Source organism: Bos indicus, chromosome 13, assembly GCF_029378745.1.
Source record: "Bos indicus isolate NIAB-ARS_2022 breed Sahiwal x Tharparkar chromosome 13, NIAB-ARS_B.indTharparkar_mat_pri_1.0, whole genome shotgun sequence".
NCBI lineage: Eukaryota > Metazoa > Chordata > Mammalia > Artiodactyla > Bovidae > Bos > Bos indicus.
In genome coordinates this window covers 67,103,610-67,174,946 of record NC_091772.1, presented here as the reverse complement: position 1 = coordinate 67,174,946, position 71,337 = coordinate 67,103,610, and the positions used below count along the sequence as shown (strand labels likewise).

Genomic DNA, 71,337 nt, shown 5'->3' with positions numbered 1-71,337 from the left:
GGTGAGGGATATAAACAATCGAGGACAGGGAAATATTGAGAAGTATTAATATCTCAGGCTTCCCTGGTGGCTCAGTGGTAAAGTATCTGCCTGCCAATGCAGGAGAGGTGGCTTTCATCCCTGATTCAGGAGGTTCCCACATGCCGAGGAGCAACTCAGCCTGTGCACCTTAATTCTAGAGCCTGGGGGCTGCAAGTACTGAAGCCCCCACACCCCAGAGCCTGTGCTCCAAGCAAGAGAAGCCCGTGCACTGCAACTAGAGAGTTGCCCCTGCTCACTGCAACTAGAGAAAAGCCCTAGCAGCAGTGAATACCCAGCACGGCCAAAAATAATAAAGAAATAAATGAAATTTTATATATATATATATAAAGAAATGCCTCAGGAGGTGGTGCTTATTCCTTTCAGAATGCTCTAAATTACAAGTGAAGGACTTGAGTTGTTTAAAAATTATTTGGGGGGTGTCAGGACAGTGACCCTGTGAGCGCCACCTGCCCTGAGATGGGACCAGTAGGCTCATACATCTATCAGCAGGATTTTCACAGCAAGGATGCTAATGCTTAGCTAATGCTAAGCACTTAGGTGGCAGGCATTGTTCAAAGCCGTTTGCACATGTGTGCATGCTTATATACACAGACGACATCCTGATGAGCTAGCCTCCATCTTTATCCTCATGTTACCAGAGGAGGACACGGAGACACAGAGAGGCTGAGTCCCTGATGCAGGGACACAGTGATTAATAAGTGACTAATTAATTAATAAGTGATTGATTAATCAGTCAGGGTGGGGGGCACCAGAGCACACCCTCCTGACCATACCCCTCATGTACTAGAGCCTAGGTCATGGGGAAGGGGCGAGCAGGTGTGAGCCACTGCCTCTGAGATGGTCAGGCTGCCTTGTGGCAACTGAAGGGGGCTTCTGGGTCTGAATTACTGCACCCCCTCACCCCTGCCCACTGTTGCGCAGTCTCCTGCTTTGTCTACTCAGGGAGGAAAAATAAACATTGACGGGACAGGGCTCAGGGTTCATCTGGGGGCTGCTGTTTTCCCAGCTGTGGAGTGGAGGCCTCCTCCCAGGCTCCCAGAGCCAGCCCTGGACTCCAGCGGTCACAAGGAGCCAGGACCAAGTGTGGTCTTTGTGGGAAAATCAACCAAAAGAAGAGCAAAAGAAAATAAAGATCAGCTGTGATCCCTCCACTCAGAAGGATGTGGACACCGTTTCTGGTGTTTAGCTAGCAGTGAGTCTTCCTACCAGTGTGTGTGTGTGTGTGTGTGTGTGCACGCACATGTGTGTATATACACACATACACACAAGTAGATGAAGCCTGTTACACAGTTGTGTGGCATGATATTCATTTGGCAATATTGGGAACGTTTATCCATATCATTAAATATTCTTAGCATATTTTTCTCTAGCTTTCACATGGTTGGCTTGTTTTAATTTATAAAGGTATTATACACCTTTTATACTTTGCATCTTTTTATTGAGGTGTAGTTTGCATATAGGAACACTTTGCATACAGTCACACTTTCCAGTGTTTATATCTGAGTTTTGACAAACCCATAGTCTAATCACCGCAGTAATCAACATACACATTTCTTCAACCCCAAAAGCTTCTTTGTCCTCTTTTGTAGTCAGCCCCTCCCACCACCCCCACCACTAGCAACCCATGATATTTTATTTTTCTGTATGTTTGCCTTTTCCCAAATGTCTTATCAATGGAGTATACAGCCTTTTGAGTCTTGCTTCTTTGATACCACAGAGCACTGAGGCATATCCGTCCGTCTGTAGTGTCTTTCTTTGCTGAGTAATATTCTATTGTATGGAAACACCACAGTTTGTCATTCACCACATAAAGTAACCTGCATTGCTTATAGCTTTGGGTCATTATGAGCAGACCTGTTATAAACATTCACATAATTATGTTTTTGTTTCTCTTGGATAAGAACCTAAGAGTAGAATTTCTGGGTCCTGTTAATGTATGCAATATTATTTATTTTTTAACATAGGAAAAGCGAATTGTGTTTTATTTATGTTTTTCTGACATCACTATGAAAAACGTGAACAAAACACATAAACTGCTGAATTCATTAACTTGAAATGTTTCATTTTCTCTAATAGTAATTTTTTGATGTTCGGACTACCTGGTTTTTGTTGCAAAAATTCCTGTATATCCTGGTTTCTCCATTACCTCTTCAGAGCAGTCCCTCAGAACTATCTGACAGGCTGCTTCCAGGCTTAAGTCCTCAGCAAATCTGCTGAATAAAACAGAATTCTCAGCTTTTAGATTGTGCATTTTTTTTTTCAGTCACCACATGTCACCACATTAAAACCTACTACATCTTAGATTACAGCGTTCCTTTGTATGGATGTACAATAATTTATTTAAACAATCCCCTCTTGTTGGATATATAAGTAGACTTTTTGTTTTGTTTTTACATCTTATAAACAAAATCTTTGAGCCAAAAGTTGTGGTTTTTTTTTTTTTTTTTTTGCATTTATAGGTATTCCTTTAGGATAAATACATAGATATGGACTTGCTTGGACAAAGACCTCCATGCCACTTTATTTCATTCTACCTTTTCCTTAATATTTTTTCCCTCGTGCATATATGAAAAGTTGGTGTATAACACAGCCTACATTGCAAATGCAGATGGAAATATTGGTCTTTCCAATAAACTGCCAGAATAGCTGTCTATTCATAAGGAAGAAAATGAAAACCATTCTCTATCTCATGTCATATATTAAAAACCCATTCCAGGTGAATTGAGAATTTAAATGTAAGTGGTAAATCTTATAAGTTTAGAATAAAATGTAGAAGAGCATCTTTATGGAAAAGTCCTTTAACCAAAGCTTTTAAGAGCAAGATACAAAAGGTTTAAACCATAAAGGAAATACATAAGTTTGACTAATTGAAAAGTGAGAACTTCCATTCATCAAAAGGCCCCATGAAGAGAGTGAAAAGACAAGTCACAATTGTCTATATTTGTAACACATAGAACTAACCAAAGAGCTGTAAGATATGTAGACAAACACCTATGAATCAATAAAACAGACTAATAAATAACACAAGAGAAAATGAGCAAAAATACAAACAGAAATTTCAAAAATGAAGCGGAAATGATCCATAAACGTGAGTAAAGACACTCCACCCATTTTGTGCTCATCTCAGTCTGTCAATAAGCAATGTGGTTGGAACGGCCTTTGTGGTTCTTATTATGATTACAAGATGCCCTTAAGCAATAGCCATTAGGAAACTGAAAAAAATGAAAGTTTAATACTTACAAGTCCTGGAAAGTACACAGCACACTTGAGGCCACACAGCAAGGTTGCAAGTAGAAAGAAGAGAGAATGCATGTGAGAGCCGGAGGCTCAGCTTTTACTGGAGAAGAGTGTGAGGCCCTTGGGTATCCTGGGCTCTCTCTCTATTGGCAAATTTAAAATATAACAGCCGGAATCTAAAGTGCAGGAAGAGAAAAAACAGGTGGCCCAAACGGTCATTTATTAAAATCAACCAAGGTCTCTAAAACAAAGGCCCCTCAGTAGGGAAAGCTGGCTTGATTCTTCACCTAATTGCTTCTTCAAGATAGACCTGATTGAAGTGGGTGCTTGGGCAATCAAAGCTTAAGGCAAACACTTCCATTCCAAAAGGAAAAGTCATCTGTCAAGGTTTACACTACAATCTACCCTGTGATGTGGAGGCAACAGAATTAAAGGTGAGTCAACTAATTGCCTGGGTAGACAGTTGCTAAAAGTTAAGGGTAAGTCAAGTTGTAACCCAGAAACTGCACACCTAAGTAGGATCATAGTAGCAGAGCCTACAATAATTGTATAGGCAATAGTCTGAAACCCACTTCATGGCCATTGTCTCACACTTGAACGGCCTCATGATGAAACCAAGTCAGTGATTTGGGAGCCCTAGCAATATCTTCAAAGATTAGAGTCATATTATGAAATATTTTTGAGCTTTCCAGGTGGTGCTAGTGGTAAAGAACCTGCCTGTCAATGCAGGAGACATAAGAGATGTAGGGTTCGATCCTGGGGCCAGGAAGATCTGTTGGAGGAGGGCATGGCAACCCACTTCAGTATTCTTGCCTGGAGAATCCCACAGACAGAGGAGCCAGACAGGCTATAGTGCATAGGGTCACAAAGAGTCAGACAAGACTGAAGAGAGTGCATAGGGTTACAAGGAGTTGGACAAGACTGAAGAGACCTAGCACACACGCACTCATGAAATATTTGAACATCTTCAGCCATTTGGTATAAATATGTTTGAATCTATCCTGATTTGGTAGATTGCTCCATATGTCATTGAATTGGTCTCTTAATCCTGACAAGTTGCTTTAGTTAAAGGGTTGTGTCTTATTTCAGTTGAGGAAATCAGTCCTGATTATTCATTGGAAGGATTGATAGTGAAGCTGAAACTCCAATACTTTGACCAACTAACTCATTGGAAAAGACTCTGATGCTGAGAAAGATTGAAGGCAGGAGGAGAAGGGGACAAGAGAAGATGAGTTGGTTGGATGGCATCACCGACTCAATGGACATGAGTTTGAGCAAGCTCCAGGGAGATGGTGATGGAAAGGGAAGCCTGGCATGCTGCAGTCCATGGGGTTGCAAAGAATCAGACACAACTGAGCGACTGAACTGACCTGAACAATGAAGCTGAGCTCTCCAGGTTAGGTCTACACAGTGCATGTATTGGCATCAGGTTATTTAGTAAGAGGCATTTCTGTGGAAGCAAAAGATTCTGAGTTTTGAAGGCAATCAGTTGAGAAGATTTCTGGATGCCAAGCCTGAAGTATCTTCAGATGGAGTGAGGGCAGGCAGTGGTGATCTAATAGAATTTCCTTGTTTGCAGTTTGAACGCCACTGGTGATCTTTCTGAGGGTCCCACACAGCAACAACTATGAAGATCCTCCATTTATGAGCTGGTGTGGTGATTTCTCTAAAGTTTATTTCAAGTTGTTCCACTTTAGCTTTCATGCCTTTGGGAAAAGGGCAGTTTTAGTTCTCAGTGATTCCAAGTCAGAAAGAAGGAGAGATATTGGAAACATTAGTTTGGAGAGTTGGAGCCAGATAGCAGAGAAAATGAAAACAGTTCATATCTAGTCCCGTTTACAGGTAGAAAACACAACCACAAAGACCACTAACAGAGCTAGACTCTAATATCCACAAGTGTGTATTATAGTTTCTACTGAAACATAGTTTTTTTTTTTCCCTCTATAGTCACCCCTTTTCTATCAGAGATAATCAAAGTAAGACTAATTTGTTTGCAAAAGAAATCTAGTCTCATTAAACTTGATCTTACTATTCACACAAATGCAGTAAGAATAGTGATTGACCATACAGACTCTTTTATGTCTGATTTGCTGAAACTTTTCATAAGGAATCTCGGATTGAACTTTTAAAGGCTAGATTTCTCTGGTGACCCAATGGTTAGGACTGTGTTTCCACTGCAGGGAGTGTGGGTTCAATCCCCAGTTAGGGAACTAAGATCTCATATGCCCTGAAGTGCAGCCAAAAAAAAAAAGAATCTAAGAAGCAATGCCAAACACTTACCATCAAACTTTGCCTGCAGTACCTATAGATTTAGATGAATTCCTCTCTTCTCAAGGTCTTCCAAATACCCTGAGGTTCCTGGGCCTGAACTTTCTTACTCATCTGGTAAGGCTACTGGGAAATCTATATGTGCCAGGCTGATTTTCCTAAGTGGCTGTTACTGAGCAAGGGCTCATGTACCCCTAGTGCAGAAAGCCAAATGCTAACAGGCAATGTTTGCAACAAAGGAAAGGTTTATTTGCAGGACACCAGCGAGTGAGAAACAAGTCTCGAATCCACTCCAACTTGGTCTTTGAGTTAGGGATGTATTGAAAGGGAAGAAAAAAGGAATGGGGAGTGATCATCATCTTGAGCCATTTCTGTGACATTTCTATTTTTTTTTTGTTTCAAAATAAACATTTTATTTTAAAAAGGTTATCTGTTATTTTATTTTGACAATTAATTTTTTTAAACAGAGATAAGAAAAATATTTGTATAACCATAGAGTTACAATCAGTTTGGTTATAGCAAAATCATACAATACAAAAAAATTTGGTAATAGGAAGATAATATACCTGACAGGGTGAGCTGACCCTCCTGATCCTCTTTAGATTCTAACAGAGGAATGTGAGTGAATAGCCACCAATCATCCAGGAATGAAATTAATGTTTGCATCAGTACATAAGGGGTTAACTTGGATTTAATGGGATCTTCTTTGGAATGTAGAAAATCACTTGCATCTAAGCAATTCTGTGACATTTCTTAATCATAGTTTTGGGAGTAGGAATTCTTCCGTTTACAATTCTCAGGCCAGGTGGTCCATAAAATGGGGGTCTCTTAGGTCATCTTGCCTTGGAGAAACAACTTGAATTTGTATATGAATGATTATATCTAATAATGGCAATTTTAGTACATTAATGATGTTATCGACCACAGCAATCTTAGTCATCTGATTCTGGTTGATTAGTGTTCAGTTAGCACAGGATTGAGGTCAGAGGAGATCAAAAAGGGATTGAGGTCAGAGGAGACAAGCAAGAGAATAAAGTTTTGGATAGAGAAATTAATCATACACTCAGTAAGGGCACTTGGTTTTAAGGGAACTTGGTTTCTGGCTTTATTGGCTCCACAGAGTCAGCCTTAGTTCTTTAACCCTGGTCGTATGTATGTTTATGCACATTCTCAAATATGATGTCCCAGCCAAACCCTTGGTAATATGCCCAATGATTCCAATTGTGTCCTGTCACAAGGAGAACAGATTCTTATTGAATTTAGGCAAATAATTATATTGCTGTGAACATAAGAATATTTAATAAGAGTTTCTAAATTCTGGAGGGATCAGTAGTGAGAAAAAAAATTCAGTTGACCAACATGAGTTTGAACTCTGTGGATCAATTTATAATCTTAAGTTACCTCCTAGGGTGTTTAATTTCATCTCCATTTGTTTGTTCAAAGACATGGTAAGAATTACAGCTTCAAGGGACAGGGAAAGAATGTAAGTTTTCTCCTAGGAGTTTTCATGCCCTTTGGATGATTTCAGCAGTCCCAATAAAATGTAGTAGCATTGCCCTGAAATTAGGGGAGGTATCTGTTAAAATAGGGCTTTCCTGGTGGCTCAGAGGGTAAAGAATCAGCCTGCAATGCAGGAGACCCAGATTTGATCCCTGGGTTGGGAAGATTCCCTGGAGAAGCGAATGGCTACCCACTCCAGTATTCTTGCCTGGAGAATTCCTTGGACAGAGGAGCCTGGAGGGCTACAGTCCATAGGGTTGCAAAGAGCCCAACATGACTGAGTGACTAACACTTTCACTTTCTGTTAAAATAATTCCTTGGATTCAAGGTCAAATGGGGCCTCTTCAGGAGTGGAAGTGAGGAGGGGGTCTTTTGGGTCACTGTGGTCGTGGAAAAGATAAACCCATTGGATCAGGTCAACTCTGGAATGGGAGATGGGTCTCATCTTAACATTTTTCATTCACTGAGATATTTAGCAGTGATCCTCATTGAAGGCCTCAATAACCCCGTCAGCTTTTCCCTTGGTGGCAGGGACTTCTCATGAGGTGTGTTTTTTAATCTTGTCCCACTCAAGGGAAAGACGAGAGGACTTAGGATCTCTGGTGTCTTGAAGGCAATGAGCATGTAGCCTGGATAGATCTTTATGGAACTTATGGAACTTGGGGTCCTCAGAGATACCTGTTGATCAATGTGTTTAGAAGCCAAGAATAATAATTCAGTATCTATAATGCATGTGCTCAGTCATGTCTGACCCTTTCTGACCCGGTGGACTGTAGCCCATCTAGGCTCCTCTGTTCATGGGATTCTCCAGGCAAGAATACTGAGCTGGTTGCCATTTCCTCCTCCAGTGGATCTTCTTGACCCAGGGATCAAAGCCCATGTCTCTTATATCTCCTGCATTAGCAGGCTGATTCTTTACCACTGAGCCACCTGGGAAGACTCTTCAAACAAATAAAACCCCACAATAATCAATGAGTTCCTAGTTCCTTTTCCTCCTTCCTGTTGCATAAAACCTTTAAGAAAGATTTGAATTTTAATAATATAGCTTCTGATTTCAGTTTTTACTTCTCTTTTTTTTTTTTGACTGTGTCTCATAACTCTTGGAATCTTAGTTCTCAATATTAGTTCCCTAACCAAGGATTGCACCATGCTCCCTGCAGTAGAAGTGTAGACTCCTAACCACCGGACTGTCAGGGAATCCCTAGTTTTATATGATTTTTCCTGTTACTTTAATCTTCTGTGTTGCTACCAGCAAATTTTGGATGACGTCATTGTGAGCCCTCTTTGTAGGTGGCAACAATTTTTTTCCCCAGGGTGTCCCAAGAGAACTTCTAGGGATTGGCTTTTGCCAGCCACATCATATCAGAAATTGAATCCACAGTAAACAGAAGAGCAATGAAGAATAATGGTTGTGGGTGAAGTGGTGGCCCAGAGCCCGTAGGCCTGTTACATTTTCCTTAAGGTGTTGCCATTTGTTTCAGGTTCCGAGACTATTTTACTTCCGGATTAGGACATGCAGTCCAGGCACAACTTACCGACTCCATGCAGGCTGAGTTCTCCCACCTTCCCTGCCCCCCTTACTTATGGGACTCGTTTTCTTGGTATATTTAGCCCAGAGCCTCTCCCTGGGCAGTGACAACAGCCCTGGGATCCACTCCCCTCCTCCTTAACTCCTCTTAGCCTTGAGATGTAGAAGGCCCTTATGCACATTTATAGTCAATTAAAGCCTTTGTAATTAGTGGTCTAATTGTCTCTTGAAACCATATGGCCTTGATCATGCTGCTCTGGGGAGACCTTTTGGATGATTACAGTAGCCTTGGCATTTTGGGTTAGCTACGCAGGCAACACACGGCTGAGAGGGCAATATGCAAAAGCACTTAGCAACGTGACAAGCCCAGCAAGTGGTGCTCCTTTCTCAGATGGAGTCCCCACCTGAGTTAGGTGACTAGTAAGAAAAGGTGGCAAGAATACACGGAAGAACTATACAAAAAAGATCTTCATGACCCAGATGATCACGGTAGTGTGATCACTCACCTAGAGCCAGACATCCTGGAATGCAAAGTCAAGTGGGCCTTAGGAAACATCACTACAAACAAAGCTAGTGGAAGTGATGGAATTCCAGTTGAGCTATTTCAAATCCTAAAAGATGATGCTGTGAGAGTGCTGCACTCAGTATGCCAGCAAATTTGGAAAACTCAGCAGTGGCCACAGGACTGGAAAAGGTCAGTTTTCACTCCAATCCCAAGCATAGGCAATGCTGAAGAATGCTCAAACCACCTCACAATTGCACTCATCTCACATGCTAGCAAAGTAATGCTTAAAATTCTCCAAGCCAGGCTTCAACAGTATGTGAACCGTGAACTTCCAGATGTTCAAGCTGGATTCAGAAAAGGCAGAGGAATCAGAGATCAAATTGTCAACATCTGTTGGATCATTGAAAAAGGAAGAGAGGTCCAGAAAAACATCTCCTTCTCCTTTATTGACTATGCTAAAGCCTTTGACTGTGTGGATCACAACAAACTGTGGAAAATTCTGAAAGAGATGGGAATACTAGACAACCTGACTTGCCTCTTGAGAACTCTGTATGCAGATCAAGAAGCAAAGTTAGAACTGGACATGGAACAACAGACTGGTTCCAAATAGGAAAAGGAGTATGTCAAGGCTGTATATTGTCACCCTGCTTATTTAACTTATTTGCAGAGTACATCATGAGAAATGCTGGACTGGATGAAGCCCAAGCTGGAATCAAGATTGCCGGGAGAAGTATCAATAACCTCAGATATGAGATGACACCACCCTTATGGCAGAAAGTGAAGAAGAACTAAAGAGCCTCTTGATGAAAGTTAAAAAGGAGAGTGAAAAAGTTGGCTTAAAGCTCAACATTCAGAAAACTAGGATCATGGCATCCAGCCCCATCACTTCATGGCAAATATATGGGGAAACAGTGGAAACAGTGACATACTTTATTTTGGGGGGCTCCAAAATCACTGCAGATGGTGACTGCAGCCATGAAATTAAAAGACACTTGCTTCTTGAAAGAAAAGTTATGACCAACCTAGACAGTATATTAAAAGATGGAGACATTACTTTGCCAACAAAGGTCCATCTAGTCAAAGCTATGGTTTTTCCAGTAGTCATGTATGGACATGAGAGCTGAACTATGAAGAAAGCTAAGCACCGAAGAATTGATGCTTTTGAACTGTGGTATTGGAGAAGACTCTTGAGAGTCCCTTGGACTGCAAGGAGATCCAACCAGTCCATCCTAAAGGAAATCAGTCCTGAATCTTCATTGAAAGGACTGATGCTGAAGCTGAAACTCCAATACTTCGGCCACCTGATGCGAAGAACTGACTTATTTAAAAAGACCCTGATGCTGGGAAAGATTGAGGGTGGGAGGAGAAGGGGACAACAGAGTATGAGATGGTTGGATGGTATCACTGACTCAAAGGACGTGAGTCTGAGTAAACCCCGGGAGTTGGTGATGGACAGGGAAGCCTGGCGTGCTGCAGTCCATGGGATCGCAAAGAGTCGGACATGACTGAGCGACTGAACTGAACTGAAATGAAGAAAAGGTTGCTTCAGGCATGCCAACTCTTTCTGACCCTGTGGACTGTAGCCTGCCAGGCTCCTCCGTCCACGGGATGCTCTAGGCAAGAATACTGGAGTGGGTCGCCATGCCCTCCTCCAGAGGATCTTCCCGAATCAGGGATCCAAACTGCATAGATCTTGTGTCGCCTGTATTGCAGATTCTTTACCCCCTGAGCCACCTAGGAAGCCCCAAAGGGGCATTTCCCTTGGCTAATTGCAAGGGCAATCATGGAATCCAGCCAACTCGCCTGCTGGTCTCAGCCCATTAATAAATGTTTGAGTTGGATCCACCCTTGTTGTTCCTATGATTGCAAGATGCCCTTCAACACGAAAAAGATAAAAGTTTATTACCTGCAGGACCCGGAAATTATACAATACCCCAGGGGCCACACAGCAAGATTTTGAGTAGAGAAAGAGGATGAGGAACTGAGGTTCTGTGCTAACTGGGGTCAAGGGATGGGACCTAGGGTTTCTCAGGCTCTCTCTTTATTGGCAAATTTGAAACATAAGAGCGGGAATTTTAAAGCACAGGAAGAGAAAACAACAAAAACCAAGTAGCAAAAGGTCAGTTATTGAAATCAACCAGGATCTCTAAAACAAAGGAGTCTCAGCTGGGGCAGGGGGACCTGGTTTTTCCCTAGTCCCGTGGCCACCAATGTGTTTATTCGAGACAGCCCTTTTTGAAGTGGCGGTCTGGGTGATTAATGCTTAAGTCAGGCAATTCCTTTACAAAAAGAAAAGCCAATGGTCAGGATTGATACCTCATTATCAATCAAAGAAGTAGAGACTAAGACTCAATGAGAAGACTTCCCTGATGGCCCAGTGGTTAAGATGCTGGGGACACAGGTCTGGGAAGGTTCCACATTCACAGGGCAACTAAGCCTATGCACCACAGCTACTGAGTCCACGCTCTAGAGCCCATGTTCTGCAACAAGAGAAGCCACCGCAAGGAGAAGCCTGTACACTGTAACTAGAGAGTAGCCCCTGCTTGCCACAACTAGAGAAAAGCCTGCAAGCAGCAACGAAGACCCAGCACAGCCAATAAATAAGCAAATATACATATTTTTTAAAGGATTCAAAGAGATATCCTTATATACCCACTGGATTGGCAAAATTTTGAAAGTCAGATGGCACCAAGAGATGATGAGGGCCTGAAGGGAGCTAGCAGGCAGGTAAACTTTGAAAAACAGCTTTCTATTATCCACAGTAATGCTGAAGGTTCTGGGCTTTGATGCGGACATATCTGTACATGCCTTCCCACTGATTGTTGTCATTGCTCAGTTTTATCAGATTCTGGGACCCTGTGGACTTAAGCCCGCCAGGCTCCTATGCCCATGGGATTCTCCAGGCAAGAATACTGGAATGAGTTGCCATGCCCTCCTCCAGGGGATCTTCCCGATCCATGGATCAAACCTGTGTCTCTTGCATTGGCAGGTGGATTCTTTACCATTGGTCCACCTGGGAAGCTCCCTGCTAGGTTTATCCAAAAGAAGCACATCTGTATATCAGCAATTTCTGCTGCTGCTGCTGCTGCTAAGTCACGTCAGTCGTGTCCAACTCTGTGCGACCCCATAGACGGCAGCCCACCGGGCTCTCCCGTCCCTGGGATTCTCCAGGCAAGAACACTGGAGTGGGTTGCCATTTCCTTCTCCAATGCATGAAAGTAAAAAGTGAAAGGGAAGTTGCTCAGTCGTATCCGACTCTTCGCGGCCGCATGGACTGCAGCCTTCCAGGCTCCTCCGCCCATGGGACTTTTCAGGCAAGAGGACTGGAGTGGGTTGCCATTGTCTTCTGCAGGAATACTCAAAGAAACATTGTTCACAACAGAAAAACAACAACGACAAAAACCTGGAGGAAACACAAGGATCCATCCACAGTAGAACACAGATACATTGGGTAATATGTACTGTATACTGTGTAATATGCGTTGTACAATGTACACAATAATATGCAGATGATGCAGTTCTATACAACAGTGAAGGCAAGTGAACTTCTGCTGCTTGTGTTCACGCAAATGAATCTCAAAAGCAGAAGGTTTGGGATGGGGTGGAGGAGAAAATCACAGAGAAATGTATTCAGTATGACTCCCATTTTTACAAAGTTTGAAAGCAGACAAAGTAAAAGAAAATTTTGTTTCACAAACTGTAAATAAGGTTTAAAACTATAGATAAAAACAAGGGATTGGGTTTTCTGGGGTGAAGAGCATGATCACGGGATGTGTTTATGAATCATATTTTTTATTTTCTGTATCTTGTGGTGTTCTGACAGCTTGAAAATCTTGCTGGCCCAAGAGAGATGGCACTGCAGGGTAACCAATTCTTAGAGATCGCCAAGGATTCCATCAGGAGTATGCGTTTTATGTGCAAACCAGCGAATCCAGAGACCATACCCACTACTACCTATTGGGGTTGGCCAAAAAGTTCATTGGGGTTTTTCTATAAACTGCATAGAAAGGGACATCCCTGGTGGTCCAGTGGTTAAGATTACCAGCTTCCACTGCAAGTGGTGTGGGTTCGATCCCTGGTCAGAGAACTAGGATCCCGTGTGCTGTGTGGTGCAGCCTACAATAAATAAACTTTTAAAAAAGATGCTATAGAGAAACCTGGGCAAACTTATTGGCCAACCAATACTTTATCTAATTTTCACACACCAAACCAATACTTCCCCACCTTAAATCATCCCAGGGTCAGCTAACCTGGCAACTAAAAACCACCCCTACAGTCATGGTCGTTGTTAGCCGTTCAGTTGCCAAGTCCGACCCTTTACGACCCCATGGACTGCAGCACGCCAGGCTCCTCTCTCGGAGCTTGCTCAAACTCATGTCCATTGAATCAGTGATGCCATCCAACTATCTCATCCTCTGTCATCCCCTTCTCCTCCTGCCTTCAATCTTTCCCAGCATCAGAGTCTTTTCAAATGAGTTGGTTCTTCGCATCAGGTGACCAAAGTATTGGAATTTCAGCTTAAGCATCAGTCCTTTCAATGAATTCGGGACTGATTTCCTTTAGGATGGACTGGTTGGATCTCTGCCAAGAGACTCTCTTCTCCAATACCACAGTTTAAAAGCATCAATTCTTTGGCACTCAGCTTTCTTTATAGTCCAACTCTCACATCCATACATGACTACTGGAAACTCTACTAAAGGCTCTTAAACTCCCCACATCCTTGCTTCTGCCTTCTAACCACCCAGATGTCTTTCTCATGTGCCCCTGAGTGGTGTGGGATGCCTCCTTCCCTTGAAAAGTATTAAGTCATCAGTTCTTTTTTTCAATGACTTTAGAGTCTCTGAGTCATCCCTCGGTCACCTCCTTATCTGTGAGTATAATCATTGAGATAGGGAGATTGGTCAGGGAGGGGCACCCAGAGATCTTCAAGGTAATGGTAAAATTCTATTTCTTAAATGGACTGCTGGGCTCAACGACATCATCGTTATTCTTCAAACTGCACATACATACCTTTGTAATTATGGTATAGTCCACTATAAAAATTAAGAGAATCCATAAGCATTTTATTTACTACAAAAGTAGCACATCATTGTAACATTTTTTTAAAGTGTTCATTTATTTGGCTACACCACGTCTTAGCTGCAGCCTGAGAGCTCTTAGTTGCAGCATGTGGGATCCAGTTCCCTGTCCAGGGATTGAACCTGGGCCCCCTGCATTAGGAGTCTTAGCCACTGGGCTACCAGGGAAGTTCCCAACGTTAATTTCTTAGTTTCGTTGTTTTCTTTTTAAACGTTTTGGCTGCACACATGGCATGTGGGATCTTAGCTTCCCGACTAGGGATCAAATGTGCACCCCCTGCAGTGGAAGCACAGAGTCTTAACCACTGGACAGCCAGGGAAGTCCCTTCATCTCTTAGTTTTGATAAAAGTACTATGATGATGTAAGATGGTAACATTAGGGGAACCTTGGTGAAGGATATGTTAAAATTCTTTATATTGTCTTTGCCACTCTTCTGCAAACCTGAAATTATTTCAAAACAAGAAAAAGGTTTTTAAAAGTACTGCAGAAGCCAAACCATGCAGGATCCTCCTTGGAGGCCACTCTGGCGTGTTTGGATTCTGTCCTCTGAACAACAGGGCGTCACTGGAGGGTTTTCAAAAGGTGGGGCGGAGTCCAATCATGTGTAAAGACAACGCACAGCTTCTCATAAAAAGATTTTTTTAAAAACCCAGAACACAGCTTCTTAAGAATTTCAAAACTGTCATAGATGTGGAGGCCATCTTCCCTGTGGCCAGATGCAGATGGCCTTGACTGACCCCGGCGGTGAGGTCCTTGTGACAGTGGACATGTTGGGGGTGGGGGGCGCGCTGGAGAGAACACAGCATCCATTGATGAACAGCAGTGGGAGGGAGTGTCATAGGAGGGTCCTGGGGCAACGGGGAGGAAATGAGAAGGACAGAGGCTGCAGGGCTTGGTGGGGGATTTGTGGGGGATTGGGAGGGAGGCCTGTGAACAGAGAGGGCTGCGGAGACCCCACCTGCAAGCTTCCCGTGTCCCTCAGCCAAGCTCTCAGCCTCCTCCTCACACCACCCTTCAGCTCCATCAATAGGCCTCCTCCTTCCCCTCCTGTCCTCCCGTCCCCCACACTTATGCATATACCCCGCCTCTTCGACCCATCCCTCCTTCCTCAAAGTTCCCAGAAAAGTCCCAGCTCTCCACCTGGGATCTGCCCTCTTCCTTGAATTTTTTTTTGAGTCTTCTCAGCTCACAAAATTCTTCCTCATAAAGATTAGATAAAACTTCCCTTTGATCCCAGGCCTCCCTCCAGCTGTCACCCTCCACGCCTTCTTCAGCCAAACCTCCTCAAAGGCCTGATTGTCTCCTTGGCCCAGACTCCCACTTCCTGCCCTCAAGCCACCCCTCCCCTCTCAGCCCCAGGAACCTTTCCTCCTCTGTGTGAGACCCCACAGCTTTGACCTCTCATCCTCTAGTCCTGCGAGTCTCTCTCCCTCACACACCTCACCTTCTAAGGCAGCATATGCTTATTTGTTTATCGTCTGTCTCTCTCACTAGGTTTCATAAGGTGATGTTATGAGCTGAACGGTGTTAAAAGTGTTAGTCGCTCAGTTGTGTCCGACTCTTTGTGACCCCATGGACTGTAGCCCGCCAGGCTCCTCTGTCCATGGGATTTTCCAGATAAGAATACTGGAGTGGGTTGCCATTTCCTTCTCCAGGGCATCTTCCTGACCCAGGGATCGAACTTGAGTCTCCTGTGTTTTTATGTAGAGTCCTTCCCTCTCAATGATCATGAACCAGCTCAAATGACCAATGGGTCCAGCCTCTCTGCAGCCCTTCATTATGCTATCAACTCCCTGCCCCCCTCATCTCAGACCCCATCTCAGATATCTCTGGAGCCCCAGATCGTCATCCTTTTGGACAGGGGCATCCCACAGGAACCCCAGGCTCGGGAGTTAAAAGCTAAGTGTACTTTCCCCCAGTCCTGTGCATCCAGGTCCAAGGATGCCTCTAAGAGATGACCCTGTGTCCCACCAATAGCAACCAGTCCAGCCTTGTGGATGCTGCTTCTGGAGAGTAAGTTTAGCATTTTTTTTTTTCTCCTCCACCTCACCACTACCACCCTCGCCCCACCCCGGCCACCATCTCCTCCCACCTGGACCACCATAGCAGCCTCCTCAGTGATTTTCCTTGCTGTCTGCTCTGTTGTCTAAATGGCAGTCAGGAGGACCTTTAAAATATACATTAAGGACTCCCTGGTGGTCCAGTGGTTGAGAAGTTGCCTGCCAATGCAGGAGACACAGGTTCGATCCCTGTTTAGGCAAGATACCACACGCTGTAAGGTAACTTAGCCCGTGCCCCATAGCTGCTGAACCTGCAGTCTAAACCCCACATGTGCTCTAGAGCCCACGTGCTGCTCCCCCATACTGACTCTATATGCCTGGAACCCATGCTCTGCAATGAGAAATCAACTGAATGAGAAGTCTGCACACCACAACTGGAGAGTAGCCCTCGTTCTTGGAAACTAGAGAAAGCCAGCATGCAGCAGTGAAGACCCAACATAGCCAAATATAAATTAAAAAAAAAAAAAATCTACATTTAAGCTCCTTCCTCTGCTTAAATCTTTTGCTGATTTACACTTTTACATATAGAAGAAAAACAAAATTCTTAGCATGCTGCATAAGTTCCTCCTTGACTTGGTCCCTGCCAGCTTTTCTCCATCTCACTTGAGCCTCAGGACCTTTGCACTTGCTATTCCCTCTTCCTAGGACATGTTCCACTCAAATTCTTTATGACTCACTGCCTTGCTTCTTTTAAATCTCCACTAATGACTGTTTTTCTTTAAGAGGACTTCTTATCTGCCTCTCACGAACTAGGCACCCCCAGCCTCTCACCTTGCTTTCTATTCCTTCTCAGCATTTATCACCTTATGCATGTTATATGCTTGTTTGCTTACCAGTTTGTGTTTTTCTCTCCTTCCTACTAGAACGTGAGGCCCAGGAAGGCAAGGATTTTGTTTGCTTTGTTATCTCCGCCCAAACCCAGCACCTGAAAAAGGTCCAGCATACAGTAAGCACTTAATAGATATAACCAGTGAGTGAAATTTCTAATTCCTCCCGCCTCAGATTTGGGGCTTCAGCAACACTGAGCTGCTTTTGGCTGCCCATACACATCACTGGAGAAAGAAATGGCAACCCACTCCAGTATTCTTGTTTGGAGAATTCCGTGGACAGAAGAGCCTGGCAGGCTACAGTCCATGGGGTCACAAAGAGTCGGATGCGACTGAGCAACTAACGCTACTTCACATCATGCTGTTTATCACCTCCAAGCCTTTGCTCAAGCTGATCTACCTTCCTGGAGGGCCCTTCCTCTGCTAACGTTGATATTCCGTAGACTCTTCCTTGAAGAGTCTGCTTGGGTTATCACCTCCTTCAGGCAGCCTTTCCTGATTACTGCCCCATTGCCTGGTTAAGTAGCCTTTGCAGGGCTCCTGCAGTATCTTGGATGTCTCAGTGGTCAGATTTATCACTGTGCTTTTGAAGGACCTGTTTATTGCTCATTTGCTTATTGTGAGCATCTTGTTAGCAAACCTTTCTGGTAAATCCTTAACATATAGCCTGATAGAGTCAGTGCTGAGTGAATGCTTTTATGACTGAATGAATGAATGAGTTGGCTTGGGTCTAGCCATAAAAATTGCTCTGTGACTCTGAGCAAGTCCACAGCTCTCTGTGGACCCCAGTTTTTCTCAATCTGTGTAACCAGGTGTCTCACAACCAGCTGTGCTTATGAAAATATACAGTTTCCAGGCCCAGCCTTGGAGGTTCTGATTCTGGAGAAGAAGAGACAGTTTGCATGTAATGCACCCCTTTGGGTCATTCTGATGTACCGACAGCTGGACACCATGGCTAGGTCCCCTGCTCACTGTGCAGACCTAAGATTCTGCCTTAAAGAGAAACCAGAAGGGGAAAGTGGCACTTGGTGGCCCTTGGAGGACAGTCCTGGGGGATCCCCTGGGGCTGGGGGGTGGAGCGCATGCAGGAAGAAAGCGACCTTCCCCCCCACTGACTTCCCCCATCCCCTATCAGGGCTGCAGATTGAAAGGAGGGCAGCGGGGACAAGCACAGCTGCACAGCACAATTTAGCCCTTTCATTAGGAGCTTAGTTCTTGGCTGGCTGGTGGGGAAAGGCCGCAGTGTGACCCCAGCCCCATGGCCACAGCTCCGTCTGCCCAGTTTTTTCTTGCTGCTCAGGCCTTTTCACCCCAAGAAGTCCCTGGGTGTCCTTGGGTGGCCCTAGAGCCTTAAAGTGGGGCCACAGAGGGGAAGGGGCCATTCTCTTGAGAAAAGAGGGAGAAGGAACTAGAATCTGGGGGACAGAAATATTTTAGTGCTGAGAATTCCAGGGATGAAGATCAATCAGGCTAAAGCTGCGGATGTTGAGGGCATACATGACTTGGGGAAGCCCATTTCCTATTTTTTCGCAATTCTGACATTCCAAGGTGATGTGGAAGAAATTCAACCAACCCTTCGAGCCCCACTTACCCTCTCTATGAAATGAGTGTTCGATGGTAGCAGCTGTGATAATACTGTAAACAGACCTTTTAGGTGCTTCCCATTTCTAGCACTCTGGAATTTAGGGGTAGATCCCTGGGCTAACAGTCAGGATAGTGGGTTTGAATCTTGATTCTGCCATGGACACGCTGTGTGGCCTTGTGGAAAACTATTGGACTCTCTGGGCATCTTTGCAAAGTAAGTGGGAGTAGAGTGCAGTGTGCCTAAGACAGTTGGTAACTTAACTTCATTACCTTATCCTTGTATGTATCAAGAGCATTTACTCCCAAGAGGGTTTATCACTGTTGATGTTGACCTTGATCAATTGGCTGAGGTAGTGTTTTCCAGGTTTCTCCATGTAAAGTTACTCTTTTTTTTCCTTTCCATACTGAGCTCTTTAAAACAAAATCACTATGTGCAGCCCACACTTTGGTGAGAAAGTAAAAGTTAGTCATACAGTCGTGTCCAACCCTTTGCGACCCCATAGACTGTAGCCCACGAGGTTCCTCTGTCCATGGAATTTTCCGGGCAAGAACACTGGAGTGGACTGCCATTTCCTTCTCCAGGGACACTTTAGTGAGAAACTATGCTCTATCTCCTTGAAGGTGACGTATCTACATAAATTATTTGGAATTATTCTGCAAGAATATTTATCTATTCTCTCCCACTTATTTATTTATATAAATATAATGCTTTATTTTCTTGCTTGCTCAAATTATTCCAGCTTTGGTCTTTAAAAGCTCTTTCAGTTGGATTCTGTGTCCCTTTGACATGCTGCCATCATTGTGGATTTTTATTTTAGTGCTTCCTTACCTGCCGCACTAAAAAAAAAAAAAATTTTTTTTTTTTAGTGCTTCCTTACTTGCTGGGGCTTCCCTAGTGGCTCAGTCGGTAAAGAATCTGCCTGAAATACAGAAGACCCAGGTTCAGTTCCCAGGTCGGGAAGATCCCATGGGGAAGGAAATGGCAACCCACTCCAGTACTCTTGCCTGGAGAATTCCATGGACAGAGGAGCCGGACAGACTGAAGTCCATGGACTTGCAAAGAGTTGGACATGACTGTGTGAATAACTTTCACTTTCACTTACTTGCTGGCACTGCAACACAATCCGGGCTTATCTTGTGTATTCCTATCCCAGTCCTGGAAGAATCCATTTCTCCAAACAGCCCTGGTTCTTTTATTGGAGAATGGCATTAGAAACCAAGATGTGGATATGAGGTGTGCTCATTGCTACTGGGGTGTTTTTGCTTCAAACCCTCTCAGCTGATGGAGCAAGGAAATACATGTGTATAGGCTAACTTCTATGTATACACATATCCATAAAGATTTCTATCTATATCTATCAATCTACCAACTATCTATATCTGTATCTATATTAAGCTAAGTATGAGTTCATACTGTCTCCAGCTCTGAACTATTACCACCTGGATCATTCTAGTCCCTTGCTGGTCTGTAACTTCTCATTCCAATAGTGAGAAACCTGCACCATTCTTCTTTTGATCATCAAATTGTCTGAACTCTGACTAGTTGAATTCCCTTTAAGTTGGCTCCTTTCACTTGACTTCACCATTCTTTGAGGGCTTTCTTTCTTCCTGACACGAGACATTTCAGGTTCACCTCGCACTTTCTCTGAACAATGCAGGAATCAGCCATTTCTCTAGGGATGTGAGTCTCTTTTACTGGGGAATGGTATTTAGGGACCAAGATCTGGGTACTAGATGTGCTAATTCTATGGGGTTGTTATGGTTCCTTAGCCTACTCAATGGGCAGAGCTAGAGAATGTATGTGTGTGTGTATGTGTGTGTTTATGTGTGAAGCATGAGCTCACACTGATGTCTCCAGCTGAACTCATAGCTGCAGATCCTTCTTCTGTGCTATGTTTTTAATTTTCATTTCCCGTAGTGAGAACCCAGGTTCCCAAGTCATTAATGTATTTATTTATTTATTCAATCAGACAACAGAAATAGTAGTTTCAGAATTACAGCACCAGTACTTTTGCCAAGTGTGGTTAATTCAAGTTCAAGACTTCTTTGTGGTTCTCTTTATTCTTAGAATATATCCTATTAAGAGGCTAGGAGTCAGAGTCCTGTGGCCAAACTTACTTAAATTAATTGTTTTCTTTGTGTGGTTATATTATAAACTTGACATGCAATTAAGCTCATTTTCCCCCCTTTGTTTTCAAGTTTAGGATTTAGGTTTTCATCTTTTAATTTATATTATTTTTGAAAATGTAAAATGTTTACATGGTTAAAAAGTCAAAACTGTATAAAAATATACTCAGAGAAATCTTGCTGCTGCTGCTAAGTCACTTCAGTCGTGTCCGACTCTGTGCGACCCCATAGACGGCAGCCCATCAGGTTCCCCTGTCCCTGGGATTCTCCAGGCAAGAACACTGAAGTGGGTTGCCATTTCCTTCTCCAATGCATGAAAGCGAAAAATGAAAGTGAAGTCGCTCAGTCGTGTCCGAACTCTTAGCGACCCCATGGACTGCAGCCTACCAGGCTCCTCCGTCCATGGGATTTTCCAGGCAAGAGTACTGGAGTGGGGTGCCATTGCCTTCTCCGAGAGAAATCTTACTCCTATCTTTTTCTTCTCTACTGCATTACTGCCAGTTCCTTATGAGAAACTGTTTTTAATAAGTTTCTGATTTATCCTTCTTCGGTTTCTTTTGCATAATCAAATAAATAAGTGTATGTAGAATAAATAATTAAAAATTTTTCTTACATGAAAGGTAGCATACTATGCACAATCCTCTACATTTTGTTTAACAATGTATGTTTTAAATCACTCCACGCAGGTTCATCAAGTTCTTCCTCCTAGCTTTTATGGCAGCATAACAATCATTGCATGTCTGTGCGTGTGTGCCCAGCTGTGTCTGACTTTTTGTGACCCCATGGACGGTAGCCCGTCAGGATCCTCTGTCCATGGAATTTTCTAGGCAAGAATACTGAAACGGGTTGCCATTTCCTACTCTAGGGCATCTTCCTGAACCCAGATTGACCCCTGGGTTCTTACGAATTGGCAGATGGATTCATTACCACTGCACCATCTGGGAGGCCCCAGACATTCATTATATAGAAATAAAGTTCATTTTGTTATTACAAATAACAATGAATGATCTGTATGGAGATTTTTAAATATTTGTGTAATTATGTCTTTACGATAAAGCCTAGAGGAATCCTGAGTCAGAGGGTACAGCCTATGTCATTCTTCTAGATATTACTGAATTCCCACCAATGATGTGTAAGGATGCCTGTGGGCTCCAAGGCTATCAGCATGTGTCGTCAAGCTTTTGAACTTTCCCCTAATTGATGGATAAGAAATGGCACTTCAGGGCAGTCTGATCTGCATTAAAATTTAGTTCCCTCTGTATATACATTTCCCCAGAAGTGCTGGGCCATTTCAAACAACCTCGGTAGACTGGACTTCAGGGTTGTCCCAACCACAAGTTTGGTTGGTGGCTGTGGCTCCCATCATGCCTGGGGGCCAGTGGGATCTCCACAGAGAATCGCAGCTCCTTACCCCCCATCTCTGGTTCCCCGAGGCCACTGACCCTCCTCCCCTCAGCCCCACACTGGGCAAGGCAGCAACTGCTTCCTCAACACAAAGAAGACTCTGAGTGAGGAGGATGACTTGGCCTCTGAGAAATGCTGAAGTCTTGACCTCCTCCACAGCTCAGAGGGCCAGCTGGGGCTGAGGAACGATGAAGGCAGGACCTCAGGGTGCGAAGGACTGGGCCAGGACTGCTCTTTGAGGACACTGGATTGGAGACACAGGGCACCTAATCCCCCTAGAATGCTTGACACAGCCTCTTACTTATCTCTCAGACTTAAGGCTCTTCCACTCTGTCCTCTCCTACCTGACTGCCTGTGGACATGCCTGAAACTTAGAGGTGACCATGTGCGTGCTAAGTCATTTCAGTCATGTCCGACTCTTTGCGACTCTATGGACTGTAGCCCGCCAGGCTCCTCTGTCCATGGAATTCTCCAGGCAAAATACAGGAGTGGATTGCCACGCTCTCCTCCAGGGGATGTTCCCGAGCCAGGGATCAAACCCAGGTCTCCTGCGTTGGCAGGTGGGTTCCAGTTCTTTACCACTGGTGTCGCCTGGGAAGCCCAGAGCTGACCACGGTACTCCTGTATTACAAACTTTTTTGGTTTTCTAGTTCAGATCTGATCTCGACTCACCTTCTGAAGGAAATCTCCCTCTCTACCTATGGATGTCAAGGTGGAAGCTACAATGTCTTTTATGAGCTAGTCTCAGAAGTCACACATATAACTTCCTCTACATTTGATTCTTTCCAGGTGAGTCTAGACCCAGCACACACTGAAAGGGGCTCCACTTTGGGAAGGGAGGAGTGTCAAGAAATTTGTGAGTATGTTTTAGAATCACCATGCTATCCATCCACCTAGCCAATGAACATTAACTGAGCACCTGTTACACACCGGGCCTTGTGAGCAACTCACGGCCTAGAACCTTGAAAAGAGTGTCATCTGGACATGAGTGCAAACTCAGTCGTCCCAGGGTCCAGGAAATAGCGTGAACAAGTGAACCAAATGGGGACTCGGGAGAGCTGGCTACCCTTGATGAAGGGAGAGGTTTCTGGCCAGCTTCAGAGGCTTATGTAAAGCCTCGTTCTTTTTAGACATTGACAACAAATTCAGTTGTTGTTTAAGAAACTTTCTGTCTGTCTGGTTTGGTCCATATGCCGCTAGTTTGCAGCCACACTGAATTTCTCAGGGTTCTTCTCAAACGTTCATTTATTCATTTCACAAACTCCTACATGCACGGGGCCCCTCTCACACATTAAAGAAATGACCTGCAATCAGCCCCTGCACACCCCATTTTCTTGGCCTGGAGTACCTTCTCAACTTTCTCCCTACATTGAACTCCTATTCCTCCTTCACAACCCAGGTGCCAGTGTCCCTCCTCCGGGAAACCTCCTGGACTCCACCTCTAGTGGGTGTTACTGGTTCTCTCCTGTAGGCTTCTAGTATATTTTCATTCACAGCTCCATTATAGAACTTTTTTGCTTCTTTCACCAGAGAGTAAGCTCCTGAGGGTTGAGTGAAAAGACAGGTGCTGCTGAGCAGAAGGGGGAAGATCACCTGGGGCTACTGGGCAGGGCTCCCCAGAGGAGGTGGTCCTGGGAGGATGAACAGGACTTGCAGAAAGGGGATCCCCTGGTGAGGGCAAGAGGATGAGCAAAACCACAGAGGCAGGAAGGCGTGGGTCGTGCCTGAGGCTGGCAGAGGCCCAGCTCCTTCCTCCTTGGACCTCCCTGCAGCTGGCGGGCTCTTGGCTGCCTCCCCAGATGGTGAGGGGTGAGGTCTGCAGGCCCCGAGAAGCTCCAAGTAGCCGGGGAAGGGGAGATGGCTGGAACAAGAAACCCAACTCCTAGATGAGTCATCTGTGGAGTCAGTCCTACAATAACACGAGAGGGAGGGCTGGACTAGGAGGGAAAGGGAGGGGCAGGGGGCTAAGGGATGGACTGAGGGAAGCAGGAAGGTCCTTAGTGTCCCCACCTTAGGGTCTCCAGCCCCAGGTTCCCCTGGGACCTTGGCTGCTGGTTTCCACTGCCCCTGAAGCTAGACTCCTCTCCAGCTCTCTGCAGCCTCCTTGCTGGTGGGTCTCCCTGCAACCCCTGCCTTCTTTTTGCTGTATCCTCCATCCTGTAGCTAGGAAAATCTTGGGAAAAAATCTGATCACATTACTCCCTCTGTAATTCCCTCCATGGCTTTTCATGGCTCTAAGAGACAATTCCCATTCTCTGTGACTTGCAGACCTTGCCCACCTCTCCCACTTCTGGTCGAGTCCCAGCCCCTTCACTCTGTCTCTAATGTGCCTCCAATCCACTCTCCTGCCACAGGACTTTTGCATGTGCTGTTCCCGCTGACTGTAATGCTCCTCCCTGACTTCTTTCACTAGTTCATCCTTCCTCTCTTGTCAGATCTCAGCTTAAGCCTTCAGGGCAGCCCTCCCAGACCTAGAATCCACTGGGTTCCTTTGATATGGATTCCTGTTTCCTTTGAACAACCATACCTGCACCTGTGTGGTGCATTCATTACTAAGATGTGATCTCTTACCATACTATGAGCTACACAAGGGCAGGGACTGCCTGTTGTGTTCACCCTGCCACCCCAGCACACACATTGTCCCTGGAATAGAGCGGGTGATCAATCAGTGCATCTCAGAACCGCTATCCCCTGCAGGACATGACAAATGCACATGGGTGTTGCCTCATAGCAGTCAGAGAAGGGAGCCAAAGCAGAAGTTATCGGTTTCATTGTACAGTTGAGAAAAACTGAGGTTCAGAGAATTTAGACAAACCCTCATGACACTGCAGGGAGGTAGTGGAAAGGCAGGAACTTGAACCCAGGGCCCTTACTCATATATCATGGGCTCCCCTACCATGAAGCAGTTTTGTTTTTTTTTTTTAATATTGATTAACTGACTGATTTGGCTGCTTCAGGTCTTAGTTGCGGCGTGCAGGATCTTTTGTTGTGGTGCACGGCTTGCAGACTTAGTTGCTCTGTGGCATGTGGATTTTAGCTCCCTGACCAGGGATTGAACCTGCATCCCCAGCATTGCAGGCAGATTCTTAACCACTGGACCACCAGGCAAGTCTCCATGAAGAAGTTTTAAGAGCAGACATGGTAGTTGTCCTGGCTGGGCAGTGTGACACTGCGTGAGTCAACCCCTCTCAGGGTGGATCTCCCTGCTGTAAATTAGGACAATTAAACAAGTGAAGTTTTAAGTCTCAGGGCCACTGAGACATTTTGTTCTCATAGATTTCTTTCCCTGTCCCTGCCACCAGATTGTGGGCATCCTAGGAGAAGGTGGGACAGTGTCTGGGGTACCTGTGTGTCCACAGGAGTCCTCCGCTCTGATCCCAAGACCTGGTATCAGAGAGTTCAGTTAAACATCATATTTCCCCCCTGTAAGAAGAGAAGGTCATTGAGGGAGAAAACAATGTCTTTTTTCTTCCTAGTGTTTATGAAGTGGGCAATGATCATCAAAGCTTTTGTTGACTTAACCTGTGTTTCCATCTCCCTCCTTCTGGTTTCTTTGAGAAGTTCTCCCCACTCCATGCAGTCCTGGTAGACCTGTCCTCATGTGTTCCCACTGAGGGGTGAGCATAGAATCTGTTCTGGCCAATCAGAATAGCCTTATTACTCTGGCCATAGTGATTGGCTCAGGAATAGACACGTGACCTAAGCAAGGCCAATCAGGGTCTTCCTTAGAGTTAGTGGCATATAGAGGCAAGGGGAAAATGTTGTCATTGTACTAGGACTGCTGACTGAGACCATGTAACCCTGAAGTTCCTGGAGACCTTCTTCCCTGGCCATGGGAGGGAAGCCACCTGGAGAATGATGACAGACCTCTGGCACTAGTTCTCGCTTTTAAGATTCTAAAGTCCCTTTTCTCACTTAAGCCAGGTTGAGTTGAACTTCTGTCATTTACAATCAAGAGTCTTTGATGGGTCAGGTCAATTTCATCCTGGAGAGGCCGGGGGTGATGTTCTGTGTGCCCTTCAGCCTCCCTGTTCCGAGTCACTCTTGGCCCCCAGCCCTCACAAGCATTTCTGTGCCACCCTCCTACAGACACCACCAGAGAAGAGGAGCAAACCACTCCTTTTCAACCCAGGCTTTTACAGTTCAGTGCTGTGTTAGTTGCAGCCTCTGAGAAACAGAAACCAAAGACAGAGTTAGAAGTGCAAGAGATTCACTGGGGGTGATGCCTGTAAGGATAAAGGGAAGAGGGAGCCAGGAGAGATGAGGACTGTACCGCAGGTCCGACAACTACAAAAGGAAACGAGGAGGAAAGGAGGGCTGGGCAGAAAGAATTTCAGTCTGTGGCATAGCACTGAGGAAGTCTCACCCAGCCCAGTGGGGAGCTCTGGCATGGGAACTGTTTAGAGAAGAGTCCCACATCAGGCAGAAGGGGTGAGCCCTTGTGCACAGTGTGCTTGGCCAGGGGCTGCCCAGGTAGGCACGTGGCCTTGACCACAAGCAGTGTCCTGAGTCATCCAGGGCTCATGGAACTTCCTGCAACAGGCTCTCACTTGAAGGGAGATGTAAGGGGCACACTCCATGGCTGGTACAATGCCTCAATACATACTCATTTTATTTTTTAAATAATTTTTAAACTTAATTCTAATTAATTGATTTTTAAAACATTTTCTGGCTGTGCTGGGTCTTCATTGCTGCCCTTAGTCTTTCTCTAGTTGTGGCGAGTGCGGGCTCCTCTTGGTTGCGGTGCATGGGCTTCTCATTGTGGTGGCTTCTCTTGCTGTGGAGCAGGGGCTCTAGGGTGCATGGGATTCAGGAGCTGCGGCTTGCAGTCTCTAGAGCATGGGCTCAGTAGTTGTAGCGCATGAGCTTAGTTGCTCCGTGGCGTGTGGAATCTTCCTGGACCAGGGATTGAACCCATGTCGTCTGCATTGGCAGGTGGATTCTTATTCACTGCACAGGTAAGTCCCCTACTTGTTTTAATAAAGATGTATAGGGGGCAAGATTCAAACCCAGGCCTTCTGCATCCAGAGTCTGTCTTCTCCAGTGTCAATCTTCCTTATACATGAGGGACCACAGGTAGTAAATAAGCTTCATCTCTAGTGCCAGCTTATATTGATTGGAAGCAGTTACCAGGTTGTTGGAAGCAACAACCTGGATCTGTGTTGAAGAGAATTCTGAGGCTGCTTCTAGGTTCAGCAGGAAGTTCCATGATTGATTCATGATGTTTGTGGTGGGTAGGAAGCGGGTGAATATATGCACGTGTGCCAAGTACTTCTGCTGATAGTAGGAACAAATAAATATTTACTGAATAAATAAATTCTGAATCCCATGACTTTAAAAAAAAAAATTAGGCAAGTGAGACTGCTCCCTGATGAGATGTCCTGGCACCTGGCCCTGGGAATCTCAGAAACATAGATAGAGCTGCCATTTGCTGGAGACCTATTGCATGCCAAGCACTGTGTGAAGTCCTCTCAATGCATTAGCTCATTGGATTCTCACCAAAGTCTCATGAGGAAAAGATTATAACCTGTGCTTTATGCTGTGGATACTGTGGCCTCAATCTGTGCAAGGCTGCACAGCACATCAGAGCAGATCCCATTTGCACATCCCTCCCCGGTTCACTCTACTCCACTGTGTGTAAGAATGGTGATGGATTTTGTTATTTCTCCAAATTTAGTGGAGCAATTGGAGCAAGATTCAGTTATTCATTTACCAAAAAGAGAGGAAATGAATACTTGAACAGTTCTTGGAAAATCCTCTGGAAAGTTCCTGGGAGATGAACCAAATCCAATGGAGCATTTAAGCCCGTGTATTTAGAGGTTGATTTCACAACCATTGGTCCCTAACATAAACAACACCATTTTAGTGTTGAAATATATTAATTCTGCCATGTACCAGAGACAGTGCAAAGCACCTTACACTCATTAACTTATTTAATCCCCACCACAGCTCTGTGAGGAAGTAAATATTATTCTCTCTGGCTTACAGAGGATAAAGCTGAGGCACAGGAAGGTGAACTTGCTTGAGGTCACACACAACATGAGGCCAAGGCTGTATGGGTATGTGTGTGTACATTTACGGTTGCATGTGGAATTGAACCATAAAATAGAAAGTATTTTTGGAAGAATATGGGATGGGAATAAAGTGGCCAAGGATGTCAGTGGAGCCAAGCAATGGACTTTATAAAGAGCGTACTTGTGGTTTATATGCCATTTCAGATCCCTTCCCACCCTTTGTATGCAACTTAATTTTCTTTTGGGTGACCCATTGATCTGAGATGTTCAGGGTTGGTGGGACCTTGGGCACATGGCCCAATGAGAATCTCTCTTTTAAGTCAAGGGGAGATACACAAAACTGTCAGGGAGAGATACACAGTTTGGGATTCATTGTGGTAGCAAAAAGGAGCTAGTTTATACCATTATTCCTAGAAATGGACAGCCTTGTCCAATTTTGGTTTCCCAAGTAGGGCAGTGGTAAAGAATCCACCTACAAATGCAAGAGATGCAAGAGACACAGGTTTGATCCCTGGGTCGAGAAGATCCCCTGCAGCAGGAAATGGCTACTTATTCCAGTATTCTTGCCTGGAAAATCCCATGGACAGAGGAGCCTGGTGGTCTACAGTCCATGGGGTCACAAAAAATTGGACATAATTGAGTACGTCCAATTTTGGTTTCCTCAGTTAACTCCTATCCAACTTTGAACAAACTGCATAACTTCTCATTATCTCAGGTTTTTTTCACCTGTAAAATGAGGACAATAATAGAATTTACATCGTGTTTGTCTGTGTTGATGTAATTCCATCGGTCATCAAGAGTTTACAACTCATTCCTGCCAGGACCATCCCACTTACCTTGTATGTTTCAGAGGATGGACTCTGGCCTTCTCACTGATTCTGTGAGCACCCCATACTCCACTAATCCTTCATTTTTTTGCCTAACTCACAATCAGTCTCCATTGCCTGCAAATCCTGAACACTAGATGTCATGTCAATTCTGTTTCCCTGCAAAGCTGGAACTCTAGAACCTCCAGCCTACGATCCCCTCAACTTCCAGCAGGATCCTGCCACCTGATATCAACAAGTCTGTTCTCTCCAAAGCTCGAGTCTGGAGTAATGATACCAAAACCATCCAGACCGGCTTCTTCGGGTTGGAGAGGATTTGACTGCTGAATACATACCATCAAGAGATCCCCCGGGCTGGAGCTATTAGAAATAGGGGATTCTTAGTCCTGAATTAACAACGAACAAACAGAAGTCCAGGGATGTAAAGGGACTTGTAAAAGTTATACAAACAAGATGAGATGGCTCCTAGCTTGGATACTTTCTGCAAAAAGACTGGTTGACTTATGTGGGTTGGGAGATGGGCTGTGAATGATGCTTGGACTTTGAACTTAAACCCTTACTACTATACTTGTCCGTTTTCATTTCTTTGCTTAGTCCCAACTTCTTTAAGCTTAGTATTACCTCAGGGCCTTTGTACATGCTGTTCCTTTTGCCTGGAACTCTGATTCTCCCACTCCATCTCTACTCTTCACCTAATTTCTTCCCCTCTTTCAGATCTAGGCTTCTCTCCCCCTTCCTAAACCACCAGCTCTAGGCTGATCCCCCTACTGTGCCCAGCATTAACGTTTGTCTGTTTCCTTCTTAGCAGTTCACACACTCAGGTATTACTTTTTTGTGTTTTACGCCTGTCTTTCGCACTAGATTGTACATTACCCAAGGACAGGGGCTCTGTCTTGTTATGGCTCAGTGCATGGTACAATGTTTGATAAAGGACTGGATGAATCCCAGAGTCACCCAACAAGAATAACTAGCTATCATCTAGTTTCCCAGTCTCCCTCCAAAACTGAAGCTTAGCTGGGAACAGTTGTTTGGCCACAGTCACAAAACCGGTCACTATTTGAGAGAAATAAGACTAGTACTCACAACCGCCATCTCCTCTAAGCCTTGAGTTGGGTGGTCCTGGTGAAGCATGGGTGGGCTTCACAGGGGAAAGGCCTTGGGACATAATTCTTGCCACCAAATCTAAGAGGTAGGTACTATCGTCACCATTGTCACCATTATCATCACTACCACCATCATCATCCCCATCTTACAGATGAGGAAACTGATTTGCGAGAGTTCCTGACTTGCTGGAATCCCCCAGCTGGCAAGTAGACGAGGTTCACTTCACCGAGCATCAGGACAGCGCCAGAGCCTCGTTCTGTCAGTCTGTACAATGGGCGCTTCCTGGGGTGGGCGGGGTGCAAGATGACTGAGGCAGGAGCTCGGCGGCGGGAGGAGTGAGGAACAGGGCCAGATCAAATTCCCCTTGGTAGCCCGCGGCCCTGGGCCGGGAGGGGGGCGTCTGGTTCTCATCACAGGCGGCGGCGGGCGGGGCGGGGGCAAGGCGCCGGCTCCGAGGGGCCGCCGTCGGCCGCCGGGTCCCACGCGGGGAGCAGCCCCCGCCCCGCCCGTCCCGCCCCTGCGGCCGCCCTCGGTGGTGGCCCGGCCCTCTCCGCCCGCGGCTCTCCCCTTCTGTCTCTGTCTCCAGTCTCAATCACCGTGCGTCTCTCCTGCACCCACTCTGTCTCTCTGCCCGAATCCCCGGCTCCCCTCGCAGATGAGGCGGGGTCGGCGGCGTCCGGGGGCCAGCCCACCCCGCCCGATCCAGGGCTAGGCGGAGGGTCTGAGGCTGCATCCGACAGACTGAGGCACCGACGCGCGGACCGGACCCTCTGAGAGTCACCCGGGAGAGGAGCAGCCGCCGCCGCCGAAGCTTGTACCCCGTCACCATGGTAACTCCTGCCAAGGCCTGGACCACCTTGCTCTGTCCCCTGTTGATGGGCACAGCCCTAGAGAGGGATGTCCAAGGCAGATTCCTTTTACGTTGAGACCACCTTCAGTTCCTGGCCAGAGGTCTGTGCTTAACTGCCCCAACCAGCAGGGGTGGGGTGGAGGATGCAGAAACCCATCTCTGGCGATGGCTTCCTTCCCTCCTCTCTGGACCTGCTTCTGTCCTTGTGTGAAGTGGATGCATTAAGATTGGATGTTTGGTAAACTCTGATACTGCACCATCCCATTGCACAGACCAGAGCTGAAACCTAGCTCTGAACCCTGGACAAACTTGGGGTGGTGTTACATTTCAGACCTGAGGCTGAGGGTCAGATATGTGCATTGTTGTCACTGTGTTTGGATGGGGAAAGGGTTCAAGTCCCCTCTTAGCCCAGTTGGGCACCACAGGGCAAGGTGGGTTAGGGTACCAAGGGGAGAGGAGGGACTTGTTCACCCAGGCTTGGCGTGGTGTTGCTGCTTTCGACTCAAAGAAACAAAGTCAGGTCTACTCATTGGTCCAAGAGGAAGTGCTCCCATGGGAACTGGGTGGGGAGGTAGGCCTAGGGGAGTGGGAGAGAGAGAAGGGAGGGTTATACCCCCCATGCCATGTCTTTCGGAGCTGGCACCTTGAGAAGGCTGGGGTGCTGTGTGTGTGTGTTTGTGCCAATATCTGGAAACAGAATGAAAGAAAAGCTTGTTTTCAAGGAATCTCAGCCCAGTTTCAGCCAGGAGCCCCGGGCTGGTTCACAGAAGTGGTGGGGATTTGGAAAAGGGCTCCAGGGACAGGTCACAACTTTAATCCCTGTGATGAATGAGGTTGAATCTGTGTCAGTTGAATTTGTGCACATGCAGACTTCTATACAGACAGGTTCACACATACACACACAGAGCATGCAAACATTCTCACACCGCTGAACACACATGCCCTCTTGAACCCGAGCCTTGTATGCCTGCTCCCCCAGGTTGCTAGAATATGAGCATAATCACCTGCATATACACCACAGACATACTGTAAAACCAGACTCCTAAATCCACGTACCACAGGGCAGGTGTACACACACGTCGCTCTTGGAGCTGTTTGGCAATAGTCATCATAAGTTAACAGATCTTCACCTCTCACCACAGGCAAGTCTCTGAGCTGGGCAATTTACATACAGGAGATCATGTAACTCACACCTCCTCCAACAGTAAACCTGCTGTATCTCCACCCCACAGATGGAGACCCAAAGCTCTGGGAACTTAAGTGACTGCCTAAGGGTCACTCTATCAGGAAGTGGCAATTAGGACACCCTGAATTCTGAACTTGCACTGGATGGTCTTGGCCACCCCAAAGCCATTTTTTCTGGCTTCAGACTTAATGCAGTTATTTGTTTTAGAATCCAGATGCCCTGCTGGGCCGCAGACACCTCAGATCAAGGCTCAGACACTGAGTGGCTCCTCTCAAAGGGTGAACAATTCTTTCCTGAATGGGAGTGAGGGATGGATTTTCCGCTTATCTCTGTCTTTAAATATTAAAGGTTGCCACTTGCCCATCTTTTCTGGAGTCAGCGTACTCCAGCCGCTCTGACTTTGGTTTCGAGTTTTCATGTTTCGTGCTCTCTTCTGCCACGGGGCCTTTGCACAACTGCTCCTTCCAGGTGGAACACCTTCCTCTAAATGAATTCCTATTCATCCTGTGTGTCTCCACCCGATGTCACCTCCTCAGGAAAGTCTTTCCCGAATCTTCTGCCTTTCACTCTAGCATGCTATGTATCTCTACATCCTGGCACCCATCACAGCTGTAATGTTTGTGGGGTGATTTGATTAATGGCCATTTAGTGTTCTGGGCAGCCCAAGGTCACAGAATCTTATGACAGGGGCTTAGGGCTTACCTGGTCCCACATTTCTTAAATTTCCATATCATTATAATAATTTTTGCATAACTACTTACTGGATAAGGTGTAAAGAAATTACAAAATGTACTACTTATTATTTACTTAATATTTTATTGAAATCAACTACTTTGTAAGTTTAAAAATATATTTAAATAGGAAATCTTATGCCCATGAAAAATCAGTATTCATTGTCATTAATAGAAAGTAACTGAACAAATAAATGCAATGAAAGTGAATATATATTAGAAAATTGTGGCTGGATCAAGTTGGATGTAGATGATTCTAAGCCTAGGACTATTTTCTTTCTCTTAAAAGAAGTAGTAGCTAAGTGTCTGAGAGGTGTTCCAGGTATATTGGCACTGAGCTTTCTCTTTGGTCTCATAAAGAGGACTGGGAGAGAATTAGAATAACTTTCTTACTGTGATTTCACATCAAGTTCATGTCCCCCCAGATCATCCCATGGGCCACCTGTGATCCCACCCCATGCTTTGAAAAATGCTGGTTGAGTCCAATTCAATTCACTCAACATTGCGAAGTACCTATCTTTGCAATGGTGGGTGGTCCTCCAAAGCACCTACTGTGTGCCAGGCCCTGTGTAAGGATCAGGGCCTGGAGATGAGTCAGCCCTGGTCCCTGCCTGGGGGGCTTGCAGTCAATGGGGAAGGCAGACCACTCCCTGGGAATTCTGTGCTGAATGATGAGCAGTTGAGTCCATCACTTTGCCTGGAAGCACATATATCATGAAAAAATTAAAGTTACGGGTCGGGGGAGTTCTTTGGTGGTCCAGTGGTTAGTACTCAGGGCTTTCAGTGCCCTGGGTTCAATCGTTGGTCAAGGAACTAAGATTTCCACCAGCAGCCCCCCCCCCAAAAAAAAATGCAGGTGGAGTAGGGCTCTGAAGGAAGAGCTCACCCAGTCTGGGGAGGAGCTTGTGGGAGTTCAGGATGTGCTTCCCAAAGTGGGGAATCCACAAAGGGTCCTGGAAGGGGAGACTTCGATGGCACTTAGATGAGCATTTCTCATTTTACAGCTTTTCATCTTAATGAGTGTTGCTGCTGCTGCTAAGTCACTTCAGTTGTGTCCGACTCTGTGCGACCCCATAGACGGCAGCCCACCAGGCTCCCCTGTTGCTGGGATTCTCCAGGCAAGAAGCAGGAACACATGATAATAAATACAAATAAATTCAAGTTGAGAATGAATTGACAGAAAGATGAATAGGAAGTATTGGGCTGGCCAAAATGTTTGGGAAAACCCAAACAAACTTTTTGGCCAACCCCATAAATAATGGATATTAAACAATAAATTAGGCTAGGTGAACAGTAAGAAAAACTCATGAATGAGATACATGGGTCATTGGGAAGCCCTGAGCTAGGGTGTATTGTGTATTAGACATAGGAAGGGGATTCTGGGGAGATTAATGGGCCACTAATGCCAGGCTTGGAAAAGGAAATGGCAACCCACTCCAGTATTCTTGCCTGGAGAATCCCATGGAGGGAGGAGTCTGGTAGGCTACAGTCCACGGGGTTGCAAAGAGTCGGACATAACTGAGCTACTTCACTCACTCAATGCCAGGATGAGCTGCTCAGGCATTGGGGAGCTTCTCAAGATAGTTGAACAGTGGAAGGTACAGTTGAGTCTGTGTGTTAGAAAGACCATCATGGCCAAAGGGGAGCCTAGACAGGTGGCAGGGAGCCTGGGGAAGAGGCAGAAGAACTGGTAGTTATGTGGGCAGGTTCATATGCTGGCTCTACCATTGACTTGGGCTCAGTTTCTTAATCTGTAAAATGGGAATAAATATACCCATCCCATAGAATGTTGAGAAGATGAGATAAAAGAATGTATGGAAATTTTTTAGCATAAGACATGCCACAGAAGACTTGCTCAGTAGGAAGAAGCCCTAGTTATAATAGTTATTAACCTTATGTGGTTTGGGTGGGAGATGAACCCCAGGGCAGAGACAAAAGGGCCAGGAGGGAAAGGAACAAACACAGAACTAAGGCCCAGAGAGGTGAACCAAATTGCTCAAGATCACACAGATGATACACAACAAAGCTAGACTTGAACGTGGGCCTGCTGACTCCCACTTGCTTTTTAGTTCACTGCATCTGAGTTGTTTTTCCAGTTTCTGAAAGTTTTTTTTTTTTTTAATAAGGAGCCAATTCTCACTCATACTTCCACCCACACAAAACTAAAAAGGATTCAAAGCAGGAGAAGCTTTAGATGGATGTGAGCAATAACTTCCTGGCACCCAGAGCAACAGAACACTGGTTAGATTTTCCTGCCTGGAGGAGTTCAAGGGGTGGGTCCCAGGTAGTTGAGCCTGGTGGTCACAGCTTGATACCCACCAGGCTGCATCAGGCTCATAGATGTATTCGGTTTGGCCAAACTTTAAAATATTGGGAGGTTTTACTAAAATGTCAGTGGATCTGGCAATGCTGGGCAAAGGCAGCACTGGGCTGGAGCTGATGAAATGGGGCATGTGCCCCAGGAGCCACAGCTCCCTACGGCTTCCCTGATTCTGAGGCCCACCATAAGGGGTCACTCGCCAAAGGGCTAGAGGGGTTATTTTCTCACACAGAGACCAATTCCGTCTTCCATGTCAACTCTCAGGCCTCTGTAGGCATTTGCATCTGTGGCTGCTGGTTTAGACCTTCCCTGGACCTGAGTAGGAAAATGGATGAGACAGCCCTTTGTAAACTTTCTCACTACCTGTGGGCTAACTGACCCCATTGGGAAACCACATGCCAGGTCCAATCCTTCCTGGATCTGATTATACCTTGAATTCTAGAAAGGCCCCACTTGGAATGGCCTTGGAGATAGATAAGCCCAATGCTTCCATTTTACAGATGGGGAAACTGAAGCCAAGATGACTCGGTGAGTCAACGGTGGAATCTCATCTTCCCTTGGCATTTCTGCCACAGAGGGGAGTAGGGGTTGAAGGTCGTAGCCTGAGGATACTGCTTACCTCAGCTTTCCTCCACCCTCTCTTTTCCCAAGCTTGGAGGTGCCGATACTAGGTGATGCTAAAATTTACTGTGCCTGTCGGAGCAAATGCATAAAGCTGGACCTTTAAGAGCTCAGCCCACCTCTCAAACGGCCCAGCTAACCACAGCTGGTGAGACCATTTAAAAAGGGAACCAGACTTAGAAACACACACACACAATCACACTTTTATATCCCCGCCCCCCAATTATAAAATCTCTACAGGCTAGTTACAGAGTGTTCGGAAAATCCAGCGACTGAGGAGGAAAATTAAAACTGCGACTTACAAGCCCCTGCCCCTCACAGCCCTCAGGGGTAACTACAGTTAACACTTTATTTGATGGCCTCTCAGCTTACACACATTTTTACACAGTGGAGACCACACTGCATGGGAATTTTTCTTTAAAAAAATTCTAATAGTCACAAGAATACTTACCGCTGGAATAGGAGAGTGGTCTGGGTGGGGACCTCTTTCTTGCAGGGAGGGGCGTGGAAATCTTGACCTTTCGATTCGGGTAGTGGTTCCAGGGGTATGTACAGAGCTAAAAATGCATCAACCTGTGCCTTTTATGTTGTGTTAGCTGTTCAGTCATTTCCGACTCTTTGCGACCCAGCAGGCTCCTTTGTCCATGGAATTCTCCAGACAAGCATACTGGAGTGGGTTGCCATTCCCTTCTTCAGGGGATCCTCCCAACTGAGGAATCGAACCCAGATCTCCTTCATCGTGGGCAGATTCTTTACTGTCAGAGCCACCAGGGAAGCCCGTGCACTTTCTGTTTGCTTACTTGATAAAGACAAGACTTAAGATTACAATAATAATAGAGGCTCTTTGCAAAGACATTGATCAGAAATTTACAAACACCCATACTCCCCGCTCGTCTTATGCCCAGACAAGACTGCCGGGAACAGACACTCTTCTCTGTCCTTTGGCATCATACAAGGTACCATGGGTCATTCCAGAAGGTCTGTGAGCATTGTACAGGTGCCAGCCTTGCGGGCCGATCCGGCCAGGCCCATTGGTGTTTCCATCTCTGGCACTTGGTCACAGGGGAGGGGGCTGGAGGGCTACAGACAGGCTCTGGGCGGTGACACCCTCTTCTTTCTCAGCTTCAGGCTGTCTCCTGCCTCAGATTCTGTCGAGGAGCAGTTAAAGGTGCAGCCAGGCTGTGCTCACAGGGGAGGAATGGAAACATGTTGATTAAGTTTCACGGAAATCATTTTGAGGGGCCCATGTCTAGCCGACGGTGTTTGGGTTCCTGTGGTCCCAGGCTGGGCTGCTCGGTTGATTTTGAGTGGAGAATGGCCAATTTTCCTCTCTGCAGCTGCCTGGGCCCCGTCACTGTGTGCTTCCCCCAATACTTGGACAGCTTATGAGCCCCTGGGGTTCAGGCCTGTAGCAGGTAGTGCTCTGGCCAAGAGCTCAGAATCATGTTAACTTAGAACATTCTTCCTTTTTACTGGCTGCTCCATATATGGTTAGAGTGTGCGGCCAGCTGAGCCAATGTGTAAAAGCCAAGGCCTCCCAGGCTACAAGCCTCTGACCGTGAGAGGTAAACAGAGTCTTTAGGTCCCACTCAAAACAGGGCAAGACAGCTGGGAAGGGTGCCCCCAAGTCTGGTGGCTGTTGGGGGCCCCAAGGCAGACTCCCAGTGATAAGGCAGAGGGTGGATTTGACCCTCCCAGACCTGGGTTGGATCCTGGCTTTTTCTCCCCTTCTCTGTGACCTTGGGCCAGATCAACCTCAGTTTCTTTATCTGCAAAATGGGATGTTCCTATTTTGCCCCTAGGATGGTTGTGTGTGGCCAAGCAGTGTGAGTAGAGAGTGTGGTTCACAGTAGGTGCCTGGAAACTGTTGTTAGTATGGGGGGGACCCTTGTGGATTCGGGAAGGGACCAGATGTCTTCATATAGAGGCCAGGACTTGAGCTTTGTTCGACAGAATGAGTAAAAATAAATAACAATTAATAACAGTAACAACAACAGCAACAACTTTTACTTTTCTTATGACTTCCTACATCCCTTATCTCCTTCTATGTCCAGAATAGTCATCTGAGCAAGACAGGCAGGGGACTAGAATTCATATTTACAGATGGGGAACTGAGGCTCATCATTTTTTTTCCCCCAGACATTGGGATGCAGACTGTAGTTGAGTCACAGGTGGTCCTAGAGTGAAACTAAGTAACGTGGAATAGTGTGGTTAGAGTCTGTCTCTTTCAAACTCTCCTCTGATCTGAGCACCCAGGGAGTAAGCCTCCCTCTGTGAAAAGATGTCTTTAACACCTTTCTAGAGTGTGGTGATCAGAGAGTGTTCTGACCTTCAGGAAGTCACCAAATATCCCTAGAATTTAATGGCAGTATTTGTTTTCATTGTTTACTGTTTGTTTTCAATATTTTTTAAAAATATAGTTGACTTACAATGTTATGTTAATTTCTGCTGTGCAGCAGGGTGGTTCAGTTATACATATATACACACTTTTTATTATTTTCCATTGTGATTTACCAGAGGATATTTTTTAAAGCAAGCGCTGCTTTCTTAGAAGTTTATTTACTGTTTTTATTTTTGGTTGTGCTGGGTCTTTGTTGCTGTGCACAGCCCTTCTCTGGTTTGGCTGTGGCTTCTCACTGTCGTGGCCTCTCTTCCCTACTTCGTGCTGTCGTGGCTACGGGCTCTAGGGCACATGGGCTTCAGTATTGCTGCATGCGGGCTCAGGAGTTGAAGTGCAGGGGCTTAATTGCTTCATGGCATGCGGGATCTTCCTGGACCAGGGATTGAACCCATGTCTTCTGGGTTGGCAGGTGGATTCTTAACCACTGGACCACCAGGGAAGTCCTACCATAGGGTACTGAATGTAGGTCTCTCTGCTACACAGCAGGACCTCGCTGTTTATCCATTACCTTTTGTTTTTTTTTTAATTAAATTTTACTGAAGTATAGTTGCTATGCAAATCCATTACTCTTTTTTTTTTAAATGGTTTATTTTTATGGAAATTGAATAGTAAAAATAGATTTTATATAATAAATGTGTAATTATTTTATAGTTATATATTAAATTATTTGCATAAATATACACTTACAGAGGGGCTTCTCCAATGGTTCAGTTGTAAAGAATCTACCTGCAATGCAGGAGACACAGGTTTGAGGTCTCAATCCCTGGGTTGAGAAGATTCCCTGGAGGAGGGCATGGCAACCCACTCCAGTAGTCTTGCCTGGACAATCACACGGACAGAGGAGCCTGGCAGGCTACAGTCCATAGGTCACAAAGAGCTGGACATGACTGAAGCAACTGAGCACACAGTTACATGAGATATACATATATATGGCTATTATAATAATACATGTAAATATACTTATGAATAAATATAAACGAATACATATTTCAATACATTGAAAAAATAAGTATCAGTTCAGTCGCTCAGTCATGTCCGACTCTTTGCAACCCCATGAATCGCAGCACGCCAGGCCTCCCTGTCCATCACCAACTCCCAGAGTTCACTCAGACTCACGTCCATCGAGTCAGTGATGCCATCCAGCCATCTTATCCTCTATCGTCCCCTTCTCCTCCTGCCCCCAATCCCTCCCATCAATAAAATAATATAAAAACTACCCAATGCATCTTTGGTTTATTTTTGGAGTTACATTCTAGTTAGGCCAACTTATATTGATTTTTCCATTTAAAGTAGTGATATAATAATAATTGTAACCTGACTACAAAAAAAGCAGTGATGGCTGTCGTTTAAAGTGCTTACTAAGTGCTAGACTTTGGCAGAGAATCTACGTGTACTCTCTCACTCAACCTGTCTCAACTCTTTAACGCAGGTAGGATGATAGTCTCCAGCTTTAAAGATGAGGAAATGGAAGCAAAGAGAGTTAAGTAACTTGCCAGGTCATGTGACCAATAAATGGCAGAGCTAGACAAACCGACAAAGGTCTAGCACAGCTGAAAATAATAAATAAATGATTTTTTAAAAAAGATGCAATTATGTATGTAAGTTTTTAAGAAGTAATAAGCGGAGGGACTTACCTGGTGGTCCAGTGGTTAAGCCTTTACGCTTCCACGGCAGGGAGTGTGCGTTCCTTCCCTTGTCTGGGAACTAGAATCCTGAAGCGTGACCAAGAGATTAAAAAAAAAAAAAGTGAGTGGATTTGAAGAAAAGTAGTAAATGATGATAGTACAAAAGGTATTAAAAAGAAAAGGTATTCAGATACTCTAATATTCATGAAGGTGACAATAAATGATTAAATTTCCAAAAACAAAACAAAACATAGCTAGCCCAACTCCATGTGCCCACGAGGAATGAGGCCTGGCAAGGAAGCGCCTACTCCAGGCAGCACAGCAGAGTAGGACCTAGGAGAGGGGAGGGACGGGTGGCAGCCTGAGTCAGGGTGTCTGTGTGTTCATGGGTGTCAGACAGGGTCCCCCAACTTCCTGTCCCCACTGCTGGCCTCAGGATTAGATGGCCAGGGAGGAGAGGTGGTATTGGGATTACTGGGTGTTGGCCAGGGGAGGCATTGAGAGAGGTCCCCAGGCCAGATGAGCTTTTCCTTGTTCTTCAAAATCAAACCCCATCCCCATGCTAGTGTGAAAATAGCGCCTCCTGGGCTTGTGCACTGCTGTGTGTGGGGGTGTGTCCCCTCTGAGCTTCCTGCTGTCATGCCAGGACCCTCCTTCCTTCAGAATGGGGGCTGTAGACATTCTTTCATTCGTTCTACAGAGAGCAGTAGAGGGCCTCCCTTGCGCTCAGCTCTGTGGGTGCTGGTGACCCAGCAGTGACCCTGACACTTGTCTAAATGCCCTGAGCTAGCATCCCTTGCTTTATAGCCTCCTGGCATTGGAATCTTTCTGGGATGGAGAAATGCATTTTTCCTTCTCCTCAAAGTCTCTATTTTATTCCCTATCTCCAGGGACCTCATTTAGAAAAATGATTTTTCTGCCCTAGATAGGCCTTCTTTATGTTGAAGTCTTATTTATTCTCGTCTTCCTTTACACCCCTCAACAATAGATGGACTCATAACGGCACCCAATCTGGGGCAACCAAAAGGGCTTTCATCAGGCTTTTGAAGAGCTGAAAATCACAACCCACGGATCCCACCAGACCTGGTTGGGAACCTCTGGCCTTGTTCCACTTGCCCATTTTACAGGTGGAAAAGCTGTGACTCAGAGAGGGACACTTTATTCATCCCTCCACATTTACTGAGAACCCATTTTATGCCAGGAACGAAGACCCTAGATGAATAGGAGCCAGAGCTGGCTGTGTTAGTTTCTGTTGCTGCTGAAATAAATGACCACAAGTCTACTAGCTTACAGCAACATGAATTTGTTATCTTGCATCTCTATAGATCAGCAGGTCCAACTCATTGGGCTCACTTCAAGGTGTTGATGGGCTGCATTCTTTCCTGGAGACTCTCAGTGAGAATCCGTTAGCCTTCCCCAGCTTCTTGGAGCCGCCCACATTCCTTGGCTCTGCCTCCATTTTCAAAGCCAGCAGCATGTCCTCTCTCGGATGCTTCTTCCACGGTCACATTTCCTCCTGACTTTTGCCTCTTCTGCATTCTCTTCCACTTTTGAGGATGCTTGTTACTGGATTGGGCCCACTTGAATAATCCAAAATAATCTCCCTATTTTAAATCCAGCTGATTAGCAACTTTTATTCCATCTGCAATTTTAGTTCCTCTTTGCCACGTAAGGGGATTTAGTGACAGGTTCAACAGATTAGAATGTGGGCATTTGGGGGTGGGGGGCGTTATTCTGAATACCACTCCTGTCCTCAGGGAGCCTGGGCTCCACCAAGGGAGACAAAATCAGTGTGGCGTTCGCCATGGAGGCTGAGAAAAGGGGACACTTGACCCAGCTGGGATGGGAGCGGGAGGTCAGAGAAAGTCTGGAAGAGATGATGGACTGGCTGGGATGTTGCATATGAGAAGGAGTTAGTTTAGTGAGCATGGAGGTGGGCGGCATCCCTGGAGGAAGGAACAGCATGTGCGAAGCCTGGAAGTGAGGAAGAGAGTGCTGTGTCCTTGTGGCAGAAGCCTGGGGAGAATAGTGAGGCTGGAGGCCAGGCTAGCTGCTTTCTGAAGCCAGTGAGAAACCTGTGAGCAGGTTTTGAGCAGGAGACTTGCAAGGCTAGGTTTGCATTAAAAAAAATATATATATATATTTATTTGGCTGTGCTGGGTCTTAATCGTGGCACATGGAATCTTCGATCATCATTGTGGCATGCGAGATCGTTGGTGGTGGTGCTGGTTGCTCAGACGTGTCCGGCTGTTTACGACCCCATGGACTGTAGCCCCCCAGGCTCCTCTGTCCATGGAATTCTGCAGGCAAGAATACTGGAGTAGGTTGCTATGCCCTTCTCCAGGGGATCTTCCCGATCCAGGGATCCAACCCAGGTCTCCCACATTACAGGCAGATTCTTTACTGTTTGAGCTACCTGGGAAGCGAGATTGTTAGTTGCGGCATGTAGGATCTAGTTCTCTGATCAAGAATCAAACCCAGGCCCCTTGCATTGGGAGTGTGGAATCTTAGCCACTGGACCACCAGGGAAATCCCCCAGGTTTGCATTTGAGAAAGATCACCCTGGGGTCCTGTTGGAGAAATGGCTGGGAAGGAGACTAGAGATGGGAAACCAGTGACGATGTGATTCAGTAAAAGAAGTGATGGGGACCTGGATCAAGGCAAGGAAGGGGAACAGAGCAGAGGGAGTGGGTTGGTGAACTGTTGGAGATGAGAAGACTATAGGATACAGTTGACAGTTGCCTGTGGGCAGGAGAGGCAGGAGGAAGGGGCAAGATGATGAGCAGATTTCTGGTTTAGGAGTCTGACTGGATGAGGGGGCCAATCACTAAGGTAGGGTTGTGGAGAAGGAGTAGGCTTAGGAGGGTATGTGTTGATGGTCTGTTCCCAAAAAACACCTAGGGAAGGCATCCCCCATATATGAATATGGGCGCTTGTATCAATTATACCAACTTGTATCTGTTGGTTATAGCTGTGTAACAAACCACCCCAAACAAGTAGTATAAAACAGCAACCACTTATTATCACTCATGTGTCCACATATGGCTGGGGCTTGCCTGATCCAGGCTGGGCTTTGCTGGTGGCTCACCTTCAAACTGCAGGCTTGCAGGTCAGCTAAGTAGCCAGATTTGGGATTGTTGACCACCCCTTTCCTTCTGGCCCTGACCTGAATGCCTTCCCTTGTTCTACTCTACCTTGGACCAGCAGATGATAACCGAGCAAAGAGCTACAGGAGGGGAGGGAATCAGGATGTCTTAAGGAGGAGCATTCTAGGCAGAGGCAACAGCCAGTACAAAGGCCCTGAGGTGAGATTTTGCCTAGTGTTTGAAGAACAGGAAGAAAAGCAGTGTGGCTGGAGGGGGTGTGTGAGTGGGAAGGGGTAGCAGAGGAAGTCAGAGTTAGCCAGGACCTTAGTCACATGGGGCCAGGAAGGTCCTGGGAAGTGGCCACTACTCTTATTGTTATTGCTGCTATCACCTTCCATCCTCTTCTCCTGTTCCCCGCAGGACCCCCCATCCCTGGATGCAGCCATCCAGCACGCCCTGGCGGGCCTCTATCCCCCTTTTGAGGCAACAGCACCTACCATCCTGGGTCAGGTGTTCCGTCTCCTGGATTCTGACTTCCAGGGCGATGGACTGAACTTCCTCCTGGATTTCCTCATCCCTGCCAAGCGCCTGTGTGAACAAGTGCGTGAAGCAGCCTGTGTAAGTTGAAAGGGACATGAGGTCGGGGTACAAGCTCTCCCAGAAGGGCTGGAGGTGAGCAGAGAAGGAAATGGGCTGGTGTGTGTCTTGTTGAAGAGCACGAACTGGGGATGTGGGATGGTTTTCGGGTGTTAATTGCTTGCCCCCCAAAAGACTTAAGCCCCATAGATGGACAGGAAGGTCCCTTGGGCCTTTGCCCTCTGACATCTAGGAGTCAATCACATTTGCACTTTAAATAACAAGGAGGGAGGCCTGGGTAAAGCATCCATGTGGATTCTCTGGCCCCCAGGAATTGATACTGTGGACATCAACTGGCTATCTTGACTCAAGTGGGAAGCTTCAGTAGAAATAGTAGAGAATGTCCCAGACCTTCCTTGGAGCCCTTGTGGCATCAGAACTCTTGCTTTCCTCCCTGGGTGATGAATGAACGAATACCAACTTCGATCAATTAATAGGGACCGCCGAGAGCACCTGGTTGGCTCAGTAAGAAGGGATTCTATGAATGGTTAATTATGTCTTCAATGTTTAAGGATGCAATAGACATACTAGTGCTTGTCTGACTCTTTGTGACCCCATGGACTATAACCTGCCAGGCTCCTCTATCCATGGGATTCTCCAGTCAAGAATACTGGAGTGGGTTGTCATTTCCTCCTCCAGGGGATCTTCCTGACCTAGGAATCGAACCCATGCCTCTTGCACTGGCAGGAAGATTCTTTACCACTGAGCCACCTGGAAAGTCAATGAGACTCCTTCAAACCCAGATCTCAAGGAGCCCTCTCCTGAGGCAAAGTGGAAAGAAAAGTGTTTTAGGCAGAACTCATTGGCTGCAAATGACAGATCCTTACTTAGGTCAGGACAAGGTGATCCTGACATGAGTCTGAGGTGATCCACTAATCAGACCCCTTCAGGACTCTGTCTCTTGTCTCTGCTTCTACTGCTTGTCAGGATCATTCTTACAAGCTAGGTGTTTCCTCAAGGGTGGAGCCCAGGGCAGCACCAGGATCAAACCCTACTCTGAAGAAGAAAATGAACTCTTCCCCATCAGTTGCAGATAGAAAACCACAAGGGAGAATCCTGATTGGCTGGGCTTGAGCCTTCCACCCGTGCTTGGACCAATCATTGAGACAAGAGGAATGAGGTACCAGGATTGGCCAGGTTTGGATCCTGTGTCTATCCTTGGACCAATTATTGCAGCCAGAGGAATGGATAGGAGGACTTTGCAGACTTGAATCGTATACCTCCCTCTGTGCTCAGAGGGTGGAGATTGTTTTAAGAAAAGGGTAGGGAGAGGTCTTTGGAGACCAAAAGCTTCATGGAACTTACCCTCATCCTTCAGAGTTGCTGATTCTGCTCTGCCCTTCTGTTATTCAATGCCCACCCCTAACTGCTCTAGCCTCAAGAATTGCTAAGAGCATCTTAGGTCCTACTAGCCTTTCCTGAGTTGCTCATATCTGTCAGGGACCTGGCATATCAGGAACAGAAATAAATGGAGGAATTATGTGCATCATTTCAGTGATAGAAAAGAATTGAATGCAGTTCAGGCTTAGGAGGCTAGAATAAGAGATGGTTGGAACTGGAAGGAAATAGGTCATTTCATTCTAGGTGCTTAGCACAGTGGCTAGCACATAGAAATAGCTCCATACACATTCACTGTTCTTGGACGAGAAGAAAGAGTCTCGCTGAAACACTGCAGCCAATTTCCACATATCCATGTTGACATTATTTAAGCTGTATCCTCCCCATCCTTCCCTCCTGGCTCAGTAGTAAAAAATCCGCCTGCCAATGTAGGAGGCACAGGTTTGATCCCTGGATCGGGAAGTTCTCTTGGAGGAGGAAAAGGCAACCCACTCCAGTATTCTTGCCTGAAAAATCCCATGGGCAGAGGAGCCTGGTGGGCTACAATCCATGGGTTGCAAAAAGTCGAATATGACTGAGCCACTGATCACGCACACAGTGGTTCCCCATCTTTATTTCTTCTCCCTAATAAACTCTACATCTACCAGCTTCTTTTATTTGGCCATTAAAACTGCATTTGCACTGTTCCTTTCCCATTTATTCTGGGGGCAAAGATCACAATAGTTAGATTTTTTATATTTTAATTTATGGACAACTTTAATTGTAATTATAGGTGAATTTGTGTCACCACAGAGCAGGGAGTGGTGGCATGGAATTAATGTATGCCCCCAGGGGTCAGGTGCCCAAGGTTCAAATCCAGTCTCCATCACTGTGAAGTTGGGGGATCCGTGTCTCCTCTCTGAACTTCAGTTTCCTCATAAGGAAAGCAGGCATGTTAATAACACAGGATGTACATACCTCACTGAGATGATACACACAGCTTAGCACAGAACCTGGCATGAGGAAATTGTTCAGTAGCTGCTGGCTGTTACTTTACCACTGTCTCCTTTCTCCCTATGAACTAAGAATGCTCTGGCCTCAAAGTCTTTCTTTGTAACCACCAGCACCCAGACAGACAGCCACAATCAATGAAGCCTAGGGAGACTGGAGACAAACATATGGCTGATTCTAAATGTGAGCACAAGTCCTCCTTTTGCGGCTTTTCAGCTGTGTGATGATGAGGCTTTTTTTTTTTTTTTTTTTACCATCTCTCTGAGCCTTGATTTTCTCATCTGTAAAGTGGGAATGATAGTTCCTGAACTGCCTGCACTCCTGAATTACTGTGAGTCAAATAAGATGATCATAACAGTCATTTCTATGATGATTTGCTATTTGCAAAATACCACTCGGCTGTTTCATCTCATTCACTGAGAAGTGGAGGGAGGGGGAAAGATGCTGTAAACAGCAGAGGACTATATGAAGAGGGTGAAATAACGCACAGACTTGTGGTTTATGGATAGAAAGTTTCTTGAAGACAGCCAAATCTGTCGTGTAACTGAAATGAATTGGCTTATCAACAAGGCAGGTACAGGTATGGTCAGATCTCATCATTCCCCCAATTCATAATTCCAGAAAACACCTGCTTGATTCACAGGAAGTTCAGTGTCATTCTCTAAAAGTCTCCCATACACTCATCCAAATTACATGAGATTATTGGAGCTTATTCGATCTGCGGGAATCAGACTCTTTCCCAAAAGTCAGGAAGAGAAAGACCTGTTTTCAGTTTGGTGGAGCTGTTGTTTCTGTTGATGCCACTAGGTGTCACTGTTGAACACTGGGCCTGCACAGCGCCGACTAAGTGCCTGAGCATGCCCGAACATCTACATATTATATTTTATGCATTGCATTGTTTTTAAAAAAACATACATGTATTTATGATTTCACTTAATCCTCAAACCAACCCAATAATACCAATGTGTGTATTGGTATCTGAGCTCAGTCACTCAGTTGTGTCTGATTCTTTGTGACTCCTTGGATTGCAGCCAGCCAAGCTCCATCCATGAGATTTTTCCAGGCAAGAGTACCTGAGTGGGTTGTCATTTCCTTCTCCAGGGGATCTTCCTGACCCAGGAATTGAACCTGCATCTCCTGCATTGGCAGGCGGATTCTTTACCACATGGGAAAGTCCTAATAATACCAATATGAATCATTATTCCTATTTGCAAATAGGGAAGCTGAGGCTCAAAGAAATTATGTCATTTGCACAAGTTAGCAATTCAGACCTTGGAACCCATGTCTCCCTGGCCCTAAAGTGGAGGGTTCAACTTGAACTGGGTTGAGAGGAGTTTTGATGGTTGGAAAGGAGAAGGCAGCCAGCAGGACAATCCTCATGGAAAAGGCTCTTGCTAACTGGTGCCTGGCGCTCAGAGCTTTTCTCCCTTGGCCCAGTAGGTGAGCAAGTATTGGTATTTTCAAGGTCAGGGCCAGGACTAGGGGGAGCAAGAGGCATGGAGGGCCCAATGTTTAAGGAGGCACTCCTCTCGGGGCTGCGTGACTTGCAGGATGCTGAGAGTGGGGCCTCCTTGGATGCTGTGTCCTAGGCACCTTTCTTGCCTCACCTGAGTCCTCGACTGTTCAACGTTCCTTCTGGGAGAGGGAAGGAAGAAACCCGTGGGCGGGGCTTTCAGAGCCCGATTCTCTGATGCTGTCTCCTCCTCTTTGCAGGCCCCCTACTCACACCGCCTCTTTCTGCACGAGGGCTGGCCACTGTGCCTGCGGGATGAGGTTGTGGTCCACCTGGCACCCCTCAATCCCCTCTTACTACGCCAAGGTGACTTCTACCTCCAAGTCGAGCCCCGGGAGGAGCAGTCCGTCTGCCTCACGATCAAGTGCCTCTCTGTGGACCTCCGCACAGTGGACACGAAGCCTGTCCCTGAGTCATCCTATCCTTTACTTTTCACCCAAGCCTGGCTGGAGGCCATCAACAGTGACTCTGAGGGCAGTCCCCTACACAACTGCCTGGTAGCTTCAGAAGATGGCATGGCCCCTGTGCCCTGGACCAAGATAACCAGCCCAGAGTTTGTGGATGACAGACCCCCAGCAGTGCATCTCCTCTCCCCAGCCTGGGAGTCCCTTCAGTTAGAGGCACTGGATTTGAGCAGCTCTCAAGAGCTGCACCAGGCCAGGTGCCCAGACAGGCAGGTGCTGCTTGTCCAGAGTTTGGGCAAGGGCAGGACACACAGGAACAAGTACCCAGGACTCATCAAGGTGGAGCAAGCTGGACCTGGGGAGGTGGGCTTCAGGGTGGAGGACCTGGAGGGAGAGTATGTGGCTCTTCTGGACTTTTCCCAAGAGAGCAGAGAAGGGTCTCCCAGTAAGGAGGTGGCGACGCCCAGTGGGTGTCCTTTGGGGACACCAGAAGAGCTATCTGGAACCAAGGAAATCCCTTTCTCTCAAAGGATGCTTCCTCTGTCAGGGGCCAATGGAGAGCCTTCCTTGGAAAAATGGGCTTGTGAGAAGCCTGAAAGCTTGGGGGAGAAACCCTGTGTTTGGGGCTTGGGGAGAAAGGCTAATGATAAAGTCCCTACCCAAGACTCAGAACACCAGCCCCGAGAGCCATACCTCAGCATCTTTGTAAACCCACTGCATTGTGCATCTGGCCTCGGGACAGGTGGCTCAGAAGAGCCACCCGCCTCCAAGACACAGGGCATTCAGGGAAACTCAGAGAACGTGGTCCAGCTCAAGCCAGGACCAAAACAAGCACCCTCTCCCCGGCTCTGCCCAGCTTCTCCTCTTGCTGCTCCAGCCTCCAAAACCAAGATGGAAGAGAGGACCAAACAGGGCAATGGGAGACTTGCCAAACCTGTGACCAACCCTGGTCGAAACACTTCCTCTACTGGGTCGCCCACTCCTGGGCTCAAATTCTCATTCTTAAAGGGGCAGAGGCAAGCCCCTGCGGCCCCAGAGAAAGCCTCACTCCAGCATGATGGGCCCTGGAAAGTCTTGTGTTCACTCTACTCACCCAAACCCAACCGAGCCAAGTGCTTAGGGAAAGGTAAGATGCCTGCATGCTCAGCTGGAGAGGGCAACTGTTCTCTAGATGTGATCAGGTGACAAGGTGGTGTAGGATGTCAGGGACGAGATTCATCTGGGCTGGGTCCATCTCAGGGGCTTAGAGCATGGGGTGGCATGTCAAGAAGCTTAAGGTCTCTTGAGCCTGTAATTGAGCAAGATTCTGTGGTTGTGTTGAGACAGCCTGAGTCTATACCCCAGTTTGGCCATAAACTGTCTGGGTGACCATGATCAATGACTTAACCTCTGTAAGGCCAGGTCTCCCTGTCTGTGCAGTGAGGATCTCGTCTGCCTCCTCGAGTTGTTTTGCAGTTCAAAGACAACACCAATAGTAAGGAGCTCAGCACAATGCCTGCCACATAGGAGATCGATATTGTAAGCGCTTATCGTTAGGCAGAATGTGAGAAAACATTTTCCCTGGGAAAATCCATCTTCTGCAATATTCTTTGTTGTTTATCCGCAGCTGGAACAACTCAGACCGAAACATCTGGCCTAGACGCTGACTCAGACCCAGTGACTGAGGAAAAGGCTGACTTCCCAGAAGCTTCTGCCGGCCCTCCAGAAAAAAGCCCCGCTCTGGACGAGGACCCCCCGGGGCTTGAGCCCAGGATTGGGGCCCTGAGCGTGGAGATATTCCATTCCAGGATTGCATGCCTGCCAGGTCCTCAGGGGCTGTAGGGGCGAGTGGAGGTGAAGGGGAGGGAGCGGTGGGGGTGGGGATGGGGTGGCTGAGAATCTTCAGATGTTGGTGGGTGTGGGGGAGCAGGGAAGGTCCTAGATGCCTGTGTTCTGGACCAGGCCTCCCTGGGACTCAGATTCTTCATCTTTCCAATGAAGGAGGTTAAAGCAATTTCTAGGTATTCCTTCATCCATCTATCCATTCCTCCCTCCCTCCCTCCATCCATCCATCTGTCTTACTTCCAGTGAGGCCATCAAGGTGAATGTCTTAGGTCAGGTTCCCTAGAAGCAAAGCTTAAGACAGGGATCCTTGGGGTAGTGATTTATTTTCCTGAAGGTTGCTTTCAGGGGAAGGGGAGTGAGGGAGGCAGGGCAAGGCAGGGGAGAAGCTAAGCCAGGATGTGACCTGATTCTCTGAGGGTGGGGCAGCTCTGGAGCATGAATTACATCACAGAGATTGTTCTATCTTAAGGTTCAGGGGCTGACCTGTTGTACACCTGGATCTGTGAGTCATCAGCAGCAGGCTGATCCTGGGATGAGGATGCAAGTGAACCCGTGACCCAGTTCAGCGGAGGGCAATTCTTCAGACAAGGGGACATCTCTGGGCCAATTTACAGCCTGTAACTACAGCCTCTGGGGGATGAGTGCTCTGACCTGATAACAGGGGTCTGATTGGGGTGTCAACGTCATCCAGTACTGAGAGTGTTATCACTCTTGTTTAACATTTTTTCATCTTTGCAATAAAGATTTATTGAGCACCTACTGTGCGTCAGACCCTGGGCTTAGCACTGAGGCTTCAGCAGAGAACCAAGCCTGCTCTCAGGAAGCATATTCTGGGAGTAAATTCAACAGGTTATTACAGTAGGTTATTATAATTCACAGTAAAATGTGACTCTGTGGCATTACAGGGGACTTTGGGAGGTGCGAGAGGCCCCTGGGCTGCTTGGGGTAGAGGAGAGGTCAGGCAAGACTTCCTGAAGGAAGTAACGTGAAACTCAGTCCTGTAGTATGAGTAGGTGTTATCTGTGTAAAACGGTGGGGATGGTGTTCCAGGCACAGAGAACAGCATGTGCAGAGTTCTCCAAGCAAGAGAAACCACTGTGCTTTCTGGGAACTGACTGTCCTGCAAGTCTGTTTTATTTCATAGACATCTAAGTTTCTGCGGACGTATCCGGGGGGACACTGATCTGTCATTTTGTTTTGTTTTCCTTTTTAAAAATATTTACTTATTTATTTGGCTGCCTCGAGTCTTCGTTCTGGCATGTGGGTTCTTTGTTGTGGGCGACTCTCTAGCTGCAGCACGTGGGCTCAGTAGTTGCAGTGCTGGGGCTTAGTTGCCCGTGGCATGTGGGATCTTAGTTCCCCAACCAGGGATCGAGCCCCTGTCCCCTGCATTGGAAGGCGGATTCTTAACCATTGGACCACCAGGGCAGTCCCTGCTCTGTCACTTTAAAACTCCTGGAGGACATTGTCTGTCTTCTTGGTCATCTTTGTTGAAGCTCAGGCTGTTTGTTCCTATGTTGGTGCTAAGTTGCTTCAGTCGTGTCTGACTCTTTGCGACCCCATGGACTGCAGCCTGCCAGGCCCCTCCGTCCATGGAATTCTCAAGGCAAGAATACTGGAGTGGGTTGCCATGCCCTCTTCCAGGGGATCTTCCCTACCTAGGGATTGAACCTGCGTCTCTTATGTTTCCTGCATTGGCAGGTGGGTTCTTTACCACTAGCACCATCTAGGAAGCCCCGCCCCCATGTTAATTGTTCACAAAGTCTCACAATCCTTCTGTGTTCTAGATGGTTGCACCCGTGTGTAAGGCAACACTTGCGAAGGTGGTTAAGTTTGTTGAAGGCTTCATGAGCTACAAAGGGTCTCCCACACTTCCACACTGTGGAGGGTTGTACCTGCACGGAGTCGACAGTGCTCACTGAAGGGTGGCCTTGAGTGAGGTGACTCTGGGGGTCAGGGCTGTGAGTCCAGAGTGCAGGACAGGCCCAGTTTCCAGTGGCCAGGGCCTCTTTCCCCCTGCTAGACTTTCCCTTCCCCACAGTGTAGACAGACTGTGCTGACCCCCTGGGCCTCAGACTCTTGACCCTTGTGGGGAGCATGGGGCACACTGTCTGGATTCCTGGAACAGGAAATAGTCTGTGGAGAACTCATGGTTAGATGTCTGCAAGAATAAATAGTGGGACTTCCCTTGCGGTCCAAACTCTGCGTGCAGGGGGCACTGGTTCAATCCCTGGTCAGGGAAGATCCCGTATGCCGCGTGGTATGGCCAAAAAAAAAAAGAGTAAATAGTGACCTGTCAGCTGTGGAATGCACACTCACCACATGGGGGCTGAGATGAGGACAGAGATAATGGCTATTACAACTGCTGTTTATGAGGCCCTTGCCCTGTGTTAAATGTTTCTCAGGAACTGTTTCATTTAGTCTTTGAAATAGCCTAATCCGCTCAGTATTGTATTCTCCCCATTTAACAGATGAGGAAACACACTGACTTGTCTAAGGACACAGAACAAGTCAGTGTAGAACTGGGACTTCAGTTCCTGTCTGTGTGATCCCAAAGCTCATTCTGTGAGCTCTGTTCTGCCCAAGGTGCCCAGGGCAAGGGGTGCCCAGAGGAGGGTGAGGCTGCCTCCGCATGGAGGATGGTTTTGGGGATGACTTTTCTGAAGAAGTAGTTTTTGAACTGGGTCTTGAGGGATGAATGGGAGTTCAGATGGAGAAGAGAAAGGGCATTCCAGACAGAGGGACTAGTACAGGCAAAGCCTAGAGGCCACAGAGCAGGTTCCTATAGAAGGGGCTCCACCGAAGTGCTCACTGCTCATGTGTGTGCTTTCTCTTCCAGGCGGTCGGGACAGGGCGGGGCGGCCCCTGCTCCTGGTGTCGACCACCAAGGGCCCCTGGGAGGCGCCGTGGTGCACGGCCTCGGAGGTCACCAAACTGTTTTCTTATCTGTGCACCATCCCCAGGTAAGGGGCTGGGCCAGCCTGACCACCCCATGCCCCCTCGGCCCCTCAGCCCAGAGCCCAGCACCAGGTACCATATGAAGAGACATCACATCCTCTTGGTCCTGAGCCAGATGATGGGAAGAAAGCAGGACAGACCAAAAAAGCAGGATAGTCCCTGACACGGGGGCGTTCCCAGGCTGGTGGGGGAGATGGATGGTATGCAAGGAACCAGCCACGGACCAGCAGCTCTCGGGAGTGTTAGTGTGGTGAAGAAAACAGGGATATCGTAGATCAGTGCGGTTCTCAAACTCAACAGGCATTGGAACCATCTGGAGGGCTGTTAAAACACATGGTTGGGCCCCACCTCCAGAGTTTCTGGTTCAGTTGACTGGTCTGCATATGATCTGACAATGTGTATTTCTAACAAGTTTCCTGGTGATACTGATGTGGGTGGGCTGCAAACACATTTTGAGAGCCTCCGTTGTAAAAGGAAGGGCGAGGGGCGGTTAGTTTCAACTGAGAAATCAGGGAAGTCTTCCCTGAGGAAGTGATACTTGAGTTGGTGATGTACAGGGAAGCCTGGCATGCTGCAGTCCACAGGGTCGCAAAGAGACAGACTGAGCGACTGAACTGAACTGATCTGAATTATAAATATTTGTTGAACAAATGAAGGAAAGGGTGAATGGGTGAAGGAATGAATAAGCGAGAGAGCAAAAGAATGAGTGAGTGATGAGGCTCCCTCATCACTGATGATGAGTGATGACCAGGCTTATTTCTACCACCGCCCCTTCCCTCTACCTCCCATAAGACTTCAGGTTGGACTGCCTGGGGAAGAGATTCCATCTTTCCTCTGAGTCGCAGTGCCCAGGCAGAGGTGGGCTGGGGAGGGACTCGGGGGACCCTTTGGAACCTCCTCCTCCAACTCCACCCCATGGGAGCCAACACTGCCACCTGCTGGCCACTGAGATTTTTCTACCCTTTGTCCAAAGAGGAGTGGTTTTTCCCGTCTGAAGGGGAGATGGAATCCACCCCCGCCCCCTACCAATCTGCTGTGTGACCTGGGAGTGGTTACTTTGCCTCTCTGAAATGCCCCCTGAAAAAGGGAGATGACCAAGTGGGCTGTGAGGACCAAGCATGATCACAAAAAGGGAAGTGAGGTGCAGTGTGAACTGCGCATTTGTTGTTTTTCAGTCGCTCAGTCATGTCCGAGTCTTTTCGACCCCATGGACTGCAGCACGCCATGCTTCCCTGTCCTTCACCATCTCCCGGAATTTGCTCAAATTCATGTCCATTGAGTTGGTGATGCCATCCAACCATCCCATCCTCTGTCATCCCCTTCTCCTGTCTTCAACCTTTCCCAGTACCAAGGTATTTTCTAATGAGTCAGCTCTTCGCATCAGGTGGCCAGAGCACTGGAGCTTCAGCTTCAGCATCAGTGCTTCTAGTGAATATTCAGGACTGATTTCCTTTAGGGTTGCACCTGGGGATTTCCTTTAGCACTGCGCATGGGGTTCTCCTATGCTGGGCTTGCCTCTTCATTCCTGTTGTGAACCACCATTGCTGGGCACCTGCCCTGAGACAGGCTTCGTACTGGGTCGTGCTGGGGACCCCGATCCTCCTATATTTGGCCTTGACCTCTATGGGTGCCCAGGCTGGCAGTGGAGGCAGGGGTGGAAATGAACTTCCCTCCCAGTATGGGCACAGCCAGAAGCAGGTGAGGACCTGAAGTCAGAGCCCTGGCCTCACCTCCAAGAGCCTCCTCTCACTGTGTGCTATGTCACTGCCCAGTACCTCAGTTTCCCCTCTCACGACAGTGATAACAGCAGACATTGACATCCCTGTTTCTAATCCATCAGTCCTCATCACAGCCCCCGGAAGCCTACACTATCATTAGCCCCATTTACAGCTGGGAAACTGACTTCTAGAGAGGTGAAACAACATGCCCAGGTGACTGCCACAGCTCCACATCTCACACTGGCCACCTCTGGCTTTGGTCTGTGACTTGGGTGGTTGTAAGACTTGAAGGCAGTTGGGGGTTACTTTCCCAGTCTGATCGAATGGCCAGGGTAATTGGAACCACAGACTGCCTGGCTCCACCCCCTACCCACTGGACACATTTCTTGGAGGACGAGCAGGGGTGGAAGTGAAGCATCCTTACTGACAATTGAAACTGTTTGGAAAATCCCAAGGTAATCACTGAAAAGTACCCTGTGAACCGGTGAGGATGTTTGGGCTGCAAGTAACAAACTCCAACTCAAAATGTCTTATCTGATACGGAAATGTAGCAGTCTTTGTCTCTGCCTTATAGCTCTTTGTAAGAACATTTTAAAGGAGAAAATGTCTTTCCCAGAAGTCTCCAACAAACATCTCCTCACATCTCATTGGCCAGAAAATGTCACATGGTCCCTATCTAAACCAATCATTGGCCAGGGGAATTGGGTCAGCTGTTGGCCTCAACCAATCAGAATCCAGGCCCTGGGGGCGGAAGGGATGTGGTTATAGGAAGAAAGTTGGATTCTTGAACAAAATGAGCCTTCTCCCCCAACAAAAGGGGTGAATGAAGGTTGGGTGACTCACCTACTGCAACTGGGATAGTAGCATATAGTTTATGATTATTAGGGTGTCTGAGAGAGCTGTGTGAGGTACTGTAGGAGGCCTGAAGAGGGAGCAATACGCTCTGCCTGGAGAAGAATCATGGAGGGCTCTCTGGAAGTGGTGTGTGTTGGGGGCTTGGGGAGGCACTGGAAATTTGTCTTGTAGGATGAAGAGTGCAGTAGTACCCAGGTTTTTGGCAGCCAGTTTCCCTCACCTTCCACTGGGTCCTTCCCCTTCGAGGGCCTGATTCAACCAATAAGACTGCCAATTCTGTTTACCACCCACAGGCCTGAAGATAAAACTAAGGGGTTGGCAGTTGTGATTGATGCTAGGAAACAGCCCCCACATCCCGGTCTGGTCAGTGCCCTGCAGGCCACCCAGGTGAGTGGAAGTGGACAGCCTCAGCCTACCAAGTTTTAGAAGCACTGGAGGCCTTTGGATATTCACAGATCCTGGGGATGCTCAGAGCTAGGACTGGGACCCCAGGCAGGGAACCTTAGTTGCAGATAATAGAAACCCCAGCCCAGGGGATTTCCCTGGTGGTCCAGTGGGTAAGACTCTGTATTTCCACTGCAGGGGGCTTGGGTTCGTTTCCTGTTTGGGGAGCTAAGATCCCACATGCTGTGCAGCAAAAGAAACCCCAACCCAAACATGCTTAAAGACAAAGGTCATTCATTGGTTGATGTGACTCAGTCTGGAAATTAAATCCAGCCTCAAGTATGACTTGATTTGGGGGCTCAGATATTGTCCCCAGGATCTGGTTTCTCTCCCCATTTCTGGCTCCATTCCTCCGGGAGAGTGCCATTATCAGCCAGGACCCACTCTTTTGGCTGTGCGGTCCCCACCGTCTCTAATTTCATATGATCTGTCATTTAAATCCAAAAGAAAAGAGCAATTCTTTTCCCAGAAGTCCCAGCAAAAGCTTTCTTGAGGACCTTCTTAGCCCCCGTTGGCTCAGGTGTCCATCCATTAGTCAACCTCTGTGGTCAGGGGACTGTGGCACACTGATTGGCTGAGGTTTAGCTCACGTAAATCTCACCAACTCAGAATGGGGCAGGGAAGAGATTCATAACTCACCAGTACAGGCAGCAGCATAAACGGAAGCTTGGGATAAGCTCACCTTGTGGTCTGACCTCCACCCCATCTCCTCCTACTTCTCCCTTTATGGATGGGGAAACTGAGACCCAGAGGGGGCGGGGCACCCAGAAAGTTTGCAACCCAGCTTGAACCTGCTGTTCCCTTGACTTCCGATGACTCCCAATAAATCATTTGACTCATCCTCCAAATAAGGATCCCAGGCCTCCCTTCCATGTGGATCCCAGGCATGCGGAACCCTTACCCTGTCCCCATGGCCCATTTGCCCGCATCTTAGAGGGGAAGCTCGGTGAGGGCCTAGGCAGATCAGCTCTGAAATGGTTCTCTCTGACAGGCGCTGGTCCCAGCCTCCATCCGTGCCATGCTTTTCCTGGGGGAGAAGGAGGCAGCTCTCCAGCTGGAGGCACTACCTGACATCCAGGTAAGGGGAAGGCAGCATTGGTTGAGGTGCAGAGGAGTTGGGCTTGTGCTGAGCTGGGGTGAAGAATGGTGGCCCTGGAATAATAGAGTGCAAGTCAATTAGATATGAGGCCTGGATGCTACAAGGCTCCTGCCCAGCCCCCATGGTGTGCAAGTGTGCTCAGTCACGTCTGATTCTTTGCGACCTCATGGACTGTAGCCTGTCAGGCTCCTCTGTCCATGGAATTCTCCAGGTGAGAATACTGGAGTGGGTTGCCATTTCCTCCTCCAGGGGATCTTCCCGACCCAGGGATTGAATCTGTGTGCCCTACATTGGCAGGCAGAATCTTTACCACTCAACCACCAGGGGTGCCTACAGATTTCTTGGGGAATCACTGGTTCCCCAAGTACTGATTAAGTGGTTCTGGGTTGGGCCTGGGATTCTGCATTCTAGCATGTTCCTAAAGTGCTGCTGGGACTGCTGGTCCGTGGAGCACACTTGAAAAATCAGGGATGAAAAATGGGCTCCAGAACCCCACAGAATTCTCCCCATCCCACACTTAGGTATGTGGAGCTGTTTGTACTATAAACCTCAAGCTTCACTACCTGGGAAAAACAGTCAGCTAGTCCCTGCTCCACATCTTAGTGGGTACCGTTAGGATTTGGCGACTTTTCTCAACATCCCCAAGAACATCTCCATGGGTCTCCAGAAAATGGTACAGGACTGCAGAGGAGTTGCACGACAAGGGTCAGCTTTAATCGGTTTGTGTGATTGCCTGGACAACTGTGCTGGAAAGAGCCCAGCTCAGAGGGAAGGAGTGCCGTGATCGATTAATGATGTCTGCCTCCATCACAGGCTAGGAGAGTGGCAGTATGAGCGCTGTTTATTTGCTATTCCTTACACAGGGTCTGGCTCTCAACTTTGATTTATCAGTGTTTCCAGAGAAAATTCTTTGCCCAGAAAGCAACTCTTAAAGCCAGGGACAGTCTTACCCATGGGAGGTGGAGAAATGCTGGGGCATGGATCTGGGCAGGACCTTCTCAGACATTGGTCTCTACATTGAGTTCCCTCGTCAGAATTACTTTTTTTTTTTTTTTTTGGTCTGCAGGTAGAGGTGCTGACCTCACTGAAGGCCCTGAGCCACCATGTGGACCCCAGCCAGCTCCCTACGGCCCTGGAAGGCCCCTTCCCCTACTGTCATGGCGAGTGGGTGCAATTCTTCCAGGTGTCTATCATCACAGCCTTCACCCCACGCCCTCATCCCTTCTCTTTCCCCATTCTCTATCCCGTTCCATGGATCCACCTGAGCTTATCTGGTTCAAAAACAGTCATTCAACAAACACTGATAATGAGGGTGGAGAGTGGAGTGAAGAAGAGCTCAGGCTCTGGGGCCTGAAGGCCTGGCTCCCACCCCCAGCTCTGCTGTGTGACCTTGGGGAAGTTATACGCCATCTCTGAGCCCTTTTCCTCAATGACAGAATGGGGGTTAAGAAGACTACCTCCTCCTGGGGCTAGTGTGAGACTTGAGTTAAGGTGGGTAAAGAGCTTAGAAGAAAGGGTGTCTGCCACATGCTAAGAGTAATGTGAGTGTTACCCACAAATACATTTACAGGCATCTGCTTTGTGGACACACAAATCTCGGGGAACTCGGGGTCTGGTGGGGGAGGCAGGCGTGCTCCCTCCTGTAAGAGAGAGGAAGTAAGGAAGCTTCCAAGGGTCTGCTGCTTTCCCATGTGACCTCAGTCCCTACTCACCCCAACCCTGCAAGGGGGCATCTCATGCCTGGTTTAGCACATGAGGACGCACAGGATGGGCACGACTTCTGCAGCAACACAAAGGTGCTTATGGGCTTAAGCCACTCGAGGACCAGTGCTGAGAGCCAGCCCTGGGCTTTCTCTAGCCCAGGGCAGCTCGATTTCAGCACTGTTCCTACTTGGAGCTGGATAATTCATGTTGGGGGTGAGCTGTTTGCACACTGTCACACGATTAGTACCAGCCCTGGACCCTACCCACTCTGACGATAACTTCCTCCAAATGATGACAACCAAAAATGTCTCCAGACATCTCCCTGTGTCCCCTGGCGTGGGAGACCAGCCCCACAGAGACTCACCGGTCTCTAGTCTCACATGGCCGTTTGCTTGCTTGCTTTTGGCCTACGCTCTTCTTTTTAATTGGATCTATTTTCAAACAGACCGTACGTTCAAAATTCAATTAGTACAGAAGGGTATAAACTGAAAAATCTCTTACCCTACTCGTCCCACAGGCTCCCAGTTCCCCTCTCCAGAGATCTCCAGTTCCTCTAGGGGCTTTTAAACTATATTTTTGCTTTAATGCCTTCCCTTTAAATTGAATCTTACCTATAGATCCAGCCTATAGAGGCTTCCCTGGTCCTTCAAATTGTAAAGAATCTGCCTGCAGTGCAGGAGACCTGGGTTCGATCACTGGGTCAGGAAGATCCCCTAGAGAAGGGAATGGCAGCCCACTTCAGTATTCTTGCCTGGAGAATCCCAAAGAGAGAGGAGCCTGGTGGGCTACAGTCCATGGGGTCGCAAAGAGTTGTACACAACTGAGCAATTAGCATTTTCACTTTCATAACGCTAATAATGAAGATGATTAAGGATGCTATTCTAAGTGCCTGGAACAAATAAACCCATTTAGTCTTCACACAAGCCTCTAAGGCAGGAACTACTGTGCTCCCATTTTATAGAGGCAGTGGAGGCACAGAGAGGTTAAGAAACTTGCCCAAGGCCTCACAGCTAGCAAGTGGTAAAGCCAGGCTGAAGTGGGACCCAGAGAGGATGGCCTCCAACCCTGCCATCTCACCCCTCCTACCGTTCCCTCCCCCACCATATCCCCAGTGGCCTGGGAGTAGGTCAGACCTGTCCTCTGTCTTTTCCCCTCTCATTTCTATCATGAGTGGTTCTCAAACTGTGGTCCCTGGACCAGTAGCATCAGCCTCACCTGGGGACCTGTTAGAAATGCACACTCTCATGACCCACTGCAGAGAAACTAAACCAGAAACCTGGGAGGAGGGCTCAACAGCCTGGATTTTTAAAAAAATAATTCTCTTGATATGGACCATTTTAAGATTCTTCATTGAATTTGTTACAGTACTTCTTCTATTTTACGTTCCGGTTTTTTGGCCAAGAGGCATGTAGAATCTTAGCTCCCCGACCAAGGATCAGACAGACCTGCATCCCCTGCATTGGAAGGCGAAGTCTTAACCACTGGCCAACCAGGGAAGTCCTGCAGCCTGGATTTTAACTGGCTTTCCAGGCGATTCTGATGCAGCTAACGTTTGAGAACCACCAGCCTGCATGTCCTCCTGGTGGGTGGAGGGGAGCGGCGTCCTCTTCGCAGGCTGACACCCCCACTCTGGGCCTCCTGTCCTGCAGAAGCTGGATCCTTTCCTCGTTGACCTTCGCCAGGCCTCCTGCCTGCTAAAGGCTTCCATCAAAGAGTTTGAGAAGGGTGAGCCCCCTGGAGGGGTGCAGGTGAGCCAGGGGCCAGAAGTGGGGAAACCACAACACACCCCCGATTCCATGGACTAAGGGCTCAGTGAAGGGCCCTTAGTTTTCATTCATTCATTCAGCTGATGTTTATTGGACAGTTAATATGTGTCACGCCCTGGAGACCCAGCCTGGGGTCCCTGCCTTCATGGGGCTCATGGTGCAGTGTGAGAGGTCATTAAAAAAAAAAAAGTAGACAGAAATGGACATGTCACTACAAGTAATGCTAAAGGCTATGAAAGTAAGATTGAGAATAATGGGGAAGAAGGGTATTGAAGCTGAGCCTTGAAGGATGAGATGGAACCCTGGGAACAGGAACAGGACTGTGCTCCAGGTAGAGGGCAATCATGTTCAAAGGCCCTGAGGCGGGGCTGTGCTTGGTATATTTGAGCAAGGAGGCCAGTGTGGAACAAAGTAAGGGAAAGGGAGGAGACCTTCTGGGTCCACAGCTGTATTAGGGAGAAGCTGGGTTGGGATTTGATTCTAAATGGGAAGGGAAGCTGCTGGAGAGTTCTAAGCAGCAGTGGGATGATCATATGGGCCCTTTGAGATCTATCTGGTTGCCATACAGAGAACAGACTGCAGGGGGAGCCAGGGTGCTATGGGGAAATCAGCAGAGCCCTGGGATGGGTGTACCAGTAAGAGATGATGGTGCTTGGACCAGTGAGGTTGCCATGGTGATGAGAGGAAGGTTGGTTTGAGGAGATGTTTTAGAGATAGAAAGGATGGACTTTCCGTAAGACCTTGAATGCCCAACTGGGGGAGTCAGATAGGATCAGGGTGTGGGGAGCCCTGGAAGGTTATAGAAGGAGAGTGGGAATTGAGCCTCAGGCTACTTCCCTACCCTGGCAGGAGGCCTCCAGGTGTCTGAGCAAGTCCAAGGAGCTGATGGAGGCAGTGCTAAGGGACCCAGGCCTGATGAGCCTCCAGCGGGAAGGCGGAGCCACCCTGGCCAGGCTGAGACAGGAGGGTAGCAGGCTGAACTTCAACCCGGACGTCAGGTACAGGCACCAGGCTTTTCCTCCCCAACCACATTATGTTCCCTGGGTTGGGACTCAGAGCTGGGGCCACTTTGCTGAGGGGTCACATAGGGTGGGCTCCGAGGATGTACAGAATCGGGGTGTTTGCAGTGCCCATATTCCAAGCTGAGGCTTGTACCTCAGCAAGTCCCTTCTCTGTGGTCTTCCTAAGCCCAGGCATTGGAGGACAAGCTCCCCCTGCTTCCGGTCACCATCATAGACCAAGCACTATCTCTGACCTAAACCCTGGGATGAGTGCCTTCAAGAGCTTGTCTCTTATTCCTCATAAGATTACATGAGGCCTGCCTCCTCCTATTTGGCTGATGGATGCTGAGGCTGAGAGAAGGGAAGTAAGAGCCAGGCCACATGAGCACTAACCCCCAAACTTCCCTGCCTGCCGTGGCAGGGGCCTGAGAGAACTTCACGGTGTGTTAAGGTCTCAGAACCAGAGAGCAAACTGCACATTCCTAGGAAGTACCAATTTTCTTAAAGTTAGGGATGGGGTGGGGTGCAAATCAGCAATTAAATCAGCCAGCAATTGTAAAAATTTTGTCTCTGTTAGAACGAGCACAATTACAAAGTTTGCATAAGCTTCCAAGAACGTTTTGTTTATTTAACCAACCTCAAACAGCACTTAGTATGAGCACAGCATTGTTCTAAGGGCCTCGAGAATGTTAACGTGTTTAATTCCCACCCACACAGTGTATCCTAGTACCGTCCTTATTTTACAGTGGAAGAGCCTGGAGCTCGGAGAGAGGATAAATGACTTGCCCAAGGTCACACAGCCAGGACATGAACCCAGGCAGCCTGGCCCAGAATCTTGAACACACCACCCTGAGCTGTGCCCACAGACAGATTCATGCAGATGCGAGTGCTGGGCAGCGGCTCCTGGAGGTGGAGTCATCTCCCTGCCCCTCACATGGCCTGGTGGGGCTGGCACTGCCTTTCCCAGCACGCCCCTGCCTGCCTGGTTGGGCTCCGGGGCCTCTTTGGTTCGCCATAGGCCCGTCCAGATCGCTGGCCACCAGAAGCTCCACCAGGGGGCGCTGTGGTCCCATGTGAGCCACTCCGCGCGTTGGTTCTGCAGCTCCTGCCTGTCCCCAACTTCCTCCCTCCCTTTGCCAGACTGCCTGGCATTTTCCATCCTGTTCACTCACCCGGGGCGCTCACCTATTCCCTGGAAGGGTAGTGACCCGTGGGAACCTGCGGTCAGATGAGGCTCCCTCCAGGAGAACAGACTCTCCTTCCCTCTCCTCTTTTACCTTTTCCTTCCAAAGGATCGCTAGGGCAGAGGAGGGCGCAACCACCTTGTGAGGTGGGTTCTGTTACCCTACTTGTTATAGCTGAAGAAACGGAGTCCAGAAAGGGTGAGGAATTTGCATAAGCTCCTCTTACTGGAAGGTAGCAGGCCTGGGGTGTGAACTCAGATCTGTCCACCTCGGTTCCTACCTTCCTAGGGAAAAACAGGGTCATTTGGTTTCCCTCTGTGGCCTCTGGTCCTCCCAGTCGCACAGAAGGCCAAGGCTGAGGCCCAGAGAGGTGTGGGGACCCGCCCAAGGTCACACAGCAAGTCAGCAGCTGAAGCACCCAGGCCAAGGCCACAGAGTTGGAGGGAGTTAGGGAGGCAGGTCTATGCTGGGCAGAAGTGCAGGGAGTGGGGGGCAAGGGATCAACATCTTGGGTTTTCGCTCACCCTCTGTGGCCTCCCAGGAGCCATCTGGCAGAAGCTGCCGCCCTGTACAGCCTTGTGGATGAGCAGCTGCACGTCCTGGCCACTGTGTCCAACCACCTCCTGAGAAGGCTGGAGCTCCGTGTCCGTCTGGGCCGCCTGGAAGCTGCCATCCACCAGGTGAGAGTGGGGAAGGAGGAGGCTGGCCCAGGAACCTGAGGGTGGAGGTGGGGCTCCTGCCGCTCCAGGCCCCGCCCCAGCCAGGCGCTTTGCTCTGGTATAAAGATACCAGGTTGGCACTTCTTGGAGAGCCAGGTAGGGGTTCTTGGAGCATACAACGTGCACTCCGTAAGTGTGCTTGGTGACTGAGGACATAACTCAAGACACTGCGTTTTTTATATATGTATATAATTTTGTATATTTATTTATTTCTGGCTGTGTTAGGTCTTCATTGCTGCGCGGGTTTTTCTCTAGTTGCGGTGAGCGGGAGCTACTCTCTAGTTACGATGCACAGGTGTCTCGCGACGGTGGCTTCTCTTGTTGCTGGCTCTAGGTTTGCCGGGCTCAGTAGCTGCAGCTCCTGGGCTCTAAAGCACAGGCTCATTAGTTGTCGTGCACAGGCTTCGTTGCTCCGAAGCACGTGGGATCTTCCCCAACCAGGGATCAAACCTGTGTCTCCTGCATTGGCAGGCAGGTTCTTTACCGGTGAGCCATCAGGGAAGCCCCCCAGAAGCTGCATTTCTTAAATACCAGCTTTGTCCCAAGCCCTGGGCTGGAGCCTTTGCGACCATCACCACTTTTCAGCCTCATCCCTGACCAGCAACACAGGGAAGACTTTAGGATTTCGCCTACTCACTGATGAGGAAACGGGGTCTGGGAGACGTTATGTCACCTGCCCTTGTCGCACACCTGGGGGTCTGATCCTGGAGCCCACACCGGGCACCATCCTGTCCAACTGCCGGTGCCTAGAGCCACCACCTCCCTGCATGCTCGGGGTCGTGGAGCACAGGGTGCCCGGAGCCAGACGGCCTGGGTTCCAGTACCGGTTCCAGCACTTACTAGTGGTGTGATCTAGACAAGGTGCTTAACTATTCAGTGCCTAGATTTCCTCATCTGTTAAACGGGGGATGAAATTAGTGGCCACACGGGGCTTTGTGAGGATAAAGTAGGTGAGTATGTGCCCTTTAAGACACCCCGGAATACGAAGAGGACTCGTGGGATCGAGAGCCATTTTACCCCATCTGTCCCTCATTGAATCCTCATGTCGCCAGAATCGAGGGCGGGGGATTTCAGGCCAGGTCAGTGGGCCCCCAAATGACTGAGGACAAGACCTCAGCCTCTCACGAAATCGGGAGGCTGGCCAAGGGATATTTCCTCAGCAGTCCCTCACATCCAAACCTCCCTCCCTGCTCCAGGTCAGCCACTGGATGGAGCAGGAAGGAAGCCGGTGCCTGCAAGTGCTGACCCCCAAGGACGGAAGCTTGGACACAGTGGAGAAAGCCCACGCAGAGTTTGAGGACTTCTTCCTTCAGGCTGCGGTGCATTCCTGAGACTGAGGGACAGGATGGGAGCAGATGGAGAGGACCAGAGCAGGGTGGGGGTGGCACTGCTGGGAAAAGTTGCGAAGGTGGGGAAGTACTAGAAAGCTGCTCAAGACAGTGAGGGAAGAAGCTTGGATCACAAAGGGCTTGGCTTAGATATTGTCTCTTCCAGGAAGCTTTCCCTGACTACCAAGTCCAAAGATGACCGATCTCAGAATCCCTGACAGATTTCTTAAAATACAGATTCCAGAGTCCTACTCTAGCCCTACTGAATCAGCCTGGGAGGTGGGGGAGTCTGCCTTCTGATGTGCTGGGCCCTGGGGCCCAGGGCAATTCAGCCCCTGTTTTAACCCCCAGGGAACTTCCAGGGCAGTTTTGTTTTTTTTTTTTTTGGAGGGTGGGTTGGAGGGGCAATGGGGAAATAGTCAGAAGGGGAACACCATGGTAACATAGATGAGAAGCCTCTAACTCAGACTCTGGAGTCAGGGAATTTTTCCAGAAGAAGGTGACACTAAGTAGAGTCTCAGTGGGCAAAGTGAACCCCGGATTCCCATTTTATAGATGAGGAAACTGAGACTCAGGAAGTCTCATATCTTGGTAGAGAGGCTGGAGCTGAGTGGACACCCTCCCCTCCCCACTCAGGCCCAATACCGCCGCGGCCTGGAGCTGTGCAAGCAGGCGGCCCAGCTGGCAGCAGCAGCCAGGGCTGGGGAGGCAGGAGGGACCGAGCTCCCGGAGCTGGCAGCCTTTGCCTTCACCCAGCGGGCCTTCCAGGCGAAGCTGACCCACTTCTACATGGCGGCCGAGCGGCAACGCACAGACCTGGAGACGCTGCTCCACCTGCACCACTTCTGCAAGAAGGTGAGCCTTCCAGCCTAGGCCTCCCACCCCTGCCCCCAGCGCCTGGGAGGAAGGGTGGGCAGGAGTGGCCAGGCGCAGTGCTAGGCTCTCTTCATTCCACAGTCATTTCCATAGCAAAGAGAGTTAGCTGCATTTTCTGAAAGGGAAGCAAGGTTTGCAAGATGAAGTTACCCCCCTAAACCAGGTCCGGCTGATCTCTGAACCCGGTTTGTCCCACTACACAGGAGCCTCCCCGGGACACGAACTCTCAGAGGACCCTCGGAAAACATCTGCTTCTTAAGTGATGGGTTTAGGGGCACGTTGTTGTCGTTCAGTTGCTCAGTCGTGTCAGACTCTTTGTGACCTCATGGACTGCAGCACGCCAGGCTTCCCTGTCCTTCACCATCTCCCAGAGTTTGCTCAAACTCATGTCCATCAAGTCGGTGATGCCATCCAACCAGCTCATCCTCTACGCCCCCTTGTCCTCCTGCCCTCGATCTTTCCCAGCATCAGGGTCTTTTCCAGTCAGTCGGCTCTTTGCATCAGGTGTCAAAGTATTGGAGCTTCAGCTTCAGCATCAGTCCTTCCAATGAATATTCAGGGTTGATTTCCTTTAGCATTGACTGGTTTGATTTCCTTACTATCCAAGGGACTCTCAAAAGTCTTCTCCAGCACCACAGTTCAAAGACATCAATTCTTCAGCGTTCAGCCTTCTTTATGGTCCAACTCTCACATCCATACATGACTACTGGAAAAACCATAGCTTTGACTATCTGGACCTTTGTCGGCAAACTGATGTCTCTGCTTTTTAATATGCTGTCTAGGTTTGTCATTGCTTTTTGGAGCCTGGGGATTTCTGAGAATCTGAGCAAAGTCATAGACTTTCCCTCCACATGTAGACCTTTGCAGGCAACTTCATGGGGTGAGAACCAGGCTGAGAACCTTGATCTAGTCCCACCTCTCTGTTGCAGAGCTGGGGCAACAGGAGGAAGAGGGGTAATGCCTCGTGGGTTAAGGGTATCTGGAAGCTTCTCTCCCCTGTTTACTAAATTTAGCCAGTTTCATCCCCATCAACCTTCTCTGGAGAAAGCAAGCTAGCTCCAGCACTGAGGCCTTCTCACTGGCTGTTCTCTCAGGCTGGAAAACTTTTCCCCTTGACGGGCTGGCTCCTTGCCTTTGGTAAGTCTCAGCTCGTATGTCCCTTCCTCACAGAGGTCCTGCCTGAGCCCGCAGCTCCTGCCCCACCCACCACATTCTCTCTCATCACCCTGTGCTGATGACTTCATGGGGCTCTTTGCAATCAGCTTATCCTGTGGCTCCATCACCTGCTCGCCTCTCCCTTATCTGTCACTGTGAGCTGGGCTCCTCCAGCAGGGACCAGGTCCGACTGGGTCCTGGTTCTATCACGGTGCCCAGGGCAGGGTCAGCACCCAGAGGAGGCTCAGTAATTGGTCACGTGAATGGAGGAAGAGTGAGGAGTCTGGTGTAGGGAGAAGGGCTGGGGGGCGTGCAGGAGCCCAGAGTCTTTCGGAGGTCGTACAAGACAGGAGGGGATGGCCTTAACCTTCATTCCCACCTGGCCTGTCTCTCAGCATTCAGCCTGGGTGTTCAGCCCCGTTCTCCTCTCCGGCTTTGAATTTTAATCCGCACAATAAGCAGTGGGGCAAGATGGTTTCTGAGGTGCTGTCCACCTCTGTCTGGCTTGGCCTGGAATATCTGGTCCCAGACAGACAGACAGCCGGACGGCTCAGTGCTGGGCTCAGCCCCAGATGGAGAGCGTGCGGGCGGCAGCTTTGGCACTAAATAATAATAACACGATTGTACCGCTAAGGGAGATTTATGGAGCCCTTTCCCAGCCATGAGCTCAGTGTGCTTCCGCGAATATGAAGCCATTTATCTACAGACAAGTTCCTTTAATCCGCGGAAGGATGGTCTCCTCGGAGAAAATGGTTCTTCAGTCCCCACCGCCTAACGACTCGCTGTCGGCTTCTAAATTAATGGAGAGAAAGATTATGTTTTTCACGAGCTGCTGGAAATGTGTTGGCTCTTTGCGGCCTGCAGACATTTTGTGGGTGACGTGGGGGCAGGCAGAATCCCCAAAGAGGGCCTGACCAGAGTGAAGGGGCTTCCAGGCCAGGTCTGGCTGACAGTCTCCCCATGGAACTGCAAGGGTGTGGCCCCACCTGGGCCAGTTTCTCCTGTTCAAGGAGGTGCTTGCAAGATACCCTCTTGAGGCGGGACAGTTGAGTTCAAATCCCAGCTTCTCCCTGACCTGAGGCAAGTGACTTCACGTCTCTGAGCCTCAGTTTCCTCCTCTGTAAAATGGGCCACTGGTTCAGTGAGATCCTACATGAGATGCACAGAGGCTGGCAGACGGTCAGTGGTTCAATCAATATTAGCCAGTCTCCTCCCTCAGCACCACTTATAAGGGGTTCATACCCTCCGAGAATCCACATTATTCAGCTCCCCAATTTTCATGATTAGTTACCACAACCTCCACTTTATGTAGGGGGAATCTGAGCCCTAGAGAGGGTTGAGTCCTTACTGGTCCCTAAGTCTGGAAGACTGTGCCTAAAGATCTCAAGGGTGATGGGGATTGTTTCTGGTGGGTCCTTGGGGAAGAAAGAGGAATATTGTTATCAGCAGCAGCAGCAGAGAGAACCACAGCCATGCTGGGTGGGGAGGGGCCTAACATGGATTGGGCATTTTTATTAATTCTCTCTAGCTAGATTCATTATTGAAGCCTCCTCTCTGCTCAGAGGGAGTACATCCCTATCCTCACGGAAACCCCACCTCCCTCTTTTCTTGTCTCCCAGGTGACCTGGTTCCACATGGACTGTCAGGACCTGATGGCCCAGCTGAGGCTGGGCAAGGCCCAGAGGACCAGCCCTGGGGACCAGCGCCGTCTCCACCGCTACCTGCAGCGCCTGGCGTCCGAGTTTCCTGCCGAGAAGCTCACAGCCATGGGGCTGCAGGTGGCCTCGCTGAGCCGGGAGGGCCTGGGCCGGGACCTGTGGGAGGAGGCCCAGGCGAGACACGAGGACATCCAGATGCTCCTGAAGAAGGCGCTAGCCCACTGTCCGTGCCCAGCAGGTTCCCCGGCCCACCCCACGTGCCCGGAACTCAGGGGGGCGGCCGCCAAGGACCAGGGCCTGAATGGGGAAGTCACTTCCAAGGGCAGATGGGACCTGCCCCTCCAGGACTCACTGGGTTCAGATCGTTCGCCCAAATCCCGTTGGCCTCCTTGGGCCCCCAGGCGCGGACAGAACAGAAATCTCCAAGCGGCCCCTCCGACCCAGGAAGCTGGCCAGGCTGTTGAGGCTGATGAAGGCAGAACCCCCCATGGGCCCTTGGACCCCGCTCCTGAGCGTTTCCTCACCACCCTCTTCTCCTGGCAGCGACTCCCCAGGCAGACTCAGATCTCCCAGCCTGCTGGGGACAGCTTCTCCTCAGAGGGGACAGGCTCACAGACGTCTCTGGAGGACTCGCCCCACACAAGTCCCCCTGCTTCCCTCTAGCTGGGAGTTCCCGTCAATCATCAGACTCCTGAGGGCGGGGTGCGGGGAGTGCTTGGGGTGGAGCCCAGCAACAGATGGGGAGCCCAGGATGATCCCTCAGAACGTAGCTACTGAGTTTGGCCCGTGCTTGGAGGATGAGAACCCGGCACCTGCTCCTGGCCCCAGGTAGCTCCGGGAAGCCCGACTCACATTCGGAATAATGAGAGCGCAGGGCAGGGCAGGACATGGGGAAGCGTGGCATTGGCTCCAAAACCCCAGAGACTCGTCGTGGAAAGAGCTGATGGTACATACCTTTCCAGAGGTCTCTGACTTAGGCGGGCCAGATGCCCGCCTGGAGTTCTGGGGTGTGCCAGCTTCCTCTTGGAACACGAGGGGCAGAGCTGCCCTCATGATGGAACCCAGGGTGGGGAGATTGGGGAGTGGTTTCTTGTCTTAGGGGCCCACAAGGAAACAAACCCTACACAAGGATTCGAGTGCACATTTCTTTGGCTTTGATCCCAGGAACTACTGGCAAAGGAGCAGGGGGAGTGAGTCTGGGAAGGGAATAAAGGGTGTGCTGTCAAGGGAATTATCGCATGTAATTTATTCGCTGGTACCGCTGGCCTCAAGCAAAGAGAATCACCTGCTGGAGGCCAGTTAGTGCACAAAAGAGGGGTAGGGAGGTGGACTCTCTGCCGCGTCTCTGTCACTTGGCTCCTCCAACCGATATGAACATCAGTCTGAAGTTCAAGGAACCCCAGAGAGGACCCCTTCCTTCTCCTGTATCTCTGTCTTCTTCCCCTCCCCAGCACAGGTCCTCAGACCCTACCATCCGCTCTCCCCACCCTAAGCCCCACCTCTCTCTAGGCACAGCCTCTGGTGTCCAGTGCCATCAGGTTTTGCTGTGGTAGGGAGCCACATCCCCAGCCAGCAGGTGGTGCGAGGAGACAGTGGGAAAAGACTCAAGAGGCTCTGAGATCAGAGCATCCAGAAGAAAGCGGGCCTTTCACAATGCCCGGAGTGACCCCGGCTGGCGCCTCCCCTGAATGTCATTATCCCAAGAGCATGTGCCTGTCTGTCCTAGGATGCCTCACCAAGGTGGCCTCTGGTAGCTTAGCCCTGGAATTTTCCTGGCTCCGGGATGAGGGTGGGGTACACGTCCTCCCACAAGATGAGGCTCTAGAAGGAGTGGGGGAGGCAGGACCGGAGAACAAACAGGGTTTCTCAAGAGCCGTCTCAGTAGAGAGAGCCGCACAAATCTCCATGCCCAAAATATCTTTGGGCATCTTCCGGGACTCAAGATTCCGTCAAGAGTGGTCTGAGGCCTCTCTGCCTGAGAACCACAAGCAGAGCTGTTCAAAGGCAGTTTCCTAGGGGATCCCACCCCAGATAATCAAAACCAGACCCGTGGGGCGGGGTGGCTGGAACTTGCATTTGTAACCAACTGCTCAGGCAACACAGTGAAGTGTGTGTGTTGTTGGGAAACACTTGGGGCTGAGACCTGAGCCGGTGCCCCCACCCCAACCCCAAGCCAGCTCTGATCTTTCATTCCAATCTCCTGCCTTCTGTCCAGACAGCCCTGAGGATGCAGGAGGCATTTGATTGCCCATCTCCATCCATGCCTGTTGCCTCAGAGTGGGGCTGAAGGCTCTTAAAATGCTGTTGCCATAGCAACAGCATCCAGCCAGTGGGGACCACAGGCAGGGAGCCAGGGTACCTGGGGTGTAAGGATGAAAACTGAGTTCTGAGAGGCTACAGCTACTGCTAGGGCTGAGAGGGGCTGAGGAGGGGTATGGATAATCCAGGAATCCTTGGGAGGGAGGGTCTCCAAAGCCGTCTCATACATCCCTCTGTCTCCAAAAAGAACCGAACCCCAACAACTTGTTTATTCACAGCAGCCCAAAGGAGAGAAAGGGGTGCAGAAATGAAATATAGTAATTAATAATAGTAAGGCTTTCTGGTGGCTTGGTAGTAAAGAATCTGCCAGCCAATGCAAGAGACACAGGTTCGACCCCTGGTCTGGGAGGATCCCACATGCCAAGACGTAGCTAAACTGGTACACCATAACTATTGAGCCTGTGCTCTAGAGCCCGGGAACTGCAACCACTGAGCTCTCATGCTACAGGTACTGAAGTCCGTGTGTCCTAGAGCCCATGATCAGCAACAAGAGAAGCCACCACAATGAGAAGCCCAAGGGCCACAATTAGAGAAAATCCTGCATGCAACAACAAAGACCCCAGCACAGCTAAAAAATAAATAAAAATTTTAAAGATGATTAATAATAATAGTTAACATTTATTCTGTGTTTTCTTTGTGTCTGGCTTGGTGCTAAGCCCTTTAAAAGCTTTGCCGGCCTTGTTGAATTTTTCACAACAATCCTACGAAGCCAATATTGATTTCACCCCATTTTACTGAGGAGGAAACTGAGACTCAGAGAGGTTTGGTGATGCCTTGCCCAGTGTCACATAGCAAGTGGCAAAACTGGGACTCGACACAGCACTGATGCTTCAGACTCATCTTCAGACAAGCTGGGCTGGTTGCTAATTCTGCAGTGACCATGGGCTTTGTCTCTTCAGCAGTCCTGCTGTGCCAGGACACT

At 48.2% G+C, this 71,337-nt stretch overlaps 1 protein-coding gene across 1 annotated transcript; it reads left to right on the top strand.

Annotated features, from left to right (window-relative positions):
- Nucleotides 1-30,635: 30,635 nt before the first annotated feature.
- KIAA1755 (KIAA1755 ortholog) lies at nt 30,636-69,327 on the top strand. Its single transcript, XM_019972404.2, has 14 exons — nt 30,636-30,936; nt 43,347-43,544; nt 47,604-48,933; nt 49,414-49,611; nt 52,471-52,594; nt 55,456-55,549; nt 56,598-56,684; nt 57,772-57,888; nt 60,059-60,157; nt 61,025-61,173; nt 62,902-63,040; nt 64,276-64,398; nt 65,044-65,262; nt 68,058-69,327. The coding sequence occupies exons 1-14, from the start codon at nt 30,934-30,936 to the stop codon at nt 68,757-68,759; spliced, it is 3,582 nt and encodes a 1,193-aa protein (XP_019827963.2). The 5' UTR covers nt 30,636-30,933; the 3' UTR covers nt 68,760-69,327.
- Nucleotides 69,328-71,337: the final 2,010 nt, after the last annotated feature.

Bases quoted from the DNA above. Each gene is read 5' to 3' on its own strand.
- KIAA1755 (XM_019972404.2), top strand. The intron at 57,889-60,058 runs GTGTCTATCATC...CCTGTCCTGCAG, and splicing joins AGTGGGTGCAATTCTTCCAG to AAGCTGGATCCTTTCCTCGT. The intron at 63,041-64,275 runs GTGAGAGTGGGG...TCCCTGCTCCAG, and splicing joins TGGAAGCTGCCATCCACCAG to GTCAGCCACTGGATGGAGCA.